The sequence below is a fragment of the Coenobita brevimanus genome, chromosome 22 (assembly GCF_032717465.1).
Source record: "Coenobita brevimanus isolate Jiangsu-jjx chromosome 22, ASM3271746v2, whole genome shotgun sequence".
In the NCBI taxonomy this organism is placed as follows: Eukaryota; Metazoa; Arthropoda; class Malacostraca; order Decapoda; family Coenobitidae; genus Coenobita; species Coenobita brevimanus.
The window spans coordinates 44,625,715-44,697,803 of NC_136975.1; the positions used below are offsets into that span (position 1 = coordinate 44,625,715).

At 39.2% G+C, this 72,089-nt stretch overlaps 3 protein-coding genes across 3 annotated transcripts; 1 reads left to right on the forward strand and 2 right to left on the reverse strand.

Annotated features, from left to right (window-relative positions):
- The first annotated feature begins 23,907 nt into the window (after positions 1 to 23,907).
- Gcat (Glycine C-acetyltransferase) lies at positions 23,908 to 43,233 on the forward strand. Its single transcript, XM_080266933.1, has 8 exons — positions 23,908 to 24,439; positions 26,525 to 26,742; positions 28,961 to 29,062; positions 30,547 to 30,754; positions 31,670 to 31,853; positions 33,944 to 34,139; positions 40,546 to 40,723; positions 42,715 to 43,233. Exons 1-8 carry the CDS (start codon positions 24,415 to 24,417, stop codon positions 42,870 to 42,872), a joined length of 1,269 nt encoding a protein of 422 aa, XP_080123059.1. The 5' UTR covers positions 23,908 to 24,414; the 3' UTR covers positions 42,873 to 43,233.
- A 128-nt stretch (positions 43,234 to 43,361) lies between these two features.
- On the reverse strand, positions 43,362 to 50,850 carry LOC145392403 (type 2 phosphatidylinositol 4,5-bisphosphate 4-phosphatase). The gene is made up of 6 exons (XM_080266812.1): positions 50,748 to 50,850; positions 48,116 to 48,297; positions 47,424 to 47,633; positions 47,187 to 47,236; positions 46,846 to 46,991; positions 43,362 to 45,505 (listed from the first exon to the last, which is right to left on the reverse strand). Exons 1-6 carry the CDS (start codon positions 50,848 to 50,850, stop codon positions 45,420 to 45,422), a joined length of 777 nt encoding a protein of 258 aa, XP_080122938.1. The 3' UTR covers positions 43,362 to 45,419.
- A 9,509-nt stretch (positions 50,851 to 60,359) lies between these two features.
- LOC145392497 (uncharacterized) lies at positions 60,360 to 71,619 on the reverse strand. The gene is made up of 5 exons (XM_080266889.1): positions 71,535 to 71,619; positions 69,059 to 69,095; positions 68,430 to 68,686; positions 65,931 to 66,138; positions 60,360 to 63,168 (listed from the first exon to the last, which is right to left on the reverse strand). Exons 1-5 carry the CDS (start codon positions 71,617 to 71,619, stop codon positions 60,579 to 60,581), a joined length of 3,177 nt encoding a protein of 1,058 aa, XP_080123015.1. The 3' UTR covers positions 60,360 to 60,578.
- Positions 71,620 to 72,089: the final 470 nt, after the last annotated feature.

The window sequence follows — 72,089 nt, forward strand, 5'->3', positions numbered from 1 at the left end:
GCTGACATTAAAATTTCTTCAACTGATGTATTTTCTACCAACACTGGCCTCAATACCAACAAGGCACATGGGCCTGATGGGGTCCCTCCTGTCGTCTTCATGAACTGTGCTTCTGTGCTTACACCCTGCCTAGGCAAACTCTTTTGCCTTTGTCTGTCAACTTGCACCTTTCCTTCTTGCTGGAAGTTTGCTTTCATTCAGCCAGTCCCAAAAGAGTGGTGACCATTCCCAACCTTTCAGCTATGGCCCAATTGCTTTAACATCCTGTGTCTCAAAAGTTTTTGAGTCTGTTCTTAACTGAAAAATTTTAAAGCATCTTACCTATTACAACCTTCTTTCTGATCATCAGTATGGGCTCCATCAGGGTCGCTCCACTGGTGATCTTCTCACAAACCTTTCAGACTCCTGGTCATCCTCCTTTTGGGACTTTGGTGAAAGCTTTGCCATTGCACTTGACATCTCAAGGCTTTCGATCAAGTCTGGCATAAATCTTTAATTTCCAAACTGCCCTCTTATGGTTTCTATCCTTCTATCTTTGCCTTCATCTATAGCTTTTTTTGTGGTCATTCTTTAGCTGCTGTTGTAGACGGCTATCATTCTTCTAGATCTGTCAACAGTGGTGTTCCTCAGAGCTCTGTCCTATCACCAACTCTCTTCCTTTTATTCATCAGTGACCTTCTAAACTGTACATATAACCCTATCCACTCATGCGCAGATGATTCCACCCTTCACCTTTCCATTCATTTCCCGCAGCGTCCATCTCAGCAGTTACTTCAACAAACAAGGGATGAGGTTATGGCACACTTAATGTGTGATGTTGCTCGTATCTCTGACTGGGGTAAAACAATCATGTTTTTAATGCATCAAAAACTTAGTTCTTACACCTATCAACTTGACAGAATCTTCCTCAGGAGTACCCACTAATGTTTAACTATGTCCAGCTCAATCCTGCATTATCATTAAACATACTGTACTTGGGGTTTCATTCTCTCGGGACTTATCTTGGAAAGGTCATATTACATCTATTGTAAAATGTGCTTCCAAGAGATTAGGTGTGTTAAGCTGACTCCGTACCTTCTTTACCCCTGCACAGTTGTCGACTTTATGCACGGGTATTATTTGCCCCTGTGTAGAATGCAACTCTCGTGTGGTGAGGCTCCCCACATACAGGCCTTCTCAAAAGAGTGGAGTCAAAGGCTTTGTGTCTCATTAATTCTTCTCCTCTTACTGGCTCCCTTCATCCTCTGTCTCTTTGCCGCACTCTTGCATCTTTATCTCTTTTCTGTCGCAACGTCAATAGTCACTGCTCCTCTGAACCGTCTGCTTGCATCCTTCCACCTCTATGACGGGTGCCTAGCACCCATCTACCAGCAAACTTTCAACCCTTTTCTGTACAACTCTCTAATACAAGAGTTAACCATTACTCCCAGTCCTTCATTTATGCGACAGTTCAGCTCTGGAACTGTCTTCCTCTGTCTGTATTTCCTACTACCTATGATTTCCAGCCTTTCAAACACAATGTGTCCAGGCATCTCGAAATGAACAGATCTTGAATTTGGCTCTCTCTTGTATTGTTTTTGCTTTTTTCTTGGAAGGAATGCTTTGTGGGCTCCTGGCCTGTGGTTCCTTCTTCCTTGCACAAAGAAAAAAAAAAAAAAATACTGTACTGTATACTGGTTACTTGTCCCCACTTTGGGTGGCACTTTCTAGCTTCCACGTCTATGCTCAGTTGCCCTTCTCACTTTCCTCAACCTCAAAAGATAGGGGAGTAGGGGGAGGAAAGAGCCCATAGAAAAAGAAATTTTCTTTATAGTGTCCTAAAATTGTTGCTAAATCTCACCTAACAGGTGGTACTTAAAGTTTTCAGACACAACACCCTGCCAAAGCCAGTAAGGGAATGGATTTTGGCATAAAATGCCCTATTTGCTGGTTCAAAGAGGTGTAATTCTGTAGTGCTACCCTCATCAATCTTGTCTTCCTTTCCCCTCTTCGATCGTCCTTCTCATCCTATACCTTTTTCTAAGGTATTAAGAATCAAAACATTCATGAACAGCTGAGCAGTGTAAGGCTTGCATTGTGAGTGGCTGGGAAGAGATACACCTTAACTGACCTGGAGGAGACTTACAGTCATTTACATGTTCATAATCATTGTTTTTAGATTTTCTTCCAGGTGGTTTACAGTATTTGAGACCTATCATAAACTCAGTATGGGAATAGTGGTTTTCAGGGCACTACACCCAAACCAGCCGTTAGAAAGCTTTATTTTAAAACCTGCTAATTTTTAACTCATTTCATTTACAAGTCATCTCAGTGAGATGAAATACCCCAGTGATTATATCATTGAAAATTATGGTATACCTATGCAAAGGTTGAGGCATTACTGTTTGTAACTATCAATTTCATTTTTTAATTATCATATTCATAGTGTTCTATACTGTTTAGATGCTTATCAGTCTCTGTTATAAACAGTAATGCATATACAGTGTACATTTGAATTTATGCAGTACAGTACAGCATTGATTGTACTGTCTGTGATGTAAGTAATCCCCATGGGATATACAGGACAGGTGCTCCTGAATAATGATAGACTATTTATTTGTTCATCTTTTTCCAGTACACTTTTTGGTAAGTTCTTAAAGTGGTTTATTAAGGAGACTGTGAACATGAATGTCAGAGTTTGGGGAGTGAGATGCTTACATAATGGAGATACTGCCAGCCACAATATTGCTACTGTCCCAGTGGATGTTGTAGTATTTCAGTATGTTTTTGTCTAGGATTAAGGTTCAGTATGAGCACCATTAGCAGTTTAAACCATTGTTAAACAATTGCTTAAGGAAAATTATGTATCTAGTACAGAAACAACATCGTCTTCATGTTCTTGTTAAATACTGTGTGTTTTATTGAAAATGGCTATATGTTATTGGTCTTCAAACGCACTCCAGAACTGGCACCGACTGACTAGTAAAAATAGACCTGGCAGTGCAGAATCAAAATCCTTGCAATGACGACATCTTTAGTGTCATCTGCTGTTGCCTCTGTCATGTACTGTATGGGCTGATCTGTCAGTCAGCAGCGAGGAAATGGTTTGTAGTTTCAGACTGCAGGGTTTGCAGTCTTGTTAGTCTTGTTATTTTGTGGTGTCGATGATATGGTTGGATGAAGTCTTAAGAGTTGGAGGAGGGCATGCACGAATGCTCCGTTATTCAAATTGTAGAGGTGGCTGAAAGTTTTACTGTCTAGATGCTGCTAAAGATGTAAGGTTGTCTCCTGTGGCTTAAATGACCTTACCTACGGTAGCCTGGTCTCAGACTCATGTATGCCAGAGCCCTCTGAATCTTGCACCGGTACTAGAAGATTGGCCGATAACTTTGTCTTCTGTTCTTGCATTCTTTGTAGAGCTGTGGTGGCTGAGACTTGGTTGTTTGGTTAGAAATACAAGTATTGTGACATACACTGTGGGTTCAGAAAGATACAGTGCTGTTACACTACTGATCACTGCAGTTTTGAGGTCAGTTTCATTGTCAAGAAGGTGGAAGTTTAAAAATCAAGTAACTGTCATAGAATCAGTCTCCTAAGCTACTGTTATTAATTAAGTTTTGAGTGATTTAATCTTTTCATTGTTTTATATCACTTAGGGCTTTTATTTTGACTAAAGGTAAACTCTTGTATTTAGTTAAAACACCTCACTCAAGAGGTGAAAACTGTAGTTCTTTAGCCTAAGCAGACATATTTCAGTCCAAATTAGGTCAGATGAAATATTTTGCCATCCTTCCACCTAATGAACCTCCACATGGGGGTTGGCTGTGATACAGTTGATAATTTTCTTATAATCTGATGGCTTAACCCTTTCAGCCTGGGACATCCTGTGTAATTTATTCTTGTTACTTTCAGACAGTTTTATTGAGCGTAGGAGAGACTTCTCAAATTGGAAGGGTTACATATGGCCTTCAGTAAGACCATCTTTAATGAAGGTTTATCTGATGTTGTGTAAAATTGTCTGGTGTTAGCAAGAATATGATATAAAATATGTCATTGGATTAAAGGGGTTAACCAGATGCCATATTCAGCTAGTTGCAGGATGCTATTTGAAAATGTATTTAAAAGTTAAAACAAATTATGAATAGTGTAGGAAGATAACCATGTAACAGTTATCTCCCCCAGTACGGTACATAGTTTTACAGGGGGGGCCCTAGGTTAATCCAGCTGCCTTATTGTGAAATACTGGTATTAACCAAACCATGCTAATCAAGTTTTGGAAAACCATTATAAACCTGTCTATAGGCCAGTCAGCCAAAGCTATCCATTTTCTCCTGTAGCTGTGCTTAAATTCCCTCATAACTTTGTGAAAAGTCAAGTGTTATTACAGTAATTCCTTGTTTAATGCATTTTCACTTTTTCAGTACAAAGTTGTTTATTAAGATTGGAACAATTTCACAGTGTACAACTTTGAGTATCCTTAAGCAGTCAGGATATACAGTAAAGGATTATAGCTGAAACAGTTCACACTAGCATTTTTCTAGAACATTACTTATGATTTATGAACTTTAATGCATACACATAACACTCAGTAACAATATATATATTTTGATAGTTATTTGTAACTTTGATTATTATTATTTTTTTTTTTCCCATAAATATGTGAGATGATGATACATCATGCTGGAATGTATCATACACCTAGTGTTTATTCTCTCCAATAAGGAGAGTATGTTTTCACCCTTGTTTGTTTCTTTTTTTGTTTGTCCGTCAATTAGCAGGATTACTCGAAAACTAAAAGAGAGATATGGACCAAATTTGGTGTGTAAATAGCCCGTTTCCCAGGGAACAGTCGATTAGCTGTGGAACTGATCTGGATGGTATTACAGATTCTGGATCCGGAAAACAATTTTTGCAATATCCTAATCAGTGCTGAGAAAACCTAACCCATTATGAAGAGTAGTTTGGAAATTAAGTTGCCCTTGTCGGAGAGATGCAGTCCACTGAGTGCACCCCTAATTTTATTTATTGTTTATTTTTCAAGCTTCTTGGTGGAACATTGCTCTCTAATAAAGGGAGCTTCACTTACTGTAATCAGGTAGTTTTTAGGAAGATATCTACAGTATTAAGTGAGGAATTACTGTAGTATAACTGTAATTCAACACACACACACACACACACACACACAGCAATTTTATTGACCTTAATCTACACACACACACACACACACACACACACACACACACACACACACACACACACACACACACACACACACACACACACACACACACACGAGAGAGAGAGAGAGAGAGAGAAGAGGAACAATATTATGAGCCAAGTACAATGTCTCCTTTGGCTTTAGTCTAATGAGAGATCACATATCCTCACATTGTTGCTGTTCATAATCACATTTGTGGAAGGAGGTTTATGGTAACACAATCGTAGCTAGTTAACAGTGCACTGAAAGAGCATCAGCCAAAGGGCCCCCCATACTCTGTTGAGAACTTCATTGTGCTAATGCTTTCCAACATTTTGTTCCTTGTAAAGGAAGAATGTACTTAGTGATTATTTTTAGAATGATTCCTAATTTTGCCGCTATATATATGCTACAAATATGTTTACAGCAGCCATCTGACATGCTGGGAAAAAAAAAAAAAATCTTTTACCATGTTGCTTTTGCTTCTTGTTTGGATTCTTAATATGTTGATAGTTGTTAAAACTGTATTCTGACTGCTGATGTGGGATACTGTTCTTGCTATCCTTCAGCCCCTTCAATCCTTTGTTGTATAATTTTAGCTTATTCCTTCTGCCTACAGTCAGGTGTATGAAGCTTAGGAAAGGCCCATCAAGCTGGAGGTTCTAGATATACTGTAGCTTTGATAAATCCTTTCAGTATGAGAAGCCTATTGTAAGTTTAATATAATCACATGGTTGCAGCAAGAATAAATTAACAAGGACATCATTAAGATTGAATGGGTTAATGTACACTACAAATAATGCCACCCAACATTTTTGGGAGTCTTCTGCAGTGGTGCAGATTTAGGGAATGTTTTCATTGTTGCCATTTGCAAGTCAGGCACATATTATCATCTTAATTTGCTTCTAATTATCCAGTCAGTGGTACTTCTGTACAGTACTATATTCACTGTATTCTGCGGCATAAACTGGTATCTCACATTTTCTCTTCTTAAATAATATTTATACTGCTCTAGTCATTAACTTTAAGTGCTTATGTAAGCATAACTAAACTTTAATGATACTGAGAAGAATTGTCAAAATTGTAGTGTATTTTAATATTTATTTACAAATTTATGGACTGTATCTGCTCTTGCTCTGCCTTCCTTGAACTTTGGCACACAGTCTGCTTTACATCTTGCTTGCCTTTCTTATATATAAGCTGTGTATATGTCTGACCATCTGTCTGTCTATATATCTCAGTAGCCAGATGACAATCCTGCAGAGGGTGGCCATAGACAAATTGCTGCCGTGTCACCCTGTCCTCTGATATCAGGTTTCTGTTCCCACAGCTTACAACATGCTTATTCATATTCCACTCTGCCTCATCCTTTGTTCCCCTTGCTCCTCCCCTTTCATCTCACCCCATCTCATATTTAAATACCACTGCAAAAATGCTTTCTGTCAGTCATAAATATACTTTATCCCTCATTTATTGCTAATCAGATTAACTTATTTTTTTTTATGAATCAGTTATTACTATTAACCATTTACTATGCTGGGTGGTAACCATATAACCAGCTTATGGTGCCTGTTGGGTTAGTGGGTAATTAAGGTGCTCCAGCCAGATTAAGCCTGCGTAGGTTTTTATCCAAAAGGTAGTTGGGGTTTATTGCCATATAATGCCACTCAGGGATGAGGGAGGCTGGTCATTCTCATCTTAAATGTCAGGACCAACTTGCCTAGCCCCTAAATCCTGCGCTCCTCATGGGGCAACACAGGATTAGATGATGTATGTATTATTATTATTATTATTATTATTATTATTATTATTGTCACACTCATCTTAAATGCCAGGACCAACTTGCCTAGCCCTGGGCTCTGTACTTCTCATGGGGCAATGTAGGATTGGATGATGGATGGATGGATGGATTATTATTATTATTATTATTATTATTATTATTATTATTATTATTGATAGATATATTATTGTATACCATGTGGGAGTTTTCCTAAAGTGTGAAAGATGTTTGAATTATGTATGTGTGTTAATTTCTTTGTTAATTTCTTGTTAATTTCTTAAAAGCGTAATGCCTTAATTTACATATTCAGAATATGGGTATATTCTGCCCAGGCTGCACTATACTTGATTCTTTAGTACTGTCTGATGAACCATAGTGTAGCCTGTGTATGGGAGAATAGTTCATATATGAGGTGTTTAGTCAGCACTCATTGATATTGCTGGTAACTATGTTTAACTGATAATGGTTGTCATGTCATAAAGCTAGAGTGCTTGCAACATGATGATTAAGTACAAATTGTGATGATAATCTCACTTGACTACTTAATCTGCCCAGTTTGTGCAGAACACTGTACTGTATACCCTCGTCAAGTTGACATGCCATTTTTCTGAAATGGTATATTTCCAAGCATTTATTCTAAAATTAAGTTCTAGAGAGGGTTACCTTCATTTGGTGGCCTTAGTATAACAGGCAGGTCTGCTTCCTGGTCATATTAATGTTCCATCCCTCCAAAGTAAGATGGTAGGCTGGAGGATAAGGGCAGTTTCTGCCTGCAGGCCACTGGATTCACATTTGATGAACTTGGGTTAACAGTAACAATAGAAATGGTCTAGATTTAAAATCATTTTTAAAAATCAGAATGCGAGGGTCATCCTACTGTGATGTAAGAGTTGATTGGTATTCTCAGTCAGTCATGGACACAGTTTCTCAACTCTGGTACAGTTTTCTTCAGTCTGTCTTTACCTCTACCTAAGGTCTCCAGTCTTTTAAGTTCAGTGTGCCCTAATGTCTTAAAATGAGAAGGCTTTGATTTTGTCTTTTTACTTGTTCATCTTTAATTGGAAGGGATAACTCTTCCAGACTCCCAGCATTTTTTTCTTCTTCTTAAAGAAAAAATTCATCACAGCCAGTTTGGACACTGGTATTTATTTTATAGTTGGTCGTGGGGCAGTGCTATTCATGCTACTGCAGGTCCTCGTTATATGTTCTCCCTTTTTTCTTTTTGATTTTTTTTATTTTATTTTTTAAAATTTTTTACTCCTGTAAAATACTAAAATAATGCCATATAAAGTTTCATTGATAATTTTTATATTGATTTGCCACTTTTCCCCCTGTTAACAGCACCGCATGCTGTATATGGAAAAATGTGTGCTGTTTTGGAACACATCCCTGTCAGGTACTTAGGATCACCTACAGTATACTAATATTTATATATCATCATCATCATCATCGTCATCATCATAAGGACCTCCTTTCCCTCCCTAGGGCAGGGTTAGGGGTAGCAACGTCCTGACAGCCCAAGTTTGCCCAGTCCAATGGGCCACGTTTCCATTCACTCATCATTCAAGCCCCCGGAATCCTGGCTTTATTTGATACACCAAAAACTTTCACCACATTCTGTAGCTGCACATATATGTATCCCATAGAGTCAATCCAAACGCTGTCACATTAAAAAGGGGTGCCAGATCCCTGCTCATGCACTTCTCACAACATTCATCCACCCTTGTTGGTCCCCTAGCCTCACCAACTTCATACCTCTCTTCCACACACGCTCATCCACCATATCCCTTCACCTTCTCCTTGGCCTGCCTCGCCTCCTCTCTCCTTCAAATTCGCTCATGTCTACCTTTTTCACCACTCTGGTGTTTTCCATTCTCTCCACATAACCATACCATCTCAGTACACTCTCTTTGATTCTGGTGTCCACAGACTTCTTCACTCTGTGTCTTTCATGAATCACATTATTTCATATCCTAACCACCCTATGTACTCCACATACATTCCTCAGCAGTCCCATTTCCACAGCTCTCACTCTTGACTTTTCATTTTCATGCCACACCATAGTCTCACATCCATATGTTAAGGCTGGCACTAACACTTCTTCATGTAAGCCTTGTGTGGCTGCAACACTCAAGCCTCTGTTTCTTCAGGACCTTCATAGCACCAGCTACTTTCCTTCATTGTGTCACTCTACTTACCACTTTGCACATTTTCCATTTTTTCTATCACTGTACCCAGGTATTTGAACTCTCTCACCAATTCCAATCTTCTCCATTCACTGTAGAATCACCTTGTCTTTCAGTTACCATCACTTTACTCCTTTCTGTATTAACTCCCAAGGCATAATGTTCACAGACATCAGCAAAACTCTGCACTAGTCTACTAAGTTCTTGCCCAGTATCTGCAAGTAGCACTGCAACCTCGGCATATATATATATATATATATATATATATATATATATATATATATAGTCTTTGCCTCAGCTGAGCTGTTTGTATATGTCTGGCCAGTTTTTCCAAAAGCAGTTATGAAACAGTAATAGATGTGAATAATATTTGAAAAGTTTATGAGGTTTGTGTTTTAATGTGTAGATTTATTAAAATTAAATTGCTCTTTTTATGAATTAATGTTATGGTTTCTTCTTTGTGAATTTGATTCCAGACACCTGCCCCCAGTGGTTTTGTGGGAGTAAGGGTCAGGATGATGATGATGATGATGATGATGAAGTTTTCAGATATGAGCTGAACAGTATTTGCTATGTTAATCGGTGACTTGATATATGCAGAACAGTATTTGCTATGTTAATTAGTGCTTTCATCTCATTTCTGTAGTAGTGTCTTGAGGTACCAGTTCTTCTGATCCATCTAAACAAACTATGGTAGGCAAATTGTAATCATGCTTTTCACTTTTCACAATTTTTCATCACCTTTGTAAGTTAGCTGGAATATGAGGCTCCAGTGGTCATTTGGTATTCCAGTCATGGGTCAAGACAACAGTTTTACACCCCATTTCCACTTGGCAGGACCTGAATCCATTGGCTGTGGTTGGTTTTCTTATTACAGTATTCAGTCTAAGATCAGAAGATTTTGTTCTGAGAGAAATCCTAGCAGTCAAAATCTCTGGGATAATTTTGTTCAGATGGGAGAAATGAGCTAATACTTTGTGATTTTGTTCATCAGATATTTATCCTGAGAGTCAAAGGTTAATGAGAACATAGAATCTTGAGCAGACTTATTTCACTACAGTATATCAAAGTTCAAAGCACATAAGAGTGCTGATCTTGAATTCGATCTCTTCCAACACCGCACTTCAGGAAGCATTGTCAGCCAACTTGACATCTCCAGCCAGTTTGATTCACCATTGGATTGAGTCATCAAATGTATGAGGTTGGAAGTAACTTATATTAATGTTTTCATACTAGCTTGCCATCTTCAAGATAAATAGAATCACATGGTAGCAGCAGCAGGGAAATACAGATGGTGTCCCCAGATTGAAAGACTAAACTTTGGATGGGTAGCAAAGAGTGAAACTTGGTTTCCTTGTGTCAAAATCCTTCATGACTTAGTAATCCACTGTCTGTCATTGTGTATTAACTTGTCCCCTTTTCTGTCTGTCACTTTATCTGTATGCTACGAGTTTGTTTTCATTTTGCTTTGTGCTTTATGTAACTGGGCTGATACAAGCATTCTTCTGTTCCCTCCAAGTCCCCCAAAGGAGGATGGTGGACTGCAAGAAAAAGGACAACTTTAGCCTGTGGTCCATGGGTTCACATCCAGATGAGCCTGGGGCCACATAAACACCAACAGTATTGTGGTCAACTTTATATACATACAAACCACGTTTAACCAATTTAGCCAGAGGATGTCATATGTATTTTGCTTTTACAGCTACTAGAGAAGTTTATTTAGCTTAGGAAGATTCCCTTAGTAATAAAAGGGTTGTTTAAGGGAGTATCCAGCCCTTCCTGTTGGAATAATCTCTCAGAAGTTAATAAATGGTCTGGTTTTAAGAATAGAAGATGCATCTTTGGATTCAAGGGGTTAACGCGTGGCTATTTTTGTATCAGTCAGCCTAGGCAACACCTTGATTCCTCCAAGGAACTCTGCTGTAGTCTGGCTATGACTGAAGGGTTTCCTGGCTGCTGTCTTAACACATCTTTCATACCTTCCAAACTCTTCATGAGAGAGTGTCATTATTATTTCATTCTTGCAACTGCTGAACAGTTTTGCTCATAATAGGATCAACATGTGCTATTGAAGGGTTTGAAACTATTTCATTAACCTCTTTTGTTATATGCCACCTGTGTTCTTAATAAAATCATCTGCCATTGTAGTGATGCTGTTAATCACTACTTTTTTGTATATTCACATTGCATTTCCATATAGTTGGAGGTCATCTCTTCCTAACTTTAGCAGTCACCTCACTCTTTTTCATTTTCTTATTTGAAAGCTCCAACATGCTTGCATTTGTTGTCCTTGGTCACCTAATGGCAGCCCCCCATGCTGCTTGATCTCTGGCAGCTTCCCTATTTAGTCCCTTAACCCTGAGGTCACACTCATTGACCTTGTCCCAGGTCTTTTTCAGTCTGCTTCTCACAACCCTACCCCCATCATTAACATTCTCACTTTCTGCACCCAGTTATCATCCCCCATCCTCTCCACATGTCCAGACCATCTCAATCTACCTCTCCTCATCACAACACCAATACACTCCTGTCCCGTCCTACCTCTCAATTCTTCCATTGAAAAAACAGCCCCTTCAGGCATTGCATTCAAGGACACACTGCATATCCACCTAATCATTGCCATTTCTGTACATTTGAGCTTGTGAATGTCCTCTTCCTTTACTGCCCAGGTCTCACTATTATACAGCATTACACTCCTAACTCATGTCGCATACAGTGATCCCTTAGCATGTAGGGAGAGCTCTCACAATGTGACTCAGGACAGGCAACAGCTCTCCGAACTTCTTCCAACCACTCCTCACTCTAGCCACAGAGCTAGCTCTTGCCACACCTCCAACACATAACATGTCTCCCAGATAAAACTTCCACACACAAAGAGACTCACCAGCAAGTTCAGTCCATTCATACCTGGCGTTATCCACATGCTGTCCCCAACACACCGGACACGTGAAATCATTATTATCTTGCAGTCTACATCTAATACCACTACATCTCTTATGCACCCACGTATCACAAACACTGCACAAGGTGGAATTACTTCCCATGCCCTTGTGACAAATCGCACATGGCCACTCTCCTTCTTCTCTGATAGTACCGCCCCCAACTCAAGGTACCATCATTTTTGTATAATCTGCATTTACTTACTCTTGAGATTAATTCTTTGTCAGTCCATTCTTACCATCTGTGTGTTTCTCTTTATTTCAGTCACTCATATAACTTATTCATTGTCATTTTCTTTTTTATACATTATGTCAACAAGTCCACATTTCATTCAGTCACTGGGCTCAGTGTCTGTCATTCCATTTTTCTGAATTATGCCTACATGTTCATACCATATAGTTTCATATAATTCACTCATTCATTAGTTATTTAATCCACTTTGTCAGTCTATTTTTATGTGTTATGTCTGCAACTCACTGCACTCTTTAACTCTTTCTTTGTCAGTCTACCAACCTTTCTGTGTTATGTTTAATTGTCCATACCATCTCAGTGTGTTTGTCTTCATTCATTTTGATGGTCATGTCTGTAATGTGTACATCTGCCTATTTTTCTGACTAGCTTATAATTCAGATATTTAAGAGGATGCAGTAGCATGTCCTCCCATGTGATCTTACATGGTCACTCTCTCTTGAGGTTTCCTCCAGTGCCATTTAGACTCTTTTCACAAAAACATACACTCCAACACAGTTTTCACGTGGACTTCTCTCCAGAAGCCTGCCAGATGAATGCCCATTTGTGCAGCATTGGGTAGTGTTAGGTACCTTTTCCAGTGATATAAAGAGACTGCCCTTGACCATACAGGTTATTTACCTCATCAGATCCTAAAAACATGGCTTGAACATGTATAGTAGAGCTGCCTGCCTATATCAGGCATGTGACTGCTGGCTGCTGCAAAACATACTTACATACATTGATTCTTTAGGCTTACTCTTCCATCACTCTGCATTTTGTCATCTTGTGTGTAATATCCCTGTGTGTATTGGTCTTCATTCGCTGAATTAGTAACTCATTCATTGTCACTTATTATCATCATGTTTTTTGTCAACATGACCCCACCATCACATTGTGTTTTGTCTACATGACCCCACCATCTCATTGTGTTTTGTCTACATGACCCCACCATCTCATTGTGTTTTTCATTCACTGTATTACACCACACCATGTACAATCTGCACCCTCCTCCTTGGATATGATACATCTGTATTAAAACCAAAGCAAATACCGTACTGTATTAAGTTGCATCTTAATATACAGTAGTATTATGTTCTGCATAGTCATTATGATGTAGTGAATTAGTTACTGTATTATTCTTCTCTCCTCTGTCTTTGTATTGTACTGAAAATATGTGATTTGCTTTATTCACTCTATTGTCTGGCATGTGCAGTTCTGTAAAAGCAGTATTGTTATTTTTTAAAACCTCTTCACTAATAGGACATCTTTAATTAGTGCCACCCCTTTAAGAGCTTCTTCAGCTTAGGGGAGACCTCATGGTGAATGGGTTTAGGAAGATACTTGGCGGCCATTCCCAGTATGAGATGATGTGTTCACTCAGTAAAATCATAAGATAATAGCAAGAATAAAATACAGAAGATATGGTTGTGAAGAGACTGGAGAAGTTTCATTTTATTAGTTGTATTTTATTTCAAATGATAGGTCATAAACTGTTACAAGTAACTCATTCACCTTGAAATACGATTCATATTTTATTCTTGCTGCCATCAGACAAACTTATTCAGCTTAAGAATGCACCCTGTTAGTGGAGAGGTTTATGAAGGCCAAATCATATTCCTTCATTTTGAGAACTATCCTACACTGGTTAAAATCACCAAGAGATTAAGAGAGAGAGATTGGATGGGTTAGACCAGTGTGGTATACTCAAGAAATATTCCATATTAGACACTCACCCACAAGTTCAAACCAGTGATTGTGAGAAGTTGATAGAGAAACAGTAGTCACTCACTCACTAATCTGGTTGCATGTGTAAGAGCAAGGTGAAAAATGAAGGAAAAGGAATAGGAGGCATCAGCTTTCTTAACCTCTTCATCCTACAGTCTCACATTTCTAGAATAGTTATCAGATGGGTGGGTGAATAGCTAATGCTTCTCTAGAACTTGCCTCGCATTCAAAAGTTCGACCTTGTGTACTAGTGCCGCGTATGTAATGTTCTTCAGGTGTACTGTACGTACACTGTAGTGACAAGACTGTTACAATTGATGCATTATCCTCTCATTCTTTTTTTAAATCTTGATCAAAACAATATTGTCTGTGTGAAGATCACATATGAACTAAATAGACTATTCTGGTATGATGCAGAAACAAGATTGTTTTCAGAACAGAACTACCCTCACAGTAAAGTGAATGTTGATTGGTAAGCTTGCAGAACCCTTTGGAAATAGTGCTACTTGCTAATTCTTAGCTGCATTACTTTATAGTGGTCTTCTTTAATACCCTTACCTGCAGCTCCTTGTGATGTGATGTGATAATTCCCTCATGTTTCATGTTACCACTTTCTGTATTTTTAGTCTTAAAAATAATGCTCTTTGGTTTGGTCATGTTCTGTTCTTTGTGAATTCTTGATGTTATCATCAAGAATGCTGTAAACTTCAGTCAGTTTTTTTTTTTTTTTTTTTTTTCTCCAGGTGATTATATTCAGTTCAGCTTGGGACAGACCTTATATAATGAAGGTGTTAATGAATGCTATAACAGACTCCTCCACTTTCAAAAGCTTTCTCCAAACTGAATAAAATTGTCTGGAGATCATGAGAGTAGACAAAGATGTACATCACTGAAGTGAAGGAGCTTAACTGTGCAAAGTTGTAAAGTTTGATGATAAGTTGTAAAAGTCATATGCTTTGACGCCTTTGGCATGTCTGATGGCCTTATTTACCTGAAGCATGAAAGTTGTGCAGCAGTGGCAGTCCCTGTTGTAAGAAGACTTTTAATACAATTTTTGCTGTTAAGCTCTCAATAAATGAAAGGAAAATTGCATGCTAAGAGCTCCAGTGCTGCTTGTAAACATGATTCGCTAGTTTCCTTGAATTTACAGTAGCAGTTATACGTAAAAATGCTGTGATATCTAATTCATTTCTTATTTTGGTTTTACAGGAATCTTCCATGTTGTATAATTAAATTCAGACAGTGTTGTATGCTGTAACATGAAAAGAAAACCCAAGACAGCCAAAAGTGTCTCAGGGGGGGGGGGAAAAAATGACTTTGTTTTGCAGGATAAAGTCTGCACTTTAGCTGTTTGCTGACCTCTTTATTGCTTGTCTGAAGTATCCTTATGGTTTTCTCCATCCTCTTTTTGTTATGGTGTTCTCCACCCTCATCTAAAATCAAGCTAATAAAGTGGCACTAACATCAAAAGAAGCTACCAGTATGAGTAGTAGCATACAGTGCTTTTATCCTCGTGTTTGTTTAGTAACGAAGATAAAAATGGAAATAAGTCTGCTCATTTAAAATACAACATGGCTAATTTTTCAGTAGTTTGACCAGAGTTATGGGACTTTGCCCTGTGGGAACTAAAGAGCGGATGGGAGAAGTGGCTTATGATCGGGACCCTTCCCAAATTCACCCCTACAACCCCCAAGGCCTGCCCTGACACTTCAGACTGGCCTTGAATGTATCAGATAATGATAAACACAATGAACAACATACTGTATGTAACCTGAAGTGTTGAGGTAAACACACCATTACCCAAACCACACCATCACTCAAACCTCGCCATCACTCAAACCTCGCCATCACCCAGACCACACCATCACCCAGACCACACCATCACCCAGACCACACCATCACCCAGACCACACCATCACCCCCACATTGTCACCCAAAACCACTCAGAAAGCCATCCCATGCCATCACTCACACTACGTCACCTCAGTCACCTAAGACCATCACCCCTCACCATCACCTCACAGGCCTACCATAATCCTCTCCAACACCTCACACCATCACTCCACGCCAGTGAACCTCTGAGCAGTTATGTGGCCCTGTGCTGTGGGAAAATTGCACCTTTGCAATGACAGAGTTAACTGTATTTGAGCCTGTGGTTTGTGCTGAGAGTGATATAACCATGTTGTGGTAGCCACGACAACCCGAATAAGTTCCTTCCGCATTACGTATGATCAGTTTTATGGGAGAGTGCATTATAGGTGAACTGACTATATTATTGATGGGGAGTTGTGACTGAAGTTGCATTAGTGACAAGAGCAGCAGCAGTATGTTACCCCGTCCATGTGGTATAAAATGCATTCCATCATCTATGTAAGAATGTGATTTGGGGGCATGTTTTTGTTTGTGGACTCTTGCTGTCCATAAGTATTAAGTATAGTATTAACATGACATTTTGAACAGGTCCGTTATTTGCGGGTAACAGATTTTGCTGCAGTGCAAAAACATAATGTGTCCTTGGTATGTAAAGTGAACCACTAAAGAGACTGTGTATATTAACCCCTGCAGCTTGGGGATGCTTTTCCCAGGCTGAATAAATTAGTATGTGTTAGCCAGAGTTAAATACATGGATAAAAGGAGTCATTGGGCTGAAGAGTGTATTGAGACTCTTTGACACCTACAGCCTAGAGATCCGTTTCCCAAGCAGAGATGATTATGGCAATAACAAAAATTAAAGAGTAAATAAGTAAATAAATTAAGTGTTGAAAATAAAAATCCCCAGGGTGCAGAAATTGAGAAGCGTTAATATTGGGAGTGGGGTTGCGAGGGGTAGACCGAGATAGACGTGGGACCAGGTTATTAAGAGTGACTTTAGAGTTAAGGGACTAAACAGGGAGGTTGCCATAGATTGAGCAACATGGAGAACCGCCATTAGGTGACCAAGGTCGATGCATGCAAGCATGTTAGAGCCTTCAAAAACAAAATACAAAAACGGTGAAGGGGTTAACGTCTTCAGCCCAATGATGTCTTTTAGTTTATGTCCTATGAGCATGAGGGATTTGAAACAACTTCCAATAACCCTTTTAACTCAAAGACATTTATTTTATATATTCTGGCTAATTCCAGTTAATTGTATTCAGATTAGAAGTGGTTCTCTGGGCTAAACGGGTAAAGCATCATGAAATTCTGTAATTGTCAAGAGCTTGAGTATTCAGTGGAGCATGCTGAGAAATTTCTGTCAATGTAAACTTTTGCATTACATTGGGTGGCACTGAAGATATAGAAGGTCTGTTTAGATTATAATGTTTTTTTAATGTGTCAGAGCAGTGTTCTCCACTTTACGGGTTGGTACAAGTCAGGCATTGTTATTATTGTATCAGATGATAGTTTGCATTTGTTGTAAAAGTTATAATGGTACCTTTCAATTTAGTCTGAATCCATGTGTTGCTGAGGTCAGATGAGAAGTGTAGCACTCAATGTGGCTTGTCACTCTGTGTCACCATCCACTCAGTCAGTGTTGTGCTAACTTAAGGTGACTCTGCACTGAGTGCTTTCCTGTAACCTGAGAAGCTGTATACTGCATTGGGTGCTAACCGTGTAACCTAATGAATCTCTGGTTGTGTAGTGGATTAAGGCACTGCAGCTCGATGACCCTTTACATGGAAAGGGTGGTTGAGTTTATTGCCCACATATTGCAACTCAGGGAAGAATGACTGGTCGGTTGCCATAAATATCTGAACAGAATATCCCAGCTTCAGGCCCCTATACTCCTGGTGGGGTAACAAAGAATGGGGTGGATGGTGCTGGTGAGGTTGTGTCATAAGTGGGTAAGTAGTGAACTGCAGAGCACAAAGTGAAAAACTAACACTCCCATTTTGTCCCCTGTGGAGTGTAGGAGCCCAGGGCTAGGCTACTGTGGTCCAGAACATTCATGGGTATGATACTAACCATCATCCATGGTAGCATTTATTTATCCATCATCCAATCCTATGTTGCCCTATGAGGAGTGTTGCAGCCCAGGGCTAGGCAAGTTGGTCCTGACATTTAAGATGAGTGACCAGCCTCACTCATCCCTGAGTGGCATTACATGAGCAATAAACCCCCTACCATCCCTTGGATACAAACCATCACCGGCCCAATCTGATTGGGGTGCCGTAATTACCCACCAAAACACCAGGGGGGAAAAAAAAAAACTGTAGTGTGTAGGCCACGGCTTGTTTTGACATGAGAACTCTACCATGTTCAAAACGACTGTTGGATTGAATAAATTGAAGGTTTAAATATTATTGAAACAAATTTTGCTGCTCCAGAGGCCTTGCCGATGTTTCACCCACATTATTATTATTATGTGAGTCTTAAGTGTTATATCCTAACATACTGTATAGCAGTTTATAAGTGGGTATTAGTGTTAAGTGGTGTGTGAAGGTTGTGGCACCCTCACTTGGTGTGTTACAGGACTATGAGACCTTAGGAATGGGCTGCTAAATCAGTGTCCAGAGTCAGATGCATTAATCCCTTCACTTTGGTGATGTGTTTTACTGACTTATTCTTGCGACTTCCAGATTATTTTGCTTGGTTTTGGGAAGCATATGTAGCGAAGGGGCAAGGGAAATTCATAATTAACCTCTGCAGTTCAAGAAGTCTCTCCAAAACTGAAAAAAATTGTGTGAGAACAGCAAGAATATAGTTTAAAATATATCATTGAAATAAAGGGATTCTGAAGTATGAAAATAAATGAATTACCAGCTGTGATTAAGTAGTTGGGTGGAGTTAAATGGTCATACATTTGTGATGTATGCTAATTCATTGTTTTGTCAGTGAATAAGCAGAGCTTTTGGATTTGTTTCACACTTGCAGCTGTTTGTTCTGACCTGTACTATTACCTACTTTCATAGTAGGTTTGGGTTTTAAGGCTGTTTTTAGTGCAACTGTTAATAACAATCATCATCATATTGGAATCCCATACCAACAAAATGGTAATTGTAGAACTGATAATCTAGGTTTGTATCACTGCTAACCATGGTGGGTGATGATTTGTATTCCAGCCACAAAAGGGATTTTAAAACTAATCCTAGTAACCGTCCAGTGTCACCATTAACTTTGCACAATACTGTTATGAAAATACATTCTGAGGACAAGGCTTTGTTGACATGTTTTAGTAGAGGGAAGTGGAAGCTTAACAAACACCACCACCTCACTGTGGACAAAGACATAAATTTGTGAGTCTTCCAGAAAGTGAGGAAATAAGTGATATACCAGTAAATGTGGGTTTGAATAGAATTAAGTCACAATTACATTACCTCATAGTAAGGTTAAGTCTGTTAGGTTTGAATGGGAGTCTTTCATAATGTGAGGAAGCAACTGACATGGTGATATATATTCGTCTCAATAGAGTTAAGTCCCAGTAACATTGCATCATAGTTGTGTAAAGCCCATTATGTTGCATATGAATGGCTGATCTTTTCTTGTATTGGATGTCTGCAGTTAGCACTCCTGTATGTCCATGAATCTCCAAAGTAAGAAGAGATATTCTACCCAGATCCAGTACATTGTACCAAACCATACTGTAAATCAAAGTAACTGTGACCTAACTCTAATCAGACCCATTTTTACCATGTTGCTTGTTTCTTTACATTATGGAAGGTTGTTAAGAGATGATGGTAATAAGCTTCCATTGAAACATATCTCAGGAAACCCCTGCTTTCAGAGGGATGTCTCTGAAGCAGACTAAACTAGTCTGGCATTAATCATTTTTTATTGTCTTTTTTACCACCCCTTGCGGGATTAAAGTGTCTGGCTACAAGTACAGTAGATAGAGATAGGTAATGCAAAGAATATCTTGAGGCTAATCTAACCAATATATCCAAAGGGATCTCTTTGAGCTGTATAAAATTGTCTGATGTTAAAAGAAAATGCTTACTAGGTCCTCTAGTTGGTGGGGGTAACCCCTTCATTACTAGAGCATCCTTTTTATACCCTGTTATTTATGTTATCTCCAGACAACTTTATTCATCTCAAGGGAGACTTAAGAATTGAAGTGGTTAAGAATAGCCTTGCTTAACTCTTTCACAATTGGAGATGATTCCTAAGTTAAATAGAATTGTCAGTTGTCATGGGAAGTAACATAAAACATGTCATAATAAATGGGTTAACACCTTTTGTATGGTGACATATCCATAGTTTAATGATTTATTTCTGCTATCACCAGACTGTTTTATTGTGGTTAGGAGAGCACCCTAGCAGTGAAGAGATAAATGAAGGCTATATCTTACATTAACAGTTTGGAAAGTCTGTCCTAAAGAAGTGTAAAATTGTCAGAAGGTAGCAGGAATAATATGAAAAATGTCATTGGAGTAAAGTGGAAAGACTAGTCCCACAAAGGTGTTTTATAACATTATTGTCAGCATTCCTTGTCCAGTTGGTCCTTTTAATGTTTGTCAACCTTTGGCTCTAGTTTGAGTGCTCAAGCTTTTGGCAAAGTTTTTTTTCTCTACTATATATGTGTGTTAGTATTAAGTTCTTATCATCATGTCATGTTGTGTCTTGATATCATTGTGATGTGATTTGTTTGAATAGAAAAATCATGTCCATGTTTTGAGTAGTTGTGTATAGGGGAAATACAACAACTTCTGCCTGACGTTGATGCTACTTGATGGAAACTGTTATATTTCCTCAGTAGACTTTTCAAAGGTTGGTGTACAGCTTCCATGTTGGTGTAATTTTTCAACTCTGATATGAACAAATTCCCTGCCGTACTACAACTTTAAAGCCACCGATCATGTGAGTACTTCCTCCATTTTAACTCTACACAGCCACAAGGTAAGACCAATCTGTTTTTCTGTTCGGCAGGTGATACTGATTTTCATAGTACAAGCACAGTACTACTCATGAAATATTATTTACTTTGTATCCATATATATATATATATATATATATATATATATATGATAATAATAGATTTGTTATTCTCACTTCATTAATTAATTACTGGTAATATATTAATTACCTTAGCTAAAATTACCTTGCAGGTTTCCATATTTGTAATTTTCTTAGATGCACAGTAATTCTACCTTACACACATTTTTAATTGTCAGTATTTCTGTATATGGGAGAGGGGGGGTGTGAGCTGGGAGCAGGGCAGTGAAATGGAGGGGGACAGGGTGACATGGAGGCAATTTGTTAGTGGCCACCCCTTATGGGATTAAGGCGTCTGGTAATAAATAAATAGATTTCTGTACTGTAGTATGTAGACGTGCAGACAGTTGAACTTTTGGTAATTTTTTTATTCAGTCATTTTACAGTACATGTGCTTGCTTTCATCCTTGTTGGGTCATTGCTCTTGCATTTCATAATTGGGCATAGGAGGTTTTCCAACACTTTTTGCCTTCTGTTATATTAATCTTATTTTATCATAATTTGTCATGTTTACTCTTTATACATTTAGTGCAATGTCATAGCTGTCATAAGTAACACACAGTAAATGTGAATATTAATATGTCACATACAGAAAGAAACTACTGTTGCTTGTTTGGCGTATGCTGTTTAAGGGAAAAGACTTTATTTTGGCTCAACATCTTTTCGATAGTACTTCTTTGTGACTGACACCACATTCAGGTGTTAATATTTGTAACTCAGCATTCAAGGAGGAGAGATATAAATTTTAAGTCAAGTTAGAGTCAAAAGAGTATAGTTAAGGAAGAAGTGCAAGGGAGCCTCCTGTGGCTAGTAGAATATCCCGAAGAGTTTTTGAGACTTAAGACAATTCTCATTATTCTGAATCCTGGTACTTGTGAGTAAAGTCTGTTTTCCATTAAGGAAAATATTTTGTTTCAGTAATATGGGATCCCTTGGCAACATTCCCCCCCCCCCTCCACACACAAAACAGAGAAGAACTGAGTTGAGGAAACGAATTGTATAAAGGCGCAAAGAAAAGTATGCTGTTATTGGTTGAAGAAATAGAGATTAGATTACCAGTATGTATTACATGAGAGAGAGAGAGAGATTGAGAAATACAGCCCTCTGGTCTTGTGACTTACATGGCCTGCCCCCCCCCCTCTCTCTCTCTCTCTCTCTCTCCTCCTCCTCCTTCTCCTCCTCCTCCTCCTCCTCCTCCTCCTCCTCCTCCTCCTCCTCCTCCTCCTTTTCCTCCCCTTCCTTCTCCTCCTTCATTGTACTCCCTTTGTGTGTGTGTGTGTGTATGTGTGTGTGTGTGTGGAGCGCGCGAGCGCGTTCCAGAAGTGGCATGACTGGCAGAACCTCAGGCAGTTTTTTTTTTTTTTCTTAGGTGTAATTATTGTGGTCGGTGAAACTCGCCCCTCCTCTCGTGTGTGTGTGTGTGTGTGAGAGAGAGAGACATTTATCTGCCTTTTTGTACTATTATGGTACTGTATCTATTTCTCACTTCATTTTTCTTTCTTCTCGCCATCTTCCCATCCTCTCTCCCTCCTTTCGACTTCTCCCCTCCTCTCCCCTCTCTCCATTACCCCCCCCCCACCCTTTCTTCCTGAAGGTGTACCTTGTTTACCTCCTACCCTAGTTCTTCCCTTCTCCCTCTTTTCACTTTCCCTCCCTCTCCATCCCTTTTCTTTACCTCTTTTCCCCATTTCTGTTCCATTTCCCCCTTTTCCCTACCGACCGTTTAATTTTTGTTCCTTTGCTTATTTCCTCTTTCCCCTTCTCACCTTATCTTTCCCTTTTCCTTTCGGCCTTCTCCATTTCTCTCCATATTCTTCATTTTCTTTCACCTGTTTTTCCCATTGTCCTTTCCCCATTATTTTCTCATTTTTCATCTCTTCCCGATACATTTTCCTCTTCCCTCCCATTTCCTTTTGCATCTCGTTTTGTCTTTTCTCTCCGTTCTTTAGAATACTTCCCTGTCACTCGCCTTTCCTGATTTTCCCTGCATCTCACATCCCTCCCGCCTTCCTCCTCCCCCCCCCACCCCACTCCTAAGCTTCTCCCCTCAGATTTCTCATCCATTCCCCCTCCCCGTACCCCATCCCCCTGACCCTCTGTTTCTCTCCCTTCCCCTTCCCTACTGACAACTGTAACTTATCGCTAGCCTCCTTTTTCCCTTTTTTTCGGCTCCGCCTCCCCTCTCCCCATCTCTGCTTCTTGCCTCCCCAGTTCCTCACTTCTGTCAGTCACACTTCGCATCTTCCCCTCCCCCCCTGCCTCCCGTTCACTTGCCACTCCTCTCGGTGTCCTTCCTTTCCCAGCTTCCCTTTTCCCCCGTCCGCCTCTCCCTTCTTCCTAAATTGCCCTTTCTAGTTTCCACCCAGCCACCACGTTTTCACGCTTTATTTGTTTGCGAATCCTTTGAAGTGTGACAGAGTTAAAGGAGGGCGATAGCCTGTAATGTTTTGGCTACCTTTTTGTCATACTTAGGCATACAGCGTCTATCTTTATATATATTTGTTGCCTAGAAATGTGCTGTTGTAATGGAACTACAGTCCTAAGATGACGTAGTTTTCAGAGCGGAATTATTTCCGTCCAGCTGTAATATTTTCCCACTTTATTGTACGAATAGATTTATGTTAGGTTATTTACTCGACGTCGCTGTCTTGTCAAGCACCTGTACATAACATTTTCCTTTATTCCCTCGTATCATTTGCTTACCCCGCTTTCAGTCTGCTTACGACTAATAATAAAGTGTACTGTGTGAAGTGCTTGAGTTACAATTTTCGGTAGAGGTGTATATTTTTGGCGGGTATTGGGCACCAGTACTGTAAACTCACCGGGAGCCAAGAGCTCCCATTGGCCCTTGCAACAGCAGTAATGCCAACACGCACGCATCGCCCCCTTCACCTGTTTCTCAGACACTATATAGTCAGTCCTGTCTGTCACTCATTGGATGTGTGAATGATCTTGGTTATAGCCCTCTTCTTTTTTTCGTATTTTAATACACTCTGAGCTTGGGTTGCTCCCTAGACTTTTGTTGTGACGTGTGAAACTTCTTACGCAAGCTAGTTTGGCAAGAGTTTGGTTGCTGTTATCGTGCCAAAATAACACCGTGTACCTGCTTTCCATTTTCCATCTTAAAACCCCAAGCTTTATGGGTCATTTGATTCAATGAGGACTTTGCTGTGACCTGTAAACTTCATAACAGTTGACAGTGCCAAAACCACTTCCTGATCGTTTCAGCTGCGCCACTCATACAAGAAGTCTAGAACTTAATTTTTCCTTTAATTTAGCGACGATGAGGCTGTGAATTCTTTCTGTTAGATTTTCCTTTGGTATAGTGACTGGTGTTGGGTGGGGGAGTAATTTTTTTTTTTCAAGACCTGCAGATTAGTGGGTGTGACTGCCCGGCGGCGAGTGATCTTCAAAGGTACCTTCCCCAGCTCTGCTTCTCTTCAGTCTCCTTGTGCACACCGAAGATGGCGGCGGCTGTTCTCAGAAAAGGTTGGTGATGTTTGATTTTTATTGTGCTGAATAATTTGACATAGTATGGTATTGTTGTAGCAATAGTGTTTTATTGGGTTAATTATTTCACTTGTTCTTATCATCACTCGTTTCAACTTAGTGAGGTTAGTAATGTTGCCTAATGTTATGCCAGCATATATAGCTCAAACACCCATTATCGTAATAAAATGTTTCGATTAGTCAGTTATCGTCATAACTAGTAATTAATGCAGTTCATAATGAAAAAGCGGCTAGCAATACAGTTCTTAATTAATTGAACCTTACATTGTTTGCCATGAAGTGCTTGGAAGGCCAGGAATACAGCGTAGTTTATCAACAGTCCCCTTTGATATGGGTAATGCCTATTCATTCGTCTTTCAAACCTTCCAAAGTCAGTAGGAAGATCAAGCTAATTCTCAGCAGGTTGTAGTGATGCAAACCCAGATCACAAGTACTCAACCCCTGGTGAAAGTAGACCGTGCAGTCTATCAAAAAAGTAGCTGCATACATCGCGCGAAACAACCCAACACCACAGATGATGCCTGTTGCAAAATTCCACGTGAGGTTTCATAAGGAAGTCGTATACATCGCATGTTTGACGTTCCCTAGTCAATACTGATTTCATATCCACATTGAGATGACTGACTAAGCACCCCAGCACATCACAGTTTTTTTTTTTTTCCCCCCCGGCTGTACAAGCGTTGTGGTGTGGATGTGGATGTGATAGGAAGCGTTATGAGGAACACACTGAGGTGGTTTGGCCATGTGGAGAGGATGGAGGGTGAAAGACTGACGAAGAGAGTGTATGTGAGTGAGGTGGAGGGGGGAAGAGGGAGGGGGAGGATGAGGATGAGATGGAGGGATGGGGTGGAGAGGTATATGAGAGAGGGGGGTGTGAGTTGGGAGCAGGGCAGTGAAATGGCGGGGGACAGGGCGACTTGGAGGCGATTTGTTTGTGGCCACCCCAAACGGGATTGAGGCGTCTGGCAATAGATAGATAGATAGACAAGCTTTCACACACACACACACACACACACACACACACACACACACACACACACACACTCGTTTATACACGTGTGTAGTGAAATGGCTATATCCGCTAATGTTCACGCCTCAGTGAAGCCTTTGAACAAAGAGAATAAAAAGGCCAGTCCATCCCAAGACATTAGATCAAGTAACTTTGTTCCGCATGTGCCGTAACTTCACATTGTAACTTATTATATCCCATCTAACTTAACCCCTTCGGTTAAATCCTCATTCCCCACAAACTTCTTGTGTACCAATTAGGTCCTCTTTCTCCACTAACTCCTCATTCCCTTTGCAACTCCTCATTCTCCATTAACTCCTCATGTACCAACTAGCTCTTGATTCCCCACGTAACTCCTCATTCCTCACTAACTTCTCATTCCCCATGTAACTACCCATTTCTTCCTCCAAATAACTTCTCAGTTCTAGCTACGCCCTCATTCCCCACAACTCCACATTCCTGATCTAACAGTAAAAATGTGCAGCATTTTATGGAATAGAATGCTGTAGTTGTTGTAGCCATATGATGAAGTTAAATAGGTCAGAGTGGTGAAAGTTGGAAGAGGCTTTTGGATACAAGTTAATTGCACTGGCCGATGATGATAATGAATTTTGAGAGAGTACTGGTTGGACCATATATAACGCTCTTCTATTCTGCCAGGTGATTTTTTATGCCTTGTGGGAAGGACTTAGTCAATGTTATCAATGCTTGTCATGCATCATCTCTTAATTTCCAACTTCCATCGGACACTCTTGCCCACACCAGCATACTCAGCTGTCCTTGCAGCACACAATGTACCACCAGATGAGTTACTAGTGGAGCACTATTTACAGGTCACTCTGTGTACTGTAATAATCTTCATCAACTCTGCCAGACAACTTGTCGTGTTGTGGGGACCGATCATTCAGTGTTATCGGTGTCTGTCCTGCATCATTAATGAATTTCCTACGCCTGCACCAGCTCATTTAGCTGTCTCTGCAATATATTTCACCAGGTAAATCACTGATGAAGCACTATTTACAGACCATCCAATATACCAGTAACTTGTGGTGCAGGTGGGGTATGTCTGTGGAGGGGTGTCGTGGGAAGCCGTCTGAGTCACGCCCAGGCAGCCTGCAGAGACATCCTGGAAGGAGAGTTGGAGGGCATAAAGGCAGCTGGCACATGGAAAACCGAACGCGTTATCACCAGCAAGCAGGCTGTCACCATCAGAGTCCAGGGCCAACATGAAGGCATACTCAATTTCTGCTCCAACAACTACCTCGGGCTTTCTGTATGTTGGCTAAACAGTAGTGGTACTGTACAGAATATGTGGTGTACTGTATATGCCACCAATGGAAAGCATTGCAAAGTGTAAGGAAGAGAAGAAAAAATAATCAGAGAGTAGGAGAGGATGTGCTTGGATGTACAGTACCGTACTGCTTTATAGGATGCACATGATGAGAGCGGCAGAAAATGTGAATATAGTACGGTACTGTAGCCTGCCTGTAAGTGAAGTTGAACATAGGAGGGAGTGACAGTCTAAGAAGAGGTATGAGCTGGTGTGTTAATGTATGAAGATGTATGCACAGGGGTGAAAATGAAAAAGCACTGTCTCCTACTTATGTTTTAGATTATATTTTGATATTGTATTTAGAATTTTTTCTCATGTTCACCAGATAACAGAACTTTATTCTTGTGTATTCTGTGTAGTACCGGTATTGACCTCAGTATCTGTATTGACTTTTAGTATTCACTCATTAGAGGACAAACAGTCCATTTTGCATTACTTTGTTGGTGAAATTGTAATGCTTTTCTCCAGTTCCCCCTCCCCCCCTTTCCATCACACAGCACCAGTACAGTCAATCCTCGTAAATCGCATGTTCATAAATCACGGATTCATAAATCATGGCTATAGTCTCACCAATCTAAAACCAAGGTTTGGGTGGAGTCCAGCCGGGAATTTCCCGGCGTACAGCGTTGCCTTGTTTCCTATACTCTGATTGGCTAGTGGCTGACCTGACACCGTTAGAGGTCGCCGCTCACATCTCTCCACCTGGCCTGACATGACTTCACCCACTTCTGTGTGTGTGTGTGTAAAGACAAACTGATTTAAGTTATAAATATAACCAAAATAATGAATTTAAAAATCGCATTCTCTCTCTCTCATATAATTTATGATTCCCAGTATGGGCTTGGATGTTGCCGCTTGTGAGTGTTTTAACTTATTTATTTCTATTAAGAAAATAGTGTATGTTCTACTCATTCCTTCAAATTATATTATAAACGTAATTGTTATATTACTTACCCAACTTAGAACTACCATGAAAGTCGGTAAATGTAACTACATTTTTTTCAGCGCCACTGTAAAATATGTATGGCACGTTTCTTTATTAATGTACAAGAGCCATATGCATTACAAGTTTACCTTCCTTTGATATGCTAGAATACTTACGTTTATATTGTATTAGTATGTGTGTACCTATCTGTGATGCCTATTACATATATAACAGAATTTACTCATCGCTCGTTTACGAAGTATGGCATGGCTGCACCCAGTGCCAGACGCCACCCAAACCTTTGTTTTAAATTGGTGTGACTATAGGTGGCTGTCAGACTGCCGGCAACCGTAAATCACTAAGTCATGAAAATCGCGGATATAGGCACCCAAGTGGGCCTTTTCTGAGGAGAACCGTAAACCGTGGCATTCAAACTGAAAATTGTGACCCAATAACCAATCACCGCGCGTCCCTGGTGGCATATGTGCATACTAATGCCACCATGTTGTTGTTGTTCTTGTTCCGCCAGTCCGCACACTACAGACCGTTGCCGTGGAGTACGAGAGTTACCTGCCTTTTTTGTGCAACTTTCCCCTGCCTCCTACCTGCCATGGCCCCTCCCAACCCCCGAATGAAGCGCTCTAAGCAGAATGGCATCAAGAAGCTGCCGCAGTTGTCGTACAGTCAACGTTTGGAGCTCATTTGTCTTGTTGAGAGGGGAGAGAAGTTTTCAAAGCTGGCGAAAGAGTTTGGGAAGAACAAGTGCTGAGAGGTTCTAAGTTCTTCCCAACACCACCCCTCTCCATTCACTTAAGCAATTTCATCATAGGATTAAGGTGAGATCCCTTAATACATGCACTGAATATTCCTAAATTTGTATGTTTGTGTTTGATGGTGCCTAGATAGGTGTAGGTAGGGTGCTGTGGGGGTGAGTTGGCCAAAGTCCAGACCCAAATTAATTTTTCACAGAGTTATTATTCATAAATCACAGAATTCATAAATCACGGCAGTGGTCCAGACCCAAATTGCCGCGATTTACGAGGATTGAGTGTGTTTTCGTATCCATGATGTTCAGTATAGTACATTACATCTTAAATGTAATTAGGGTCATAATAGTTTTTATTGAATTGATCTTATGCAGTATATCTGAAAGATACTGTGTACCTTGCATAAACTTAATAGAAAACAAGACCGTTTGGTAGCTTTTGGACAAGTTTTGCCTGGTGTTCACAGAGCCATCCTGAGGTGGTGCAGGCAGGGAAAGATGCCCTTGATAAATATGGGGCAGGACTTTCTTCAGTGCGCTTCATCTGTGGTACACAGGACATTCACACGGTAAGTCTGTGGGATAAAGAGAAGGATGGATTTTTTTTCTTGAACATTTTGAATGCTGGAGGCATGCCACTGGAATCATTTTATGCTAAAGTAAGCCTTTGGAGATTCAGAGTTGCCTTCAGCATCTGAACTGGTGGAGATAGGAAGGATAAACAAGAATAACTGTTTAAAATTAGGTGGAGCACTCAGAATGCAACACCCACACCCTACAGTTAGGCCAAGGATATCAACTTTGACCTTACCCTGTGACCCTAATGTTCCCTAGTTGTTCTCAGAATCATATTAATTCATCCCTGCTTGACCCTCAGCCCATTCAGTAAGTTTGGTTGAAATGGAATCAGAATTGTTTTACTAAACTGTGCCCTGTGACTTCAACATTTGAACTCCTTTTCTCAAAATCAGATCACTTCAGCCTTGGCTAAGTGTTAACCATTCTATCAAGCTTTGTCCAAATAATTTCAAAACTGAATTATACTGTTTCCCAGCTGACACACACACACATGCACGCATGCATGTGCGCGCACACACACACACATATATATATATATATATATATATATGACAAGCAGTACAATACACCCACTGCACTACTGTGCACTTGGGAATAAAAAGTCATAACTGAACATGTATTTTTATTAGAGATGGTCATAAGTAAGCAAAACTTGGTACCCTAATCAGTTCCTGGGATTTCAGAGCAGTTTATGAAGAAACCAGATTGTAAAATATTTAACCATTCTCTACTCTGATGATGCATTATAAAATTTAATCATTCCTACCCTTGGATGATTTTGTTTGGGAAAACCCTCTTATATTGCAGGTGTTAATGAAGGCCATCTTTAACCCTTCAGATTTGGAAAATTTTAATAAGCTGACTGATATTCTTTGAGGATACCATAAAGAGTTGAAAATATGGCCTCAGGTTTGAGTTAATAAAAAATTAAGAAGTAACACTGAGTGACAAGCCAAATGGTTTCTTGTACACCAGGATACCATTTACAATGCTGGATGGTAACCATATATCAAAATTATGGCACCTGGTGATTTAGTGGGCAATTTAGGTGCTCCAGTTGGATTGAGCTGGTGCAGGTTTATATCCAAGGTGTGGTTTGGATTTATTGCTCATGTAATGCCACTCGGATGAGTGAGGCTGGTCACTCTTATCTTAAATGTTAGGACCAACTTGCCTAGCCCTGGGCTGCAATGCTTCTCTTGGGGCAACACTGGATTAGCTGATGAATGAATGAAACAACTTTTGCATAGTATAGGATTATCCATTTTAATGTACTGTACCTGTAGCTGCTTGCATTTACATTCTAGCAGCTCTGCTTGATTGATGAGTGAATGGAAGGGTGGCTCATTGGATTGGGCAAACTTGGGCTGTCTGGATGTTGCTACTCCTCACCCTGCCCTTGTGTGGGAAAGGAGGTCCAGGTGATGATGATGATGATGTTCATTGTCTAATTTGTCCTGTTTTCATGTTTCAGGAATTGGAAGGAAAGATAGCCAAGTTCCATAACCGTGATGATGCCATCCTGTACGCATCATGTTTTGATGCCAACGCTGGCTTGTTCGAGATTCTCTTGACCCCAGAAGATGCTGTGCTGTCCGATGAACTAAACCATGCCTCAATCATTGATGGTATCAGGCTTTGCAAGGCACGAAAGTTTAGATATCAACACAAGAATGTGCAAGGCAAGTTAGGCTATGTCTTTATTTAGTGTTATTGTTTTATTAAAGAAGGGAAGATATTGTTAAAAGTATTGAAAAGTAATCGGCTTGAGCTGAATTTACTTTTGTCTCATATTTCACCTACATATTGTCTCATACTTCACTTACATTTTGTCCTGTGATTTTTACACTGGAAGATAATTTAACTGACAAGGGGTCAAGCTGGCTGGATGAATATGTACAGAGGAATGTATGACAAAGGTTTGACACCACTTTTTAACTTGACTGTTGTTGGATTGACTTTGTCCGATAAGTACCAGTTATTACGAAGCTGTGTTTGGACTGGTGTACCTGTCAGGTGGACCAAGGGTTCAGGGGGCTTGAATGATGAATGAATGCATGTTTGACGCATTTCATTGGGCATGCTGTTGATTAGATCTTTCGTTATCAGGCTCTTTCCTTTTGCGAGCTTTCTGTATCCTACATCAACCCAACTTGAATGTAAAAATGAGGCGAGATAATGGTGATGAATTGATTCTAGTACTGTTTGTACATTTGAGCCTCATGTAAGCTTTATTAATTTCCATCAGTACGATACAGTAGATGTTTGATCATTTAAAGCACCAGTCAGAGTGACCATCATGTGCTTTGCATGCATTATTTTGATTATACACTAGATTGTTGAAGATATTTCTGTCATGGAATGCCATTAGGGACAAAGGCTGGTCATATATCCGTATACCTGTATGTTGCTGGAGTATAGTATAGGTAGCCTAACCTTGGGTTTCTATGCCTTGAAGGGAGTAGTGTGGGACTTTTTTTTTTGTAGGGGATTCTTGCACCTCAAAGGGGGTAGTGTCGGACTTTTTTTAAAATTTTTCTAAATACATAAAAACACTGTAATCTTTAAAGTTTGCACTCTCTTTCCTAACATGGTAGACCTGGAGGCTAAGCTTTTGGAGTGCCAAGATGCTCGGATGAAGCTGATTGTGACTGATGGAGTGTTCAGCATGGATGGCAATGTGGCACCACTGCCAGAGATATGTAGTTTGGCTGACAAACACAACGCTTTAGTCTTCGTTGATGAGTGCCATGCTACTGGCTTCTTTGGTGCCACTGGAAGGTCAGCCGTTGTAAATTGACTTTGAGGTGTACATTATTTTTGAAGTGTAATATTTGTTTGCAAACAGTGACCCTTCATTTTGCACAATCAGGGTTTGTACAATATTTTCAGAGTGTAATATGTTTGCAAACAATTACTCTTCATTTTGCATAATCAGTGTATCACTCACAACTACCATGCAAATGGAATCTGCACAAAATGGGGTGCCAAAACCCATTGTTTATTAGCTAGTGGGAAAGAGGATATATTTTTTTTTCTAAAGTATTATGGCCTTTTGAAAATTTTTTATTGCTGTCAGGTACACCGCATTAATCATCATAGATTAAATAAAGTGATAAGTGACATAAGTGGTTGTAATTGTTGATCTCCCCTGGCCTGTCTGGCTGAACAGACCCATCAACGACAGGCACGCAGCTGGCTTTGCAGGGTTGTCCCATGCAATGAACCAATGTTCTCTTGAAGCTGACAGCACCTCACCACAGGAAAAGGGTGGAGGTTTGGTTCCCAGAGGGACGCTGCATTTGTGTCTCCACCCAGTTAGCAGGGGTGCCATGGTAGGCTCTGCATCATCCCGTTATTTGGTTACATAGTTACCAGCCAGCGTTGTGAATGGTTTCCTGGTGGTAGGTGGTGGCAACCACCATCCACTCACTTGCTGTAATGCTGCCTACTTTTCCCTCACTGTTATCATTTATTTTCTGTGTGTGTCCTCCTCTCTCCTACTTCACTCTTTCCATCCTCTCTGTTTTTATCACTTTTCTTTCTTCTTCAGGTAGCTTTACTCGGAGTGACAAGCTTAATGGTTTCCTGTAACCCAGGAAACCATTCTCAACAAATAAATTATATTTTTTGTCTACGGTAATATGATAGTTCGTAAAGTGCACAAAACTTGCAGACCAGACTTTATTAGCACTGAAAGGCACAGGGGTCTTGATGTTCCTAGTGTTGATGGCTTTTCCACATACTTCTCTAGGTTTAAAATGAACAGAAGGACTGTCAGCTTTTCTTATATTTTTCTAATCATCCACCCAAATGCAGTCAGTTTCCATGCAGATGGAATCAAGACTATGTATTTTTGATACTGCATAATTTTTTTTTTTTTTTTTTTTTTTTTTTTTAATAAAGATGTGCAGAATGATGGGCCACTGTAATTGTTTTTGAGATGTAAAGTCATCATCTACCTTGTCTTTGTGTAGGTAGTTTTTAGGGACAATATACTGTACTGGTACTGTATTTTAAGTGTTGATTGCATTAAATACTGTATTCAAGGGATCTGAATGATCTGAAAATGATTTGTCTGACCTACTTCACTGGTCATACAGCTGACTGTTCCCCTACAGTCTTGCACTCTTTACCCCTTAACAATTGTTGACTTAATACATGGGTTTAATTTGTCCCTGTATAGAGTACAACACTCATGTGTGGGGAGACTGTCCACATACAGCTCTTCTCAACAAGGTGTAGTCAAAGGCTTTTCATCTCATTAAATCTCCTCCTTTTACTGGCCCCCTTCTCCCTCTGTCTCTTCGCTGCGCTCTTGCATCTTTATCACTTTGTAACTTCAGTGGTCACTGCTCCTCTGAACTGTCTGCTTGCATCCCTTCTCATCTACGGTGGGCAACACCGGTCCAGCAACAAAGTCTCTTACCCTTTTCTGTCCAACTCTCTAATGCAAGAGTTAATTGTCACTCCCAGTCCTTCACGTATGCAACAGGGCAGCCCTGGAACTGTTTCCCTTTGTCTGTACGAGTATTTTCTATTGCCTGTGATCCCCAATCTCTCAAACGCAGTGTGTCCAGGCATCTCAAAATGAATTGATCTTGAATGTGGTTCTGTTATCTTGTTTTTGTTTTTTCTGGGAGGGACAGTCTTGTGGACTCCTGGCCTTTGGTTCATTCTTTCTTTGCGGGGGGGACTCTTTATTTGTCTGTGGATCTTGCACGATCTCATCCATGAGTAGGAAAAATATATCAAGATGAGTATGTTGATTATTTGAACAGTACTTTGTGCTTGCTTTTGGCAGGCAAGAATAAACTAATTACTATGTCATCGAATTGAAGAAGTTAATGGATAAATGAATGTTCTGGCAGGGGAACGGAGGAACACTTCGGCCTTGGCTCAACCCGTGTGGACATCATCAATAGCACACTGGGCAAGGCTCTGGGTGGTGCTGCGGGAGGCTATACAACGGGACCCAAGCAGCTCATCGCTCTCCTGAGACAGCGTGCCAGGCCGTACCTCTTTTCAAACTCTGTTCCCCCACCAGTGGTCGCATGTGCTAGTAAGGTCAGTATATGATATTGCAGTATTTTTTGGCCACCCTCAGACATTTTCTGGTCATAATAGTAGCTACTGTATATTCATAAAACCCCTATTGTATACTTATACCTTCATTATGTACCAGTATTTAAGTCATAGAAAAATTGACTATTGAAGTTCCATTGCTAGGTACAGCATAAATCTGTCCATAGTCAGACGCTTTAATCCCGTAAAGGGAGGCCACAAACAAATCGCCTCCATGTTGCCATGCCCCCTGTCATTTTGTTGCCCTTCCCCCAGCTCACACCACCCTCTTATATACCTCTCCACTCCATTCCTCCATCTCTTCCTTGGACTCCCCCTCCCTCTTTCCCTCCACCACATCTATACACTGGCCTCGTTAGTCTTTCGCTCTCCATCCTCTCCGCATGGCCAGACCACCTCAGTGTATTTCTCCTAACTTTCTGTTGCATCACACCTAACCACAATGCTCCATCACTTAAGTATAAACCTAATATAATATTTCCTCCGACTCAGAATACTGGTTGTATGAAAGAAAGCGATAATTTGTAACATTGCAGTTGCCTGCAAGTTATCTACCTTTCCCTTTCTTCTGGTTTATCTGATTATTATTAGTAATGATTATTAATCACCAAATTTTTTTTAATGTTAATACTTACTGTTTATTTTTTCTTGAAAACTGTTTAAGGCAATATGTAGGCAAGAAAATATTGAAACTCATTCGTTTGATGGAGTTCAATCCGGGCGATATTTTTCTCCTAATGTTTAGTGGGTAATTAAGGCACTCCAGTTGGATTGAGCCTATGTAGGTTTATCTCCAAGGGGTTGTTGGGATTTATTGCTCATGCAGTGCCACTCAGGGGTAAATGAGGCTGGTCACACTTATCTTAAATGTTAGGACCAACTTGCCTAGCCCTATGCTCCTACGCTCCTTATGGGGCAACATAGGAGTGAATGATGGATGGATGGTTCTGTTTTGTCAGCTAACTCTCATGTACATAAAATCTAGATTTCTGCCTAATTGTGTTACTGTATTTTAATCCTATCAGGTTTCTGGGCCAGGCAGATTATGTCTATGCTAGAGTCAGCCCCTCTTGCGCTGGCCTACGTCTTCGTGCCACAGTATTATTCTTTGATTGCTCTGTGTAAATACACTTTTCGTGATAGAATGATGATTTTGGTGTCATTTTAAAGCTGAATAGTCATACTTTATCATAATACAGTATATTGAAAAAAGGAAAACAAAGAAAATAAAAAGTCAAAATGACAAGTTGCAGTTAAGTGAAAACCAAAAATTTTATACCTTGCTGTACAAAAAAAAAAACTAATAAAGATATATGATTCTGGTTTAAACCATGCAGAACTAACAATAAATTACCATTACAGTGATATACAGATTATGGTTATTTCAGTATTTTATTGCACAGTAAAGTGAAAGGAAAAAGATGCACAATTTTTTATGAGTCTTGGCCACATATTCGCTTTGTGACCTTTTTCTTTGATTGGTCAGTGTAAATACTGTACACTTTTTATGATACGATGCTGATTGTGGTGGTATTTTGAGGTTGAGTAGTTGTACTGTATTGTAGTACAGTATATTCAAAAAAGGAAAACAAAGAAAATAAAAAGTCAAAATGAGTTGAATTTAGGTGAAAACCAAAAATTTTATTCCTTACTGTAGAAAAAGTCAAAAAAATAAAAATAAATAAATAAAATAGTGAAGATATATAAATCTGGTTTAAATCATGCAAAACTACAATAAATTACCTTTACAATGATATATAGAGTATGGTTATTTTTGCATTTTATTGCACAGTAAAGCAAAAGGAAAAAAGGGTCAAAAATTTTTATGAGTCTTGGCAGCTTATTCGCTTCACGGTCTTTTTTCTTTGGTCGGTCAGAGTAAGTACACTCTTTATGGTAGGATGCTGGTTGTGGTGTTATTTTGAATGTGAATAGTTGTACTTTATCATAGTATTCTCAAGAAAGGAAAACAAAGAAAATAAAGTCAAAATGATGTGTTGAAGTTAAGTGAAAACCAAAAATGTTATACCTTGCCATAGAAAATATTCAGCAAGAAAAAAAGCTGTATACCAGTAGATCTGGTTTAAACCATGCAAAACTACAAAACTACTGTCCACCACGCACAGAGCAAGCATTCTGCGACCTCATGCCCGAGTCTCTTTTGTTATGATGCATAGACGCAATTTACAGTGAATATTTTACAAAAGAATCTTAAAATGACGCATAAACGAGTCATTGGAATCTCTGAGGTTGGATTTGAAATGACTCTAAAACATTCTAAAACGCATCATCGGAATATCAAAGGGTTGATGAGTGACAGTGGAAGACGTTACAGTAAAAGTCCAATTATTCAGCAACTGATTACAGTATTCGGTAGATCCGATATTTCGGCAGTTTTGAGAAATAGTCCCATTTACAAAAGTCTTTGATTGTCCAGCAGATATTCCGAATCATTTTGATAGTCCAGGAGGTGTTATCTGTGACTTGTAGGCCTACTGTGTCATTACACTTGTATGTGTTCACTAATTTCTATGTTTTTTTCGGATTCAGTTATACTTTAGTATTGTACTGATTACAGTATTGTACAGTATCATACAGTACAGTAACTGCCTTCCCCCTGGAAAAAAAAAAGAAAAAAAAATAGCGAGGGTTACGTTCCAAACCCCCTCCCCAGTTCTTGACATTTGCTAATTCTTGACACCTTCCTAAAAATGACATTTACCGGTAATTGCGTAGCCTGTGAACCATTGATACTGTAATGCATTACTCATAAATAAATTTTTCATGTGAAACCTTTTTCCCTGTTGTTTTTAGCTGTTTGGCTGTGACAACTCTTGTTTAATTCGTAAGCATAATGGCGGAAGAGACCATCTTAAGTGTTTAATTAAACCTAACCTAACCTAGTTTAACTCTACCTAACCTACAGTTGGGAAATTGGGAAATTAACTCCATCTATGAGTTTTTTTTTTTTTTTTTTTAATGCAAGGAAGAAGGAACCAAAGGCCATGAGCCTGCAATAACAGTTCCCTCCAAGAGAAAAACAAAATACAAGAGAGAGCCAAATTCAAGATCCGATCATTTTGAGATGCCTTCGTTTGAAAGACTGGAGATCATAGGAAGCAGGAATTACAGACAGAGGGGGACAGTTCCAGAGTTGACCTGTTGCATAAATGAAGGATTGGGAGTAACAGTTAACTCTTGCATTAGAGAGTTGGACAGAAAAGGGATGAGAGTTTGCTGCTAGATGGGTGCGACGCGCCTGTCGTAGAGGTGGAGGAATGCATGCAGACAGTTCAGAGGAGCAGTGACCATTGAAGTAGCGGTAGAAAAGAGATAAAGATGCAACAGTGCAGCGAAGAGACATAGGTTGAAGGGAGGAGGAGAGTTAATGAGACGAAAAGCCTTTGACTCCACCCTATTGAGAAGAGCTGTATGTGGGGAGCCTCCCCACACATGAGAGTTGTACTCCACACAGGGGCAGATAAAACCTCTGTATTGAGTCAACAATTGTGCAGGGGTAAAGAAAGAATGGAGTTGGCTTAGCACACCCAATCTCTTGGAAGCAGATTTTACAAGAGATGTAATATGATCTTTCCAAGATAATTCCTGAGTAAATGAAACCCCAAGCATGTTCAAGGATGATGCAGAATTAAGCTGAATATTATTAAACATTAGTGGGTATACCTGTGGAAGAGTTTGTCAGGTTGATAGGTGTAAGAACCGAGTCTTAGATACATTAAAAACAACCAGATTATTTTTACCCCCGTCAGAGATATGAGCCAAGTCAGACATTAAGTGTGTCATGGCCTCATTCCTTGTTTGTTGAAGTAACTGCTGAGATGGGCGTTGCGGGAACCGAATGGAAAGGTGAAGGGTGGAGTCATCAGCATATGAGTGGATAGGGTTAGATGTACAGCTTAGAAGGTCATTGATGAATAAAAGGAAGAGAGTTGGTGATAGGACAGAGCCCTGAGGAACACCACTTTTGATAGATCTAGGAGAAGAATGATGGCCGTCTACAACAGCGGCTATAGAACGACCAGAAAGGAAGCTAGCAATGAAGGCACATAGAAGGATAGAAACGGTAAGAGGGCAGTTTGGAAATTAAAGATTTATGCCAGACTCGATCGAAAGCCTTTGAGATGTCAAGTGCAATGGCAAAGCTTTCGCCAAAGTCCCGAAAGGAGGATGACCAGGAGTCTGAAAGGTAGGTGAGAAGATCGCCAGTGGAGCGTCCCTGATGGAACCCGTACTGACAATCAGAAAGAAGGTTGTGATAAGGAAGATGCCTTAAAATTTTTCTATTGAGAATTGACTCGAAAACTTTTTTTTAGCTTCCTAAACCCATCCAGTGATTCACTGATTCACAGAAGAATTCATAAAATTACTGTGCATGTGCGATATGAGCGATAACATTTGAGATTAAGCGGCTGCCTCACTGCTTGGATGGTAGTGTGGTGTCGTGTAAACATACTAGTGATCTTCGTTCCCTTCCCATAATTGTTCACAGTTTTGTATAGCTCGCGCTAACTCAGCGTCACTGACACGGGTACTGTGAAGGGTTGTTCAGCACTGGGGGTTATCAAGGGGTTAATAGAATACTGTACACATTACTGTTTGCATGAATACTCTCTTGCACATATACACACAAAAATGAACAAAAGAATGAGCGCTAAATGTACGTTTAACTTTCAGCAGAAAGACTTTACCTATTCAATTCATAGTCCTCCAGTTTCTGTATTTTCCAATTATTTTGTTTTAAGAAATCGTTAATTAGTGAAGTCGTAAAATATGAGTTTGGCAGTTATGGGGTTCCACTGTATACAGTACAGTACTCAATACAAACATATTTGTAATAATATAAGTAGTGATGAGTGTTCGCTAATACGTATAAACTACTGAGTGGGTATCATCTCGGCAGTTTAGGAAGTGTTATCTGTGACTTGTAGGTCTACTGTTTCATTACACTTGTATATGTTCACTGATTTTTATATTTTTCAGATTCAGGTATAGTACTTATTGATTACAGTATTGTACATTATCATACAGTATACAGTACTCACTCCAAACACATATGTAATATGTAAGTAGTGATGACTGTTCACCAATATATATAAGGTACTGAGGGGGTAGGTTTTTCGATTATTCGGCAAATCTGATTACTCGGCATCGGCCTGGTCCCGTAAATGCCAAATAATTGGACTTTTACTGTACACTTTTATGGATAGAGAATGCACTGAATAGTATATCAGAGCGTATTGTGTCCTTAGTTTTTTGTAACTACTGATTTGTGTATAATATATAGAATTATTCACAGGTTTTCTTTCGTACGTTTTGTTTCTGCATCCAGGACAATGGTACTGGAGGGTTATGCTTTAATGTGGTGACACTGGTATAATTGGGTGGCCCTGCTGCCTATTTAAACAAATATTCTTTAGCTCCATTCCACTCCTTAGAGAAGGATGTTGGACTGCTGGAGAAGGGCAGCTTCAGTCTGTAGTCCACCAGCTTCTTATTCAGATGGTCCTTGGGCTTTAACAATATCAGTAACCATACCACAGAATCCATGAATTCTGTGACTTTCTGAACACATAAAGAACATTAGTGTAAAGGTATATCATAAACCTGGTGTCTTAGAAACACAGGCACTGGTAATGGTAGAAACAGTTCTTCAGGGTCACTGAAAACAGTATACTGTAATATACTGTACAGAGATAACAAATATAGATCACGTGCACCAAGAAACAAATATACTCCCAGCCAAGGACCACATGAATGTTCATGTTGGAGGTAAGAGGTATACGATTCTTTACTTCAGCACAGGATCCATGCTCTCTCTCTCTTACTTTATGCTCCAGCCACAAAGAAATAAAAAAAAAATTACAACTTCCCAGCACTATAAAGGATTACTACATCATCATCATCTCCTCCTTTGCCCGACACTATACATTGCAGACATTTGCTCAAACACTTACGGTAACAAAAACCTCCTGGCAAAGAACATCCTTCATTAACTTCTGTTAGGCATTCCACAAAAATTACTCATTCCAGAGAGACATGAGTGCACCTAGCCAAACTATGATAAGCCACTGTACCCTGTTCCAATCCCAGTACAAAATGCAATTCATAAACTATCCAATGTGAGCTCACTGTAATGCAGTTCCTCCTACCACAGCACAATCACCTGGTGCATCTCAGTGTCTTAATACAGGTAATCCATCAATGTAAACTCAAGAAAAAAGCTGTGGGAGTGCCTAGCTTCAGTAGCTGGTTTCTTGCAGTCCATCACATTCATGTCCAGATGAGACTGGGTTCACAACAGCAGCAGCAATCTTATCCCATCATATTATCTAGGAATAAGTGTTAGGATGATGATGATGATTTACAGGTGTTCGACCTTCTTCTTGGAAGTGCGGGCTTTGCTGAAAAAGTTCAGGCCAACACTGACAGATTCAGATCACAGATGACTGATGCTGGGTTTACAGTTGCTGGAGAAAACCATCCAATCTGTCCTGTCATGTTAGGAGACGCTCGCCTGGCATCCACATTTGCTGACCTGATGTTAGGTAGGAACATTTTGTTTTTGTGCTGCTATATAACATGTAACTTGGCTGATCCCCAAGTCACTAAGCTTCTTTGGTCGAGACAGCTCTAGAATTCTATTTTGGTTAATCCTAAACTGTTTTATTCCGCTGAAAGTTGTTGTTGCTTAATCCCAGTCAGTCTGGCTGGGCAGACCTGTTGACCACAGGTTAGGTAACTTCCGTGGGGCTGCTCTGCTGGTACAGTACATACACCGTGTAGGGAACTAATGCCCCTGTGTAATAGAAACCATGGGATTCCAGGAACATTACCAAGGGTGATTAGGTAACATCCCTGGTTTCTCTCTCATGGCACCTGGTGGTTTAGTAGGTAATTAAGGTACTCCAATCAGATTGAGTCTGTGTAGGTTTATATCTAATGGGTCGTTGGGGTTTCTTGATCATGTAATGCCACTCAGGGATAGGTGAGACTGGTCACTCTCACCTTAAATGTCAGGACCAACTTGCCTAGCCCTAGGCTCCTATGCTCCTCATGGGGCAGCTTAAGATTGGATGATGGATGGATAGATGAAGAATAAAACACAAAGTGCTAATTTTGAAATCAAGTGTCTAAGTAAAGATTTTTTTTTTCTTTATAAATACTGCATAGGATCTCCCAATCCCTAACCATACTTAACCCTGTCTTTTTTTTTTTTTTTTTTTTTTTTTAACTACTACTACTGCCAGACAAGTTCATTCAATTCAGGGTATAGTAAGGAATGGTTTAATGAAGGCTGTATGTAAGTTCTCTGTCCAAATCCAAATCCAGTAAAATCACCTGGTGGTGGCACTAACAGAATGTAAAATTGGTCATGAAAGTAAAGTGGTTAATCCCTTCAGTCCAATGACTTTTCATTGTATTCATGCTGTCTCCGGACTATTTTATTAAACTCAAGAGAGGCTTCTTGAGTTGGAGGAGTTAACTATATAACCTTCATTTTATATATATGTTTGTATATATATATATATAATAATTATGAGGGCTCTTCTTAAGTTAATAAAATACTCTGGAGGCAGTAAGAGCAAAGTAAAAAGGACAGCACTGGATTGAAGGGAATTAAAACCTTAATCGTGGATACCCTACACTCCTGAAGGTGAGGCAACATAAGATTGGATGTGGGATGAGTGGTCGGTGGAAAACAGGAGATGAAAGCATGTTAACTGAGCGGTCACCATATTTTGATTTCAAGGAGCAATGAGCTTCATTTAATTTGTACTGATACACTGATAATTTCATTTACTTCTATAACCATTTCAGCCTCCAGTTGTTTTGTAAATTACTACAGTTCCAGCTTGCCAGTCCTAAGATTCTTCCTTCTTACTAGAGTGGACAGAAATCATTTGGCCTACATCATGAAACAATGATATGTGGGTTATTACATTAGTGTCTTCAAAGATCCTTGCGATAGTTAAACCTTGTATTGCCAAATGTAATGATTAATTCGGGTGCAACTAACTCAGAGGTATCTCTTGCATAATGATGATCCACTTAATTTCACTTTAACAATTCTAATTATTTACACTTTGGTGGGTTAACAATACCTAGTATTTGTATTAATATAAGCTCTGTGAGGCTAGAGTACATAATATTTTTTTAGCAGTTAAATGAGTGATTTGTGCATAAAATTGCAGCATTGCTGGAAGTAAATGTTAAGTGCAGTTTGACCTGGCAAGTCCTTACCATTATAGTATCTGAAGTGTATTACAGATATACTGTAATTATTTATGTATTACGATTTATATTCATCTGCAGTTGTTGAAAGTCATAGGGTGTGGTGTTTAAGGTTTGAACTAAATTTAAGTCTGTTTTGGACTTGCATTAGGTAGAAGTATTCATCATAGTACCAACCTAGGGATCCCCATAATTAAATCCCAACTGAAATGATAATCTGATGTGTCCTCATTTTTACAATTTTGGGTTGTTGGTCCCATCAGTAAGTTAATTTTAAAATATTTTTTTTCATCTCTCTGAACAGAAAAAGGAATATTTGTCATTGGCTTCAGCTTCCCAGTAGTTCCTAAAGGTAAAGCAAGAATTCGGGTTCAGATCTCTGCATCTCACTCTTTTGAGGACATCGACCGCACTGTTGAGGCTTTCAAGCAGGTTGGCAAGAAACTGGGTGTTATTAGTTAGTACAGCTACCAGTATTCTACGTGTGTTCACAATGTGAAAGAACAACTTTATTAAGTTTGTGATATACTTTTCGGTAAACTTAAAAACTCATAATTGCACTTTTCCTCCTAAGGTTATATTGTCTTTATCACCACAGGTACAGGATTGACATTCATTTTAACTAAAAGTTGTGTACCATGTTAAGTACTATAATATGTATTAAATTCATAATTATTAAAAGTACAGTATAGTTTGCATGAAGCCAGTTGGTGATGAGTACGGATTTATGTTAAAGACCTCAATTGGTTGATGATAGCTAATGGATTATTGGAAGTGTGATTGTAGTGTCAAACATCATGAAACTACAGTATTAAATATTTTATAATTTAAACTGTTGCCTCTTTGTTTCTCCTTATACCTAGTATGGTGTAATTTCTTCAGACTACTATTTCAGAAATTCAATATCTTGAGTGGATAAAAGTTTTATTGTTAGATTATAAGTAATTCACTTTATTTATAGTCACTATGGTAACAACTAAAATACACTTAATAAACACTAACATTTCTGGGTACAGCATATATGACTTACAGTTGTACTGCTACATTTTAGTTAATTTATATACAGGAGGAATGTCTAGTGCTCTGTAAGCAAGAAATTTTAGTACTTAAATTTCTGTGATTTGATAATGCCAAAATTTTGAGAATTAATTAATGGCTTGTCAAACTTATATTTCAAAAATGTCATTTTATTTTAACCTTGAAAAAACTATACAACTGTTACAGAAGGGTCAAAATCCCTTGCAGTGGCTGGCTGGACTGGCTGCCCTAGGGGGAGTGTAAGGTGGCCTTGGTAATCTGATCTCCACATCATGTGCTACTCAGCACTCATAAGGATGTCCTCTCATTCATACCTACCTAGTTTTCACTAATATTTAATATACTTTATGAAGAATTCAAAAAGTTTAGTATATCTGGAATTATATTAACAAATTTTTTACTATAGAGGGCAGCATACCAGACCCAGACTCACCACAAGTCACCTGATGATACCTAATCCTATTAATCTCAACCACTGGTCATATCACCATGCTAGGGCTACCACTTACACCAATTTATGGGCCAAACTGGATAACATCCAAATATGAAATATATATCAAAACAAAACCACAGTATATACACAGGCATATACCTGTATACATAAATCTATAATAAATGATAATACATGTTTATAACATTGCAAATTTTACATACACTTTTATCAAGAGTATGGTGAGCGTTTGCATGTATTTGCAGTCCGAGCCTTAGCCTTGCTAGTCTGTTTTAATGTTTTGTTGGTAAGTCTCTTTACTCCTAACATAAACTAACAAGACACTTTAATATACAGAGTCCTTTCTGTCATAATTCAAAACAAGTACGGTAATTTTGAGTTACCACAGGATAGTGTGTACCGTTAACATGACAGTATGAAAGGACGGGCACATCTAAGAAAGTCTATTAAAAGCTGCACAGACTGCTACACAGGTAAATGAAAGCTAGTTCTTTTATATATGTCAAGTAAATGACTGAGCACAAATATGCAACCTGAAGTTCAGCTACACAGTGAACTGAATTGTCACTTTGAATTTAAAAAATAATAATTCAGTGATACAGTAGATAGGTTTAAAAAATTACAGTATGTAGAAGACAGTTTTCTAAGATAATTGGCTTATCACAGGTTTCTAAACTTAGCTACAGTGACTTTAAGATCCTATTTTTAATGATAACATCATTCATCAGGACACCAGAAAGTCCTTGATACTTAAAACTGTTCACCTGAACATTAGGATTATGTCTCCTTAATATACACAACAGACAATTACAAAGCAATATATATATATATATTTATATAGATATACATGGTCATAATTATTTCTGTACTTACTGTATATTTATGATGAACAATATGATACTAATCAGTAATGTTTTGAAATTCCTAGTGCTTTAAAGCTGGTAATACCTTCTGATGACAAAACTAATTTAATATGGATGGGCTAAAACAATCCAGTCAACTTCTACTGTAGTAGTAAATAGTAAAGAAAGAATCATCAGCAGGCATATTAAGGAGCATCGTGCACTTTCAATATGAAACACACCTTCAATACTTGCCTCTGTACAGTATAAATACCCTTTGTTTCAAAATGTTTGACAGCATGTTCATAGGAATAAAAGAGTTGAAGACTATGGAGCTATACCAAAAACCATGTAATTAAGATAGAGTGTAATACTTGGATATACCACAGATATACCACATAGTCTGTAATATAAGTGAAGTACAGCGCAGTACTATAGCATTAAACATATTCATTAATACTGACTTTAGCCAACATACATTAATGCAAGAAACACAGTATATACCAAATTGGCCAATTACCTGTATCTTAATAATGGTGACAGCCAGGTGAAGATAAATTCCAGTTAAATTCTCATAAAATATATCTTTTAAGGGGTTATCAATCTTCATCGGCTATCTTGAATGTAAAACAAAAAGGAAAGTGTTGAACAAATATCCAAGGGACTTTCAATCTGAGTTTATAATGGTCCTTCGATGAGACTGATCTTCATGGAGCAGTAATAGACTGTTCGGTAGAAAAGTACTAAAGCAATGAGGAAGGCCACTGAAAGGTAGAAAACAAAATTACATAAGTAATGTCTATATTACTTCAATAAAGTAAATATAAAACTGGTAATCTGTTTACCCAATAATTCTGACTGGTTCTTTCCACATAAAGCAGACTGCAGAAAGCATATTCATACCATTCCAATTACTGTAATAGGATGCAGAAGAGAACTGGAATATCTATGTATCTATTGCCAGACGCTTTAATCCCATACAGGGTGGCCACAAACAAATCGTCTCCACGTCACCCTGTCCCCTGCCATTTCACTGCCCTGTTCCCAACTCACACCCGCCTCTCTCATATACCTCTCCACTCCATCCCTCCATCTCATCCTTGGCCTCCCCCTCCACCTCACTCACATACTCTCTCCTCATCAGTCTCTCATTCTCCATCCTCTCCACATGGCCAAACCATCTCAATAACTACTCATATTAATGAGTAAAAGGGTTAATAAAAGTAACAATTTGTTGTTCTTTCAGGAAGAAATGATAAAGTATGGACCAGATACTCATATAACAGACAGGTAGTTTCTACACGGTAATGTGGGGAATTTCATTTCAATTTTACACACCAATCCTTGTTACTGTAGTTTTCCCCTACACAAAGAGGTGTTTCCAGGTGGGAGGCAAGGTATCAGTGAGTGAAGTACTATAGTACCTTCACGAAATTCTCAAATAAAGTATCGTACTTTACACAGAGAAACTTGAGCAAACTGGCTTTGGGGATTCCAGCCATGATCATTGCGGCCTCCCTAAATGAACTAGGACCAAGTGTCAGGCAACAGGTATTGATTTCTGTATTTCTTAAACCTTTGAGCTTATTCTGCTATTAGTCACCTCCTACAGAATCTTAAAATACTGATATAAGAGCAATTAACGATTAATCTACTGCTGGACTTTAACTCTTCACTTGGGAAGGGTAATTCAAATTCTACCATCACTGTTTATGATGCACTGGCAACAAGGTCCATAATTATTTATAAATGAAGGCCCAAGGTCTTCTATCTTAGTAACTCTGCCAAACTCAAACATCATGATTTCATGGAAAATGATTAGCTGCCAAAGTTCCAGAAGTGTATCTAACATAATGTATTGCATTTTTAATACATTAGAGAGTTTCTTCATTTTTGAATTTTTGAGAAAGGATTTATGACCACCGAATGGAAAGTAAATGACTGGATATTGCTCACAACTGGTACCACTACTACTACTGCTGCTTTCTTCTTTTGTCGCTGGGCTACATAACAGAAAATGGGGAGAATATTGATGATGTGGCAGAGAAATGTCTACTTAATCCCATAACTTTAGCTTATGAAAATATTATTACATGATACTCACCAAAATATGCTACATAGATGCCAGGGTAGGTGGCAGTATAGGACCGAGTGGTGATGGTGATGGTAATCCCAATACCTAGGAAGAGGAGAGCAAACACCACAAATACTATCCCTCGGCACCTCGCAAACTCAGGACCAACTGATGACCTGTAAAGACACATTATCAGTGATACACGAAAACTACAGAATTCCTATTATCAGACACAACTTTTTATAAGTCAAATCTCTCTCTTGCAATATATCATTGACAAACTGTCAACTAACTACAGCACTTGATTGTTATACTGTATTTAAGTAACTTCCGTAACTTCACTAACATTAAATTCTTAATATTTTACTTACACTTTTCTACAATGTGGGCATCTTGCAAGAGCATTGTTAAGGGTGTTGAACTGCAAAAAGAAAATGAAAGTGACAATTTTGATAACACTGTACAATGATGGACACAACACTGTACACAATTATTGTATGTCAAAATTGATCATTCTCAAATAGCTTAAGTGTCTTAATAAAACACAATTAGTTTGTGACAGCTATAAACAGTACTGCAAAGTCCAAAGCCTATGCATAATGACTCACAATAAAAGTATCATGGCAGTGAGCACAGGTGACTCGACACATTCCTGGGACATTAGGCAAAGATGGGTTGGCTGGAGATGGGGATAAGTTGATGATCCTCTTGCAGTTGGGTCGTGGGCAAGCTATCCGCTGTGAGGAGCTCTTACAGATAAGCAGACAGTTGCATGGACACCGGACATACTTCTTGCCAGGGGGTGCATTCTTGATTGGCTGTAACGTGTATAATGAATAAGTAGACACTACTCTAAATGGGTGGAGTCAGAAGTAGTAATAAAACTAACTACCTGTAGATGCCATAATCCTGTAAGGGGTGGCCGTTTGAGTTAGTTAATCAAATAAATTTGTATTTAATGCTAATGATCCAGTTTCCCACTGACCAGCAGACTTTACGGACCCCTCAAGTACAGACTCCAATGAAAGAAAACTTGGCCATGTTGATGCTTTATGATTCTAGCTACAATTTATTGCAACTATCCTCTCTCTGCTTTAGCTTCACGTACAACTGCCTTCTCTCCATCTTAAATGCCAAGCTGGAACACGATATTAACACCTGAATACCGGGGTAGTCACTGAAAAATCATGGAAAGGATAATGAGCCATAGTACTGTCTTGCTGTTGAACTAAGGAAAAAAAGATGGAAATGGACAAAAATCTTCAACAAGCTGTGATGGACGAACCATAATACAGCTTACTGTTGCTTCGTTGCACTGGTTGCATTTGACAACATGTTGTTCCACTTTGCCCGAGATGTCAATCATAGCCTGGCACACTCGGCAAGTGACCATGGGCACCCCTGAAGAGGAAGGGGTGTAGGGTGGTGGCAGCTCATCAGGACCCACAGGGGAGACCAGGGTACCTTCAGTTCCCCCTGTAGCTGGGATCATGAATATATTTGGAGATTACAATTTTGTCACATTTTAAGACCACACAGGAAACTTTGTTGTGCTTTCCTTTAGTGGTTTATTTTCATTCTTACACTTTATTTACGTCTTGAATGCTATTTCTGTCTATTTAATACCAAATTTATTTTCACCAAGAGTCACAAATGTCTGATATGCAAAATAAATGACTGAGGGAGAGACATTACAAAATCTCTGCCTATAAGAAGTACAGTACAGCCAACACCAGCATGACTTTCATTAGTGATTGACAAGGTCATTTAGGTTTGATGTGCAAAATAAATGGCTGATGAAGAGGCATTACAAAGTCTCCAACAGCATATAGAACTACAATCCTTTGAATGATACTTAAGGCCATACTTTTTAAAGCTCTGATGGTTCTCCTGCACCTTTTTATCAACTAGACTGTAAAGGGTCTTGTCCACATGAACAGCAGCTGGACTGCAAGGTTAAATATGCAAAATGAATTGGCAAGATGTACAAGCAGAACAAGGGCCACATACCTGGTGCAGGCAAAGGATGATCCAATAACAATCAGCTGTGGCCAAGATATAAAGTACTGGTAATACACTTTTCTTGCATTCACTGTCACTTTCTAGGTACTGTACCTAAGTACTTACAATATCATACAAATCAATGACAGCTGAGCCTCTTTTCACCCCTTCACGATGAGAGTTTTGCCATAAGCTGATATCACAGGCAACTCTCCTTACAGGTCAGTGATGTGTTCTAAGCATCAAAGCTTTATCCATGCAATTGGAAATTTGGGGAATAATGGCAAAATGACTTAACACAAAGCAATGGAACCCTTACTAGGAATTTTGCTACCATTTACTCTGTAATTCATGGCAAAGAGGAACATATATACAGCGTGTGTGTGTTCTTCTATCTATCCATTGCCAGACGCCATAATCCTGTACGGGGTGGCCATTTGACTCTGAGTTATTTGTTTTACAGGGAGGGGCACTAACCCTCCACCAACCCACTTGACACGTAGGGAGACCACCTACAGTAATTGTATCTTTATATGAATGAGTCAAGCTCGTCCTGTCCCATGTCTTAAATCATTTGTATCATATATCTCCTTAAAATCCATTAAAAAATTATACACGTTAGTAAACTGCACTTGGCATTAAATTAAATCACTTTATAATCCGTAAAATATAGGATATGTGCAGTATTACATACAATAATGGAACCCCCTATTTACAAATATTTTCATACACCATTTAAAAAAAGCCCTGTATATATGCTTACCAGAGTCTATAAAAAATAACAAAGGATTCTGTCAACACCTCATTCCAATACAAAATGTGGAAATTGGGTGTCACTGATCTGGATATTAAATATTTTGTCCACTTTTTCTCATTTCTCATTATGAAATTTTCATTTGCATATTTTGTTGTATTACTGTTAATATCTCATTTATTGTTCTTGATGCTAAGATGTGCCAGCACTAAGCAATACTATAGGTTGTACTATTACATTACTACTCAGTCAGAACGGATCATTGTACTGTCCAACAACAATATTACAGGTATTATTTAACCCAACAGCTGCTACGTACATCATATGAAGAATAGCATGCGACTGCTATGTACATCATATGATCAAGCTCTTTTTTTTCTTTTTTTTTTTAAAGGGCGCACTACATTTTTCACCCAAATGTCCATAAATACTGTACCACGGCCAAACTATGGCAAATAGTGAACTCATATTTGCTTTTCCTGTTCTTTTCCATGCACTCATTCATTTAGCCTATAAGAGCAAAAATTATTTTGTGGAAAAAAAAAAAAAAATCCCGTTTTTTTGTGCATGGGGTGATCGAACACGAATCCTAATGCCACAGTTAACGGGTTAACAACATAAATACTTAAGTTTGAACACTGATATCTATACTGTGGGAAGCTAGCCTATTACAATATATATATATATATATATATATATATGGTACAGATCAACTGTACAAATATCATCATGAACAAAGGAAACACAAATAAGACAATACTGAGAGATACATGGTTGTCCTATGCTTATGCAGTGTCAGGCATGATAGTGCCGTGCAGTGAATGTGGTGTAGGTTAACCTCAAGTGACCCCAGTGCCACTATCACTGTGTTGTGGTGGTGATAATTCACTAACACTCGCTTGTCATATCACTGTGCCAATAACAAAACCCCCCACTCGTTATCCACTCACCCACTTCATCCACATCCTACTTATCTCTTGGTATACATAAGGTGTACCAAGTGGGAAAAAATGAATAAATACTCTGTTTGATGCCTGTCAAGCTACGTAGACAAGTTAACAAACGGAGATGAGGTTGTGTCAACCAACACATCCCGGACGACTCATGACTAGTTCACAGTTATAAAATCACCATAGTAAAAATATTATTTGATGTATCGTTATGTCATGATAGTTACCTTGTGTTCCAGGTGAGGTTTGTCCTCCATAACCCGTCTGGCCAAGCACATTTTGTCCACCACTGATGAGTGGGGTTCGCTCCTCTGCCATGGTAATGATCATATGAGTTGCGTTCCAGCAATGTCTATTATCATTGTCTCTGCTCACAAGTAGACTCTAAGACCAGCAAATAAATATAAACCCATTATTCGTATATTCATGCAGGAAATAAAATATTTATATTACTTATAATTCTGTCGGAAGATGAATTATTAAAGCGTGATTTAATTTAAAAGACAGCGATGTATATGAGGAGAAGAGGCGCCTCTGCCAAACACACTGGTCGCGGGACCTTTAAATTCACCTGTCAAAATCCACGTTCTGGTGCCTGGCCCGTACAAACAGTGATGTTGGATCCACGAGGAGGTTGTTGCATATCTTACTGCACGTTACCGTTGGTTTTGCTGCAGTTACACAATCCTATACATTTAATTTGTGATGAGAGCAGGACATCATGCCCATTCTTCCTGGTGAGAATTATTTTCTGTTTTTCAAGTAAATTACATTATTTTCATTGCCAGTAGCTTTGGTAACAGTTCCTTGGTTTGCTGCAGCTCCTGTACATTATCTGATTATCTCTGATCTCCAACCAGCATTTAAGTTGAATGCTTTGTCATGTGCCTAGTTTGCACTGAAATCTAGGGTCTTCTCTGTTTATTAAAATTAAGTATGATAGCTAATATCTCTGCATTATTAGCTTCTTCACTATAAGAATTCATCACAAACAGAATTAAATCATGTGGTGAAAACCAGAATGATACCTAAAAAAAAATGTTAGTTTACCTCAGCCATGTAATAGAAAAATAAACAACTAACTTACTGTATCTCCACTGATTTATAAACTGTGTTTTGTTAAATGGAAGATTTACCAAAACACAATTTTTAAATCAGTGCTGATAGTTGTTTACTTTCCTAGTACGGTACATGACCGAGGTTAAGTAATATTTTTTTACCAGAAATATTTTGGTTTTGCAAGTAGATTAAATTCTGTTTAGAGATGAATTATTCTTATAGTAAAGAAATTAATAATGCTGAGATATCAGCTGTCATACTTGATTTTAATTTCCTTTTCAGGTGGCATTACATTGAGTGACAAGCCTACTGGTTACCTGTAAGCATTTATATTGCTGGGTGGTAATCGTATAACCAACCCACACATGTCCTCTATGTGTCAGGAAGTGCGTTGGCGGAGGGTTAGTGTCCCTTCCTGTAAAACCACTACAGTAGCTCAAATGGCCATCCCATGTGGGACTGTGGCATCTGGCTGTAGATATATACAATAGATGGCTTTGGTAAGTGCATTATAGTAGTTCCTCAATTATTTGACATAATAGAGTGAAAGTCATGTCCATGTAGTAGCAATGTCCAGATAATGAACACTATCCCTCCTACTATACCCAGACCCTTACCTATACCCAACTTCCAACCTATACCTAACCTGTTTGTACAGGAACTCTGCTTACTTTGACAGTGTTTTCTGGTCATTCAGGCATATTTAGACATCAAAACACACATAGGACTATTGAAAATAATTTTTAACACCAAGAAAACCATGCAAAAAAAAAAAAAAACACAGAAAACCATAAAACACCCTAGTTAGCCAATACACTACTTTTTGTACAGTACCCCTCCTAATTTTGGCATTCTGCCATATTGAGACATCAAAACACACATTAAGAATATCTAAAATACTTTTAAACACCAAGAAAACCTTGCAAAAAAAAAAAAAAAAAAAACATTGAAAATCAAAAAACACCCTAGCTATACATTTCTTTTTGTACAGCACCCCTCCTAATTTTGGCAGTATTTTCCAATCATTCTGCTGTATTTAGACATCAAAACACACATAAGAGTATCCAAAATAATATTAAACACCAAGAAAACAATGCAAAAAAAACATTGAAAACCAAAAATCACCCTACCTATACACTACTGAATGTACAGTACCCCTCCTAATTTTGGCAGTGTTTTCTGGTCATTCTGCCTTATTTAGACATCAAAACGCACATAGGAATACAGTCAAGGCCTGCAGTGCAAACATTCATAGTGCGAGAATCCCGAATTACTAGCCTGGATGGAAGTAATGCGAGTATAAGTGGCTGGGGAATGGCTGGGAGAAGGAGGGAGGTGAGAAGACAGGAAGAAATCAGTGGGATAGAAGTTGTGGAAGCAATGAAGAAAGTTAAATCGGGGAAAGCCCCAGGAATTGATGGAGTGTGTGGTGAAATGCTGAAGCATGGGGGAGAGATAGTAGTAGAATGGATGTGGAGGATGTGCAGATTGGCCCGGGAGGAAGGTAGAGTCCCGGAGGATTGGAGGTCAGGTATAATTATTCCCTTGTACAAAGGAAAAGGGGAAAAAGAAGTGTGTGGTAATCATAGGGGCATTTGTCTTCTTAGTATAATAGGAAAAGTGTATGGTAGGATACTTATAGACAGAGTTAGAGAAAGAACAGAGAAATTAGTTGGAGAAGAACAGGGAGGCTTTAGGAAGGGAAGAGGTTGTGTAGATCAGATATTCATTCTTAGATCTTTAGTGGAAAAGTTTCTAGAGAAGGGAAAGAAGTTGTATGCGGCTTTCATGGATTTGGAGAAAGCATATGACAGGGTGGATAGACAAGGATTGTGGAAAGTGTTAAGAATATGGAGTAGATGGGAAGTTGTTGAATGCTGTGAAGAGTATGTATGATGGTGCGAAGGCTGCAGTGCGTGTGGATGGTGAACTAAGTGAATTTTTCTCTTTGAAAGTTGGTTTGAAACAGGGATATGTCATGTCTCCATGGTTGTTCAATCTGTACATGGATGGGGTAATAAAAGAGGTACAAGGTAGGGTAGTGGATGTTGGAGTGGCCCTGGTGAGAGAGGATAGTGTTTGGAAACTCCCTGTACTGTTGTTTGCAGATGATACTGTGTTGTTGAGTGAAGACGAAGGGGAGCTGCAAGGCTTGATGGATGAGTTTGAGAGAGTGTGTAAGAAAAGGAATCTAAAGGTGAATGTAGGGAAGAGTAAAGTGATGGTCTTTGAGAGAGGTGAAGTTAGTGAATGTACAGCGAGGTTGGATGGTGAGGAATTAGAAAATGTGAGTACGTTTAAGTACTTGGGTAGTGTGATGAGTAAGGATGGAGGTTTGGAGGGTGAAGTGCTTGACAGGGTACAGCAGGGAAGAAAGGTTGCTGGTTCTTTGAAAGCAGTGATAAGAAACAGGGAAGTGAGCATGGAAGTGAAAAAGTTACTACATGACAGTATTGTGATACCAACTCTAACATACGGAAGTGAAGCTTGGACATTGTTGGAAGGACACAAGTCAAGAGTGAGAGCAGTGGAAATGAGTTATTTAAGAGGAGCCTGTGGAGTCACGTGGAGAGACAGGCTGACGAATGAGGATATAAAGGAGCATTGTGGTGTGGATGTGGATGTGATAGGAAGCGTTATGAGGAACACACTGAGGTGGTTTGGCCATGTGGAGAGGATGGAGGGTGAAAGACTGACGAAGAGAGTGTATGTAAGTGAGGTGGAGGGGGGGGAAGAGGGAGGGGGAGGCCGAGGATGAGATGGAGGGATGGGGTGGAGAGGTATATGAGAGAGGGGGGTGTGAGTTGGGAGCAGGGCAGTGAAATGGCGGGGGACAGGGCAACGTGGAGGCGATTTGTTTGTGGCCACCCCGAATGGGATTGAGGCGTCTGGCAATAGATAGATAGATATAGCCATGCAAAAATGCCATTGAAAACCAAAAAATATCCTACCTATACGCTACTGAATGTACAGTACCCCTCCAGATTTTGGCACTGTTTTCAGGTCAGTCTGCCATATTTAGACATCAAAACACACATAGGAATATCCAAAGTAATGCTAAACACCAAGAAAACCATGCAAAAAAAACTAAAAACAAAAAATACCTATATGTACAGTATCCCACCAAATTTTGGCAGTGTTCTCTGGTCACTCTGTACATATAGGTATTAAAAAAAAAAAAAAAAAAAAAAAACTATATGTACAGTACCCCTCCAAATTTTGGCAGAGTTCTCTGGTCACTCCCCACATGTCAGCAAGTGGGTTGGTGAAGGGTTAGTGCCCCTCCCTGTAAAACAAATAACTCAAAGTCAAATGGCCACCCCTTACAGGATTATGGCTTCTGGCAATAGATAGATAGATAGATTCTCTGGTCAGTCTGCCTTACTGAGACATTAAAACACACATAGGAGTATCCATATTAATGCTAAACACCAAGAAAACAATGCATAAACAAGAAAAATCCACAAAAAACCTGGACAGTTGGAAAATCAGTTATCTTTGTAACAAATAATAGCTGTTTCCCGGGTTTAAAAAAAAAAATATCCACAGCCAAATATGCCAGCAGAAATTGGAAATATTGGTATAAATGGTATACCATCATCTTCGATAGTGTTTATGCTATAAGATCCATTCATCCATCCATCATCCAATCCTATGCTGCCCCATGAGGAGCGCAGGAACCTGGGGCTAGGGAAGTTGGAACCTGACATTTAAGATGAGTGTGACCAGCTTCACTCATCCCTGAGTGGCATTACGTGAGCAGTAAATCCCAACCATCTCTTGGATATAAACCTACTCAGGTTCAGTCCAATTGGAGCACCTTAATTACCCACTAAATCACCAGGCACCATAATTTGGTTAAATGGTTACCACCCAGTGTAGTAACTGGATTCCTGGTGTGCAGGAAACCATTTGGCATGTCACTCGGTGAAGAGTTACCCATAGGCAGAAGGAAGAACAAAGAATGTAGGAAAGAAAGACAGAAGAGGGAGTGTAAAGTCACCTGTAGGCAGAAGAAAGATGAGAGAGTTAAGGAAAGAAAGACAGAAGTGGAAGGATGGGAGTGAGGAAAGGGCAGACACCCAAAGCAGCACTACATCGAGTGAGTGGATGGTGTACGCCTCCACTTACCAAGTGAAGCTAATAAAAACACAGAAAACTGATGAGTAAACTAACAAATCTGCAGTGAGAATAAATGGTGGTCAAGAGTAAAACTTACCTTCATATAACTTCCCACCATCCCAGTACAAAATTTTGCCTACACCTTGCAAGAGTTAAGCATATGTCTGTATTCAGTTTTTTTTATCGAGGCGAAGATGCACTTGACAGATTGGTAATTATTGTCTGAATGCAACATCACTTCATAACCTAGCATTATTAACTGACGACAAATATCTGACGAGGAAACTTGGGTTAGTAAATATTTTTTGGACATGTTGCATTCAGCCAGTCATCATCAACCTGTCAAGTGCATCTTCGCCTCAATAAAAAAAACGGAGTATAGTTGCAGAATTTAATGAGCTTCCTTGTGGATTTCATTGATTTGTGATATGACCAGTAGTATTCAAATAAATTGCCTCAAATAAATGCAATAACACAATTTCTTTATTGAAATATTCATTTTTTGCACCAAAATAAATTAATAAACTGATTTAGTTAAGATAAAGGTAAGTAAAGTTACCATAGATAAGAGGGAATGGGTTAGTTAGGATGATGGCCAAAATATTTACCTATTTCAATCAAACACTCAGTTTTGAGCATAGGTGTTTTAGCTTTAATACAAAACTTGGTAGTTAAACAATGCAGATTATTTGATGATTCACAAAAAAAAAAAAAAAAAAAAAAAAAAAATATCCTGACGCATCTTTATCCCAGGAGATTTTCTTGCCTGTAAATAACTGCAGGCATCAGGAAGTGGCCTGTACGGTACCAAGCATATACTGTATGTAGTTAAAAAATATATATATATATATATATATATAGATAGATAGATAGATAGATAGATAGATAATTAGATGGAAATGACAATTATTGTAATGGAGTAAATGGGTGCAGGAAAGGAAGGCAGTATTGGTTTGGGTGGAAGGGGTATAAGCATGAAGGAGTAGTTGAGAAGTGCTTGTGACAAAAAGCAAATACGGTAATGAGGTACCGGGTAAATATTTATTGAAGGAGAGCAACATCAAGAATGTGAATAGTTTAGGAGAAAGCTAGGAAGACAGAACAGTAACCCATCTGAAAATGAATAAAATAGAATGGGATAAAAACACTATAGAGGTGGTATTATTTATGGGAAAAGAGATAAAGATTTATCTAGCAGACTGGGATAGAAAAAGAAATGCTGTACTGTACCAAGTAACTTAATCACTGCACACTGTTTGAAGGGAAGGATAATAATCAGGAATGTAAATACCAAAGGAGTATAGTTATATAATTATTAAGCTAAAGTGGAAATTTACCGGTAAAAACTAATGTACGACAGAGAAGGTGGCAGTAATATAAGGAAAAGCTATAGCTAAATATGTAGAAACTGAATGAACAGCTGTGATAGTATACACATCTGATAACCTATATTTTCCAACATAGTCTGCTGCTTATGGCTGGATGTGGAAAGATACTGCTGGAAAGCAATGCAGGAGTGTTTGTGCATCCCTCATGTGTTGGTGCTGCAGTGACTGTCAACATTCAACCAGCTTGTACAGAAGCAAAGCAGCCTGCATGCCAAAAATAATTGTGTAATAACTTTGTATTTACATCTTTCAATATAAATTTTGGAACATATGATGTACTGCTACAGGAGTTGAGGTGCACATAATCAGGATACAGTATACTGGCAGGAAACATACTGATACCACAGAAGGCTATGAAGTATGCAACAGTACATTCATTTTGCTCTTAGAAATTCTGTCTTTCTATCTATTGCCAGATGCCTTAATCCCGTACGGGGTGGCCACAAAAATCGCCTTCACGTCACTCTGTTCCCAGCCATATCACTGCCCTGCTCCCAGCTTACACCCCCCCCTACCCTCATATACCTCACTCCATCCCTTCATCTCATCCATGGCCTCCCACTCCCCCTCTCCTCTTCCACCTCACTCACATACGTTCTCCACGTCAGTCTCTCACTCTCCATCCTCTTAGAAATTCAGATCCAGATATCTTTAATAATTATTTCGTGCAGATAAGGACAAACGAGGATACATTTTAACTCATGCATAGCCTGTACAGTATACTGTATCTTGCTCATAAATGCATCCTCTTTAGCCATTCTTCTGCAATTTTTTACCAGTTCTAGCTTATAAATACATATTTCCTCTCTAAAAATAACAGTTTAGAATGGGTTAACACAGTGTTTGGTTTATTAAACAGAAGAAACGCTCAGAATTCGTGAGCTGTAAGCGCTCATGCAGTGCATTCCCGCCTAATCTAACGACTGTCATGGCATTCAAACTCCTGAACTGGATTTCGCCAAGTTTTTTAAAAGTAAGGATGACCAATGCTCTGGAATGTCAGACGACTGAACGTTGCTGTTGGACCGCCTGAACTCTTGTTTTTTATAGTATGGCCTTAAGTAGCCTAGCTCCAGGCTTCTTTATTTCTGATGAAGCAATAAAGCATTGGATGATGCTTATGTATATATTTTGTTTATATTGTATATATATTTTTAACTGACTCTAGTTCCCTCATCTGTGACCTGTCAGACCAACACATTGTCATGAAGGGCTATCTTTTCATACTACTGATCAGTGCTTTAGAGCACCTATCCCTTTCTTTCCCATTTGGACCTTGTTCTTCACTTCCTTGTCCATGCTGCTATTCGTAGTAAACATTCAAGTTCCCTTTCCTCTTTCTTAGCTGATTAAAGCCATCTGGAATTTTAGCTGGAATAGAATACAGTACATTACAGCCTTATTAGAATTATTCCAGTCAGGACTCTTTCAGTTCTCTCATATTGTATACTTAGTCGCAGATCTGTTCATCCTCACAGAACTGTTCTCTAGAATCCCTTTTACTTTTCACTTTATCCCTTTTGAGGTTTCATTGTTCTCACACTCCAACATTCATGCAATATTCTCATTATTTTACTTTTCTTTTCGATTGTCAAGTAGGACAGCGTCATCTGCAACCAGGAAAGTAGCAAAATATGTGTCACTTGCTAGTCAAGTGTTCAGTTAATTTCCTTACAATGATCTCTTCCAATTATTTTATTCCTATAGCTGGAAACCCTGAACAACAAAGGAGACATCACACATCACCTCATTAATACCACTGTCAGATATAAGTTCTTACTGAACTGTCTGTTCCTTCTTACATCAGTTTTTGCCCTTTGATAATTACACCAGGGCTATTCAATTGGCAGCCTGAGGGCCAAATTTGGCCCTTGAGTAGTTTTTTCAATGGCCTTTTGACAGACTTGGAAGAAATAAAATGAGGATAAAACAAAGTTTTTCCATTTTTTTTGTACTTATGCATTGCAGGAAATGTAAAAACAAATAATACTATACTGTATATGAATTTTTCACTTCAATGTATGTGTTTAGTTCATTCATTCATTCATCATCCAATCCTGCATTGCCCTATGAGAGCGTAGGAGCCCGGGGCTAGGCAAGTTGGTCCTGACATTTAAGATGAGAGTGACCAGCCTCACTCATCCCTGAGTGGCAGTACGTGAGCAATAAACCCCAACCATCCCTTGGATATAAACCTTCACCGGCTCAATCCGACTGGAGCTCCGTAATCACCCACTAAACCACCAGGCGCCAAAATTTGGTTATATGGTTACCACCCAGCATAGTAAATGGTTTCCTGTTGTACAGGAAACCATTTGGCTTGTCACTAAGTGTTGAGTCACCTACAGGCAGAAAGAAGAGGAAAGAAAGACAGAAGAGGGAGTGTAAAATCACCTGTAGGCAGAAGGACGAGGAAAGAATGAAGGAAAGAAAGTCAGAAGAGGATGGAAGGAAAGAAGGATGGAGGAGAGGAAAGGGCAGATACCCAAGAGCAGCACTACATCAAGTGAGTGGATGGTGAGTGCCCCCACCTACCACAAGGTTTATAAAAAAAAGGTAAAATATATGTATGACTCTTCTATCAGTTTGAGTTTCACAATCCGGCCCTACTCCTGAAGTAATTGAAAAGCCGTGATATACACCATGACTTATAAGATGGAACCACTTGCACACTATGGTGTACTGGCACCTGAATTGTTCAGATATGGTCAACAGGAATTTTTCAGTAATAATACAGTAACTTTCACAATGTGAGATGTCCTTATAATTCTTCTGTGGTTACCACTAGACATTTTTATCCATCTTAAGAGTAGCTTTGTGTCCTCAAATGTTCATTAGTTCATCTTAATATTGGATATTTTTACATGACAGTGAAATGATATGCAGATAATATACGGAAAAAGCATGAATGCATTACGGGTGTAGCTGTGAGCTCGGCCAGAGAGGAAGTTTCCCTTAAATAGCTATAATTTTTTATAGTTTTATACAGGCATAATGAAACACTGAAATAGGAAGTATTTCCAAAAATATATTTGCATATCAACATATCATTTTTAATATATACAGTATATATATATATATATATATATATATATATATATATATATATATATATATATATAATATATATATATAAATATATGTACAGTATATGTATATAATAATACATTCTCTCTTTCTCTCTCTTTCTATGGTATCTACAGTATACAGTATTTATCTCTATGTTGCTGTTCATATTTACAATTAAAATTTAACTTCTTTAACAAAATGAGCATGCACAATTATTGTTTTGAACATTAGCTGTCAGTTTTTACAACAAACATTAGCTACTATATTGTATAGTATACATTATTAGAAGTTGTGAATAGCATTAATCACAGATTAGCTTTGGCAATTTGATACACCATTCAGCCCCCACATCGAGCCTGGACCCTATGAAAGCCAATCCTTTGGTGGGGAATAAAATGAAAATAATGATAATGGTGAAATTTAGATATGATGTACAGTATTGTGTACAGTAGCCACATGCTCTTTTAATGAGTCTTTGCTTGAAACAATGACCCCACATGACTCCTGAGGACAGGCATACAGTATAGCCTCTATATCCTCCATCACTGCTGAGTCATCTAGTATACGGCCTGTGGGCAGAGTATTTGGGTGGGCCTCTGTGATGTGATGTGCGAGTGAAACTTGGTCTTCAAACACCTCCCCACAGGTTTCACAACATGTACTCTCATCCACAATGGCAAATATACTTGTCACAGCTTCTCGGTTGTTAGGTGAGTCAAGAGCCCCTGTCATTATGTTTATGTTACTACTGCACACCTCAATGTGATCAAGGTATTCCTCTCTTGACGTAAATTGAGTTGTACCACAGTTGCTGCACTTCCTACAAATTTCAAGGTGGGCCAGGAGCTCCATATGGTTCTGAAAGTTCGTAGCACCACAGTCGTTGCATTTGGTTCTGTGTCGCGACATGTGTTCCTTCCAGTGGTCGGGAGGTATTATTTTCTTACAAAATTTACACACATTTTTCGCGGGGTCTTCCTTTTTCCGAACTTTGGTCATGTGTTCCCTTAAGCACATGATGTTTTTGAAGACTCTGTTACAGTGGTCACAAGTAACAGCAGAACCTCCATGCTTGCGATTCTTATGGGCCGGTAGTGATGCTTTTGTAACAACTACACCACATATGTCACAAGGAACATAGGCTATATCTAAGTGTGCATTCTTCATATGTCTTGGTAGGTTTAGAACACACTTCCCACATATTTTGCATTGCTCCCTTGGTTTGTCTTGTTTTGCCTGTAATGCTAGGGGATCAAGGTTTTCAATCATGTATCTCTTATACAGTCCTTTACCACAAACTAAGCAGGTTTTGTGATGACCACAGTCAATTTCAGTCACAAGTTCCAGCTCACTGGGTGTCTTAATATCACCACAATTGTTGCATCGATAGTCTTTACTTCTGCCAAGGCACCCTCCAGTTTGGTGTCGCTGTACATGAATCTCAAAATACTTCTTTTCATTAAAACTCTTGTCACAGATATCACAGTGAAATTTTGGTAAATTAATATGAGATTTCACATGCTTTTCATAACTGTATTTAATATAGTATTTCTTTGGGCAGTATGGACACTCGAAAACCTCATTTTTAGTATGTAAAGGAATGTGGTTCTTTAAGTTTGTTAGGTTTTTGAAAACTTTACCACACTGTTCACAGCAGAATTTCTGATTAGGATTGTGCTCCTTCATGTGTCTTTCAAGGGCTGTCAGAAATCCAAAGTTTTTCCCACATGTTGAACATTTAAATTTCATCCATTCTGTATTTTCATGGTATCTCTTAACATGTGACTGCAGATTTATTCTATTTTGGTATGCCTTGCCACAAAACTTACACTCAATATTAGAGTCATGTGTATGATTTTGAAGGGCAAGCTGTGAATCAAATTCTTCACTGCACACTGAACAAATAAATGATTCCTTTGTTAAAACAGAAGGTTCATTGGTTTTTGAAGAATCATGATTTGCAGTTATATCTGGAGTTTCCTTTTTATCACCGATTACTTCATCTTTGTTGGATGGTGAAGCATTAATTTTACTTAAAGAAATTTCTTTATCATTCACTGCATTACATTCACTAGATTCAGTATCATCCTCAACTTTATGGAAATGTTCTTCCAAGTGCTTCTCACAGCTTTCTTTTGAGCTGAATACCTTAAAGCACAGGAAGCACTCAAAGCCTTCAAAGGACTCTGATACTGAAGATTTATCATATTCACTGGAATTATCTACTGCCATCAACTCTTCATTCACCACACTTACATTATACTCATCAGTTACTTCATCTTCCTCCTTGATAGACACAACTTCTAATAATTCTCTGTCATTCATGAGGACTGCATTATGTAGGCCTTCTTTGTTGCAATCTGATGTTCCTGATGTCTCCTCAGAAGATTGCGATATACTGGTTTTTGTTTGTTTAGCATTTCTGCTTTCTTTGACTGCTGAGGGAACAGAGGCTGCTTTGTGTTCCTTATGAATACTGGAGTCCTTAACATCCATTTGATCTTTGCCTGGCATGTCATAGTACTTGTATGCCTCATCCTCCGTCTTCATTTTAATAGCTCTTCCTGATCGAGTTCTTGTGACATTAGGGACAGAAGCTGACTCATCTTCCTCATCCTCATCATCTGAGAATAGGGGAGGATCAGCCAAGTCTCCAATGCCATCTTCATCCTCTTCTCCAAACTCATCCATTACCTCCTCCTTCCTCACAAACACTGGTTTTGTGGTGGGTCGAACCATAACTCCTTGATTCTTCCTTGGTCTGCCCCTCCGTCGCTTTGGAGAAGGCTCAAGCATGCTCACATTCTGCATGATATACTTATCTGTGGAACGAGACTGAGCCTTCTTATAGTCCATGATAAATGCATTGCGATTGGGGATAGGAATGGTGTTTTTGGCCACTGCCCGCAGTTGGACTTTAGGTCGCTTTGGCTGCCCTCCAGTCATGTCTCCTGGGGTTGATGCTGACAGGCCACACTTGTCCTGAGCCATTACCATATCTCTATTGAATCTGAAATTTAGGGAAATTAAATAAGAAGAGAAAAACAAAACTTCAATAGAATAGAAATGCTCTTCTCTTCAGTGAAGTGCATAACTAAGGTACAGTTTACTATTATATGATCTTTTAATTATTTACAGTACCGTACAGAGCAGTATAAAGTGAGTTTTATAATCATTACATTAACCATGAGCCTAAAATTTACAACCTTACAGTGTAAAAGAAAAAAGCTGGTAGAGCAGTCTCTATGAGGCAAATTCATTTTCTAACACTGCATTAATAAAAGCTTGTGTTGATTTACTGCCATCATCATCATCCAGTCCTGTGCTGCCCCATTAGGAGCATAGGAAACCAGGGCTAGGCAAGTTGGTCCTGACATTTAAGATGGAAGTGACCAGCCTCACTCATATTACGCAAGCATTAAACCCCAACCACCCCATGGATATAAACCTGTCCAGGCTCAGTCTGACTGGAGCACCTTAATTACCCGCTAAACCACCAGGTGCCATAATTTGGTTATATGGTTACCACCAGAGTAGTAAACGGTTTCCTAGTGTACAGGAAACCATTTGGCTTGTCAGTCAGTGCAGAGTCACCCGTAGACAGAAGGAAGAGGAATGAACGAAGGAACGAAAGACAGAAGTGGAAGGAAGGAAGGAAGAGATGAAAGGGCAGTCACCTGAGGGCAGCATTACATTGAATGAGTGGATGGTGAGTGCCCCCACCAACCATTTACTGACACACAGCCTATTTTTTCTATTGAACTGGCTGATGTGGATATTACATTCTAAACTATTAATGTTGTTGTGATCTCTAGGCTGAATTTGCTTTCTGCTGCAGTCCACCATCCTCCTTTGGGGAGAATGAGAGGGAAATGAGGGACTTCATTACAATCAGGTAGCTCCAGTTAAATCAGTGCCATCAGGTGAAGGTGTCCCTGTTGTGCACTTGAGTATAGTAAACCCTTGCTATATGAAACTAACTGGGAGGAAATGCTTATGACAGAACCAATAGTCTGATAAAGCCGATGTTTACCAGGAAGAACTAATACAACTCCAGGTTCATTTTATACTAAATCTTGGCCAGTGGATACCTGGAGGAATTATACTTGTTCACATTTCTATCTGATATTTCTGGAGTTTATAGTTTATATCATGATGCTGTATATACAAACAGTAATATTTTCAGCCAGTAATAAACAGCAGAACAGATAAAGCAACAAAACATACTTTTTATTGCCTGTCTTTTGTTCGGTCTGTGGCTGTACAGTATGACTTGATAAATCAACCTTTTGCTCGATATAAATGAAGGTACTTCAGCAGGCTCATGGTGGTCAATATAGCCAATGTTCAATTTAACGAGGTTCAGTATGGTAGGAGTTTACTGTATGTTTCATTTTGTTTTGTTTCTAAAGGTTCCAACATGCTTGCATGTGTCGGCCTTGGCTACCTAATGGTGGCTTTCCATGCTGCACGATCTCTGGCAGCCTCCCTATTCAGTCCCTTATCCATGAGATCACATTCAATGACCTCATCCCAGGTCTCTTTTAGTCTACCTCTCGCAACCCTACCCCTAACATTGACACTTCTTTTCTGCACCCAAGTGTCATCCCCCATCCTCTCCACATGCCCAAACCATCTCAATCTACCTCTCCTTATCAAAACACCAATACACTCCAGTCCCATCCTACCTATCAATTCTTCCATCATAAACCTAGCCTCCCCAGGCCTCACACTCAAAGACACACTGCACATCCACCTAATCACTGTCATGTCTGTATGTCTGGGCCTGTGAATATCCTCTTTCTTTACAGCCCAGGTGTCACTGCCATACAGCATTACACTCCTAACACATGCCATATACAATGATCCCTTAGAAAGGAGGAGAGCCCTCTCAATATCAGGAGAGGCAACAGCTCCCAGAACTTCTTCCAACCACTCCTCACTCTAGCCCCACCTCCAGCATATAACATGTCTCCCAAAGAACAAAACTCTTCCACTTACTTGAAAGACTCCTGGCAAGATCAATCCTTTCACACCTGACAATCTCCACATGCTTTCCCTGATACTGCACACATGGAATCAGCATTATCTTGCAGTCTACCTGTAATATCACTATATCTCTTATGCACTCACTTATCACAGAGACTGCAGAGGATAGAATTAACTTCCTATGCCCTAGTGGCAAACCACACATGGCCACTGTCCCTCTTCTTTGACAGTACTGCCACCAGCCCTAGACACCATCACTTTGTTTTATCTCCATTTTCTCTCAAGCCCTTATGCCTCATACCATCTCTCCACTTCCTAAATCTTTCCTCTGCCTTCCTTTCATTCTCTGCAAACAACACCAAATCATTGGCATACATCATCTCCCACAGGAGTCCATTTCTGAAATCATGTGAAAGGGCTTCAAGCACCATGTTAAACAACACGGAACTCAAGACTGACCCCTGGTGCACACCATCATTCAAGGAAAACTCCTCACTCAAAACTCCGTTCACCCTTACCTGGGTGTGAGCGCCCACATACATTGCCATAACCACTCTATCCAGTCACTCAATCAGAAGCTTTCTCATTGCCCACTTCATTACTTCCCTTGGGACTCTGTCAAAGGCCTTCTCCAAATAAAAAAAAACAAAGTACAGATCCCTTTTCTTTCCTATATATTTTTCCTGAAGCTGTCACACAGTGAATATGGCATCAGTGGTCCCTTTGCCTGACATAAACCCAGGTACAATATTACCAAACTAAAAAGATGAAGCAACAACTCACTTGACAATGATGGCATCAGGATCTTCTACCAAAGGATTAATGTGACATGGGGGTGGGAAGCTTTCCTTCAACTCAATCACCTGACTTGGCTTCTGCCCAGTTTCTCTGGAGTTCTTCACCAGGCGACTCTGAACTTGGAGGTTGTCTGCACTATCAGTGGGTCCCAACTCTATCACCTCATCCATGGCTTCTACTTTCACTGGTAGCCCTGAAAAATAAAAGCTTTGGGGCTGAAACTTTTTTCACCTCAACAGAATCTGTTACCTTCACCTTCCTTAAGTATAGCCTACATTGTTCTAGTTTTGTATTTATCTCCCTACCCATAACACCTCCTTCCATCATGATCATTATCTGAACCAAAATTTCCACATTTACTTGGAGTGGATATATCTAAAGCAAAGCTCACATCTCTTTGGGGATATGGAAAATGCCCCTCTCATATGGCATTGGAGGTCAACTCTGGAACTGCCTTCCCCTGTCTGTATTTCCTTCTGCCTATGACCTCCAGTCTTTTAAATCCAATGTGTCCAGCCATCTCAAAATGAATGGATCTTGAATTTTGCTGATTTTTTTTTTTTTTTTTTGCATAGAATAATATGACGACTTCTAGCCTTTGGTTCCTTCTTTCTTGCATTGGAAATAAATAAAATATAAAGTTGTAAAATAAAGGTGAGCGAAGTGAATGCAAGAATTATTATAGCTTAAGTTTTCTGAGTGTTTAGGGAAGGTATATGGAAGAATTATTATTGAGAAAGTAAGAGCAAAAATTTTCTGTGTCTCAGCAGCTCTAGAAGCCAGAACAATAAGCAGTTAGCAGAAAGCATTGTTTCTCATTATATATGCCTAACTTCTAATACATTCTTCTCTATGTAAATTTTTTTCTGCTTCTTTCAGCAACACCTACAACTGGAAGTCATACAGAGTTGTCACAGACAGACTGGAAATGGCAGTGGTAAGTACTGTACACAAGCTCTGGCTGTATTTGCACTATGATACAATAGTCTGTATTCGTCTCAGTTTAGAAGGCGTTTTAGCACTTCTTCCTGATTTATTTTGCATGGTACAGTGTATATACCATAATTCTTTTATGTAATTTTTTATACCAACATTGAATGTACTGTACAAAAAAAAAAAAAAAAAAAAAAACTATCTATCTATTGCCAGATGCCACAATCCCATAAGGGGTGGCCATACCTGATACAAAAATAAACTTGTTAGGAAGCTGTGCTACAGAACCTCCTTTACCAACATGAGTATGATTTTTTTTTTTTTTTAAATTATGTAAGGAAGAAGGAACCAAAGGCCAGAGCCCACAAACTGTTCCTTCCAAGAAAAAGCAAAAACAATACAACAGAGAGCCAAACTCAAGATCTGTGGTATATAATACTGTACAGTATTTGTCTAAGGATTTTCAATAAGCATAACTGTGTACATGTCAGGCACATGAATTCCATCCCTCTATTGAGGGTCAAACATAGCAGCAGTAGCCAGTTCCATATTACTCCTTTTGACAAGTAGGGGCCCAAGGCTAGGCTATCATAGGCCAGTATATTTAAGGGAAGACGACCAGCCTGCTTTTCTTCATGGCATCATACAACTGAAAAGCACACAGTCACCTCCTGGGGACTGAACCTGTGGAAGGTTATCACTCCTCCTGGGGTGTTCTAATCATTGGATCAAACATAAAATGTAAAAATAGGACAGTAACACCCAGTACCACATTACCTCATGCGAGGTGTAAAGGCTATACAGTAGGTTAGGCTACTGAAGTTTAAAACAAATGACAGGTCTACACCTCTGGTACTAATGCACAGCTGAAAAATCTCCATTACCCTCTTAGAGACTTGAACCTGAATTTAACATGACTGGCACCATTTTGCTCAGTCCTTTGTGCACGTAGAAGGAGCATCTAACCACTAATAAGTCATTCAGTACGTTTTTTTTTTTTTTAAATTAGTCTTCCTACTGCCAGATTATGTTATTCATTGTAAGGAAACCCTCATAGTGAAGGTCTGAAAACCCTCCAAAATCTGTCCAGTACAATGATCTTTTAAAAAAAATTATCATATTCTTGCTACCACTGGATAACTTTATTCACCCTATGAGAGAAATTTAAGTGAAGGGTTAGAAGCAACTTCCATTAGCACATTCAGTATGGTGATGTCTTTTTTTTTTACATTTACATTTTCAGTATGATGATTTATTTGCACTACCACCCGATTATTTTACTTAGCATAGGAGGGACCTCTTTAGTGAAGGGATAAATTGCTACACAATGCCACTGAAAGAGAATGTATGTGATGTGGAAAGGGTTGGGGCAGGGGCCTGGGATGAGGTTTAGGGATATATGCATGTGACAAACAGGGTGAAGTGGAGGTGATTTGCTTGTAGTTACCCCCTCCAGGAAAAAGGCATCTAGCTCTAGGTAAATAGATAAATAGCTACATACTGTACATACTGCATGCTCCTAAATGTATACTGTACTGTATTTTAACATACCCAATGCTTCACTGAGATCTTTGACACCCTTATTTATACTGTTGCCATGCTCCTCTTCCTCCTCTTCATCTTCACTCTCTTCTTCACCTGGATCATTTAGTGGCATCTTCATATTCCTAAGTTTAAGGACTGCCCGTGATAGCTGAGCTGGTGAGTGTTGACGAATGTTGTGCTTGTGGTACCGATAGACAGATGGCATCACGTCTCCACACAGTATGCATTCAATTATCACCTTTCTGCCGTGTTCATTAATTTTTCTGAAAGGAAATGGAAGATGTTTTTTTTTAATGGCATTACACCTTTATTGTCTCTTTAGGAGCTTAGAGCCCTGACGCTAGGCAACTTAATTTAGAAATTTAAGGGAAGAACGATGAGTCACTTGTCTGATATGCTGTGTTCATATACATTACATAATTCAGTATGCCTGTGGTAACTATTTACTGTGCTGTATATGTATTCAATATTTACAAGCCCATCCCTTGAATTCACAGGTACAGGCAGCTAGGTTTAATGCTTACCCTGTATGTATTGTACACTGATGGAGGAGAAAACCAGAAGGTTTAATGATAAAGTTGATTGTAATGCTTTATTACAAGTGTTAAGATTGTATGGAATGGAAAGTTGGCTACTGGAGGCGAGAGAAGAATTCTGCATGACTAGCAGGACCTGTGTGAAAGTACAAAGGAGATGAATGATGGCTCTGTGGTAGGGAGTGAAACAAGGTTGTGCCATATCACCATGGTTGTATAATACTGGTATCATATTAATTATTACAGATGGTTGTTCTTGTTGTGGACCCAGACTCATCTGGATGTAAACCCAATAGAGTGCAGGAAACTGGGAACTTCAGCTGGGTGCTCCCATTTTTTTTTTTTTTTTTTTTTTTTTTTTTTTTAATGTAGGAGGATTGTGTGTGTTGTCAATGTAGGGTGCATGACGTGATTGTCTTGTGATGTTGCTTCTGTTGTGATGGCATGATGGCATAATGGGTTGTTTGTGAGTTGTATTTTTTGTTGATACCCAAGCATTGAAGGGTGACAGCCACATTGTAGGTGCACTCGTGTCTCTCTGGGAAGGGTAGTTTCTTGAGGGATGTATGTCTGTTAGAGGTTCATGAAAGATGCAGTTTGGCTGGAGGGTTAGGATGGTTGTGATGACTATGTTTGTGAAGTAGGATATTGGATAGAGGAGAAAGGATTTTGTTAAAGCTCTCTGTTTGGTAATTGGGAAGTAGTTTGTTTTTCATTTCTTTGTGGTGGTGGGTGGTGCGATGTAAGTTACATGGGTGGGTTGGATCCATTGCTGAAGCTGTGAATTGTATACCTCTCATGTTAATGTGATACTTGATTGCCAGAAGGCTGCCTTTATTATTGGTGGAAGTTTGTGGTCTTTCAGCATCCCTAAAGCTTTGTTTTGCACCTTTTTAAGTTTACTCATGTCTGTAACAATTAAGGTGAGAGTCCAGATTGTGCTGTATAATATTGCTTATTCAGATAAACTGCTTATAGAATATATTCAATGACTCCTTTTGTCATCCGAAGATATTGCCTGTGACTGATTTATAGGCACTGAGTTATAAAAGAGATGCAAGGTAGGGCAGTGGATGTCGGTGCAGCAGTAATGAGAGAGGGCAGCGTTTGGAAACTTCCTGTTCAGTTGTTTGCAGAAGTGAAGACAAAGGGGAACTGCAAGGCTTGGTGAATGAGTTTGGAAGGTTATGTAAGAAGCAGAATCTAAAGGTGAATGTAGGGAAGAGTAAAGTTGTGATCTTCAGGAGATGTGAGGTCACTGAGTGCACAGTGATGGATGATGAGGAAATGGGAAATGTGAGTGCATTTAAGTTCTTGGGTAGTGTGATGAGTAAGGATGGAAGTTCAGAGGATGAAGTACTTGAAAGGGTACAAGAGGGAAGAAAGGTTGCTGAGCCTGATTCTTTGAAAGCAGTGATAAAAAGTAAGGAAGTAAGCTTGTAAGTAAAAATGCCACAGCAAGACAGTATTGTGATACCAACTCTAACATGAGGAAGAGAAGCTTGGACCTTGTTGGAAGGGCACAAGTCAAAAGTGAGAGCAGTGGAAATGAGTTGTTTGAGAGGAGCAAGTGGACTGACAAATGAGCAAGTGAGGGAGTGTTGTGGTGTGGATGTGGATGTGATAGAAAGCATTTGGAGAAATACATTGAGGTGGTCTGGCCTTGTGAATTGGATGGAGAGTGAGAGACTAATGAGAGGAGTGTACATGAATGAGATGGAGGGAGAGGAAGGGGGAGACCGAGGATGAGATGGAATGATGGAGTGGAGAGGTATATGAGAGACGGGGGGATGAGACGGGAGGAGGGCAGCGAAATGGCGGGGGACAGGGTGACATGGAGGTGATTTGTTTGTGGCTACCCTTTACGGGATTAAAGCATGTGGCAATAGATAAATAGATGGACAGAGTTTACTTGAAGCTTCTGTAGTAATGTTGCCTGTGCATTAAGAAAATGTCATATGTGTATGCAGCGTACGGTAACTCCAAAAAGCTGAGATACTGAAGGGATGTGAGTAGTTAAAGGGGGAGACCAGAGGATATGCATGAGATTATGTTTATCTGGAGTGAAAAGTGATACTTTATTTTGCTGATGAAACTTAGGAAAGGCCTCATATTGAAGGGGATTATTAAGGCTGTATCTAACCCTTCCAGTCTGAAAACTCTCTTGAAGTGAATTAATATCATCTGGTAGTATGGAGAGTAAACTAAAAGGATATCACTGAGATTTATTGTGGCATTTAACAGTAACATAATACAAGTATTTTCAGTTTTTTATATATACAGTAAACCCTTGATATAACAAACTAACTGGGGGGAGGGGTGGGTTATTATATCCGAAAGTTCGCCATATCCGATGGTCGTTATTAACCGAGGGATGACTGACCCAAGGTTGCTATATCCATGGAGTCCTTTGGTCCCGTGCGTGCAACCACAACTTACTCTATGAAGTTTCACATGGAGAATTCAGTGGTTTATGTAGTTATACAGTAAATGTACAGTAAATACTATCCTGTATGAAGTTGTATGTATAAATACAATGCCTAGATTTAATGTAGTACTGTTACAGTATACTTACCATGCCAGGGAGTGAACTTCCGCCAGACATAGCAATCAAAGGTCGCTATATCCGGCGGAAGTTCACTCTGGAAATAGTGGGTCATTATATCCGAAGTTCACTATAATAGGGTTTGTTATATCGAGGGTTTACTGTATACAGAATGTTCTAGTTTTTACGGAATAATGAATGGCTGGCAGGAAGAAGTTCTGATCGATCTTTTATTGCCTGTAATTCTGTCAGTGAAAACTGGCTGTATGTTTGCCAGTCTTAAGTGCCATGTTGCTTTTTTGATATTATTATAGTTTCTTAGTGGTAGATGAGGGTGCTCACCATCCACTCACTTGATGTAGTGTTGCTCCTGGGTGACTGCCCTTTCCTCTCTTCCTTCCTTCCTCTTCTGCCTTTCTTTCCTTTTTCTTATGTCTACGAGCGTCTCTACAGTAAGTGACAAGCCAAATGGTTTCGTGTACACCAGGAAACCATTTACTATGCTGGGTGGTAATCATATAACCAAAGTATGGCTCCTGGTGGTTTAGTGGGTAATTAAGGTGCTCCAGTCGGATTGAGCCTGAG

Coding starts and splice junctions, on each gene's coding strand:
- LOC145392497 (XM_080266889.1), bottom strand. CDS start 71,619: ATGACCCACTATTTCCAGAGTGAACTTCCGCCGGATATAGCGACCTTT. Junction 68,687..69,058: donor GAATTCTTCTCTCGCCTCCA/GTAGCCAACTTT, acceptor ATTTCCTTTCAG/AAAAATTAATGAACACGGCA. Junction 63,169..65,930: donor CCTGATGCCATCATTGTCAA/GTGAGTTGTTGC, acceptor CCTAAATTTCAG/ATTCAATAGAGATATGGTAA.
- LOC145392403 (XM_080266812.1), bottom strand. CDS start 50,850: ATGATCATTACCATGGCAGAGGAGCGAACCCCACTCATCAGTGGTGGA. Junction 47,237..47,423: donor ACTGCCATGATACTTTTATT/GTGAGTCATTAT, acceptor TTCTTTTTGCAG/TTCAACACCCTTAACAATGC. Junction 46,992..47,186: donor TGCCCACATTGTAGAAAAGT/GTAAGTAAAATA, acceptor GTGTCTTTACAG/GTCATCAGTTGGTCCTGAGT.
- Gcat (XM_080266933.1), top strand. CDS start 24,415: ATGGCGGCGGCTGTTCTCAGAAAAG. Junction 29,063..30,546: donor GTACACAGGACATTCACACG/GTAAGTCTGTGG, acceptor TTCATGTTTCAG/GAATTGGAAGGAAAGATAGC. Junction 34,140..40,545: donor TGGTCGCATGTGCTAGTAAG/GTCAGTATATGA, acceptor GATGATTTACAG/GTGTTCGACCTTCTTCTTGG.